The 72,089-nt window shown below is 43.3% G+C and overlaps 1 protein-coding gene across 5 annotated transcripts; it reads left to right on the top strand.

Moving 5' to 3' along the window:
* The first annotated feature begins 24,634 nt into the window (after positions 1 to 24,634).
* Positions 24,635 to 67,351, top strand: SEC24C (SEC24 homolog C, COPII coat complex component). Of its 5 annotated transcripts, none has more exons than XM_069980602.1 (25): positions 24,635 to 24,768; positions 29,205 to 29,392; positions 33,734 to 33,823; positions 34,310 to 34,451; positions 34,741 to 34,910; positions 35,282 to 35,698; positions 37,336 to 37,478; positions 41,310 to 41,378; positions 44,635 to 44,746; positions 44,943 to 45,070; positions 48,121 to 48,259; positions 52,378 to 52,493; positions 52,968 to 53,092; positions 53,179 to 53,370; positions 54,049 to 54,142; positions 54,224 to 54,340; positions 56,807 to 56,977; positions 57,120 to 57,216; positions 59,538 to 59,683; positions 61,421 to 61,559; positions 63,114 to 63,232; positions 63,351 to 63,530; positions 63,826 to 64,017; positions 64,701 to 64,790; positions 65,828 to 67,351. In XM_069980602.1, the coding sequence occupies exons 2-25, from the start codon at positions 29,233 to 29,235 to the stop codon at positions 65,966 to 65,968; spliced, it is 3,489 nt and encodes a 1,162-aa protein (XP_069836703.1). In that variant the 5' UTR covers positions 24,635 to 24,768; positions 29,205 to 29,232; the 3' UTR covers positions 65,969 to 67,351. The 5 variants fall into 5 exon arrangements, with proteins under 5 accessions (XP_069836703.1, XP_069836705.1, XP_069836702.1 ...); XM_069980604.1 differs by having other exon boundaries at positions 29,202 to 29,392; XM_069980601.1 differs by lacking the exon at positions 24,635 to 24,768 and adding an exon at positions 25,163 to 25,186.
* The last annotated feature ends 4,738 nt before the right edge of the window (positions 67,352 to 72,089 follow it).

The following is a 72,089-nucleotide window of genomic DNA, read 5'->3' as shown; positions in this document are numbered from 1 at the left end:
AATATTGTAATCATTTATCTACAGGTCAATCAATTCCAGTTGTCCAGTAGCATTACATTTAACAGTAAACTCTGTTTCCCATTGAGCTGTCACTCTCTGTACTGGCTGGAATTCCTGTATTTAGTCTGTTTTTTCAACCACAGATAGATAACCCAAAATAATAAAACGTAACTTTTAATACAATAATGCAAAATAATATCCCCAACAACAGCCAAAGCTCTTAGAGCCAACACATAAATATACAGACAAGTGAAAAATAATATCTGACAGTATAATATAATCCCTGGCACCAACTCAAACAAATCATAGAGTGCGTAGCTCAGAGAGACTCACTGTCATGTATCAACTGCGAAAGGGGTATTTTAAGGCAATTTTTTCTCAGCCCACATGTGGGGAGCACCAGACCCTGTCGGTCCCTAGTACGGTGCACCACCTACCCCTACTCGCTCAGGGAGTAGCAGAGTTATCGCCGTAAAAAGGACGGCCCCTGCCCCATTCTACCCCTGTCATCTTCCCTACACTTAACCTGCCTAAGCTCCCGACACGTGTTTCGTGGATACTCATCAGGGGAGTCACGTTAGGTGAATGACACTTCCATTGGGTACATGTGTCATAATATAATCCAATACAGTAGGGGCGTCCTGACAGTGGTCAGAGACGCTTAACTCACGTGGCCCAACGGCCGACAGTCATCTGTAGCAGCAGCGTATGGCTCCAGCCCATCTGTCCCATCGCGGGGATCTAAGTAATCAAGGAGCTGCCCGCCCCTAGCGCGTCATCCCCAGCTTCTGGTTCCGTGGAACGCAAACTTGCGTTCCACTGACGTATAATTCTAGGGGACACGCTCAGTGTCGGCGCTCGCATCCCTTACTGGCAACATGCCCTGTTTACCAAATAGGTCAAATAGAATCAAACTAAGGAGTTATATGACTGGTATGAACATAATGAATATTTAGAACACTAATTCATACACACTGCGGACGTTAATGGAGAATTCATATACTATAGAGGAACTGACGGGGCAATAGCTGGTGTACCTCTACCAAGGCAAAATAGGACGGGTATAACAAAAGGGGGGGGGGGTTGAAAACAAGGAGAAATGATAAATGATGAAAAAATTAAATATATACATATTTACATATCTACATGATGCTCATAAAGTTATATACAGCTTATACATTTTACAGAAAACAACCATATGTCAATTGTTCATTAAGGCCCTTGGGACACACCGTCTGCATACGGAATATCCATTCCGTTTCTCTTTGCAGAATCAGTCTGTCCCAATTTCCACCACGTATAGGGGGTCGTACAAGCTCCAGTCCCTGAAAACTCAGGCAGGTAGTATCCCCATTATGGCTCGTATTTACATGCCTTGCTATGGGTTTATCTGCCTGTACGCTCACATCTCTCAGGTGTTCCCCCACTCGGCGCCTAAATTCTCGAATGGTTTTACCAATGTACTCAAGGCCACATACACATGTGACCTTGTACACCACTCCTTTCGTCTTGCAATTTATATAGTCACGGATGGTGTACACTTTACCCGTCACATTGCTTGTGGCCTTTTTTGTGACCTCCATATAAGGACAAGCCACACACCCACTGCATCTATAGTTGCCCGTGACCTTTTTGTCCAACCATGTATGCTGTATTTGTGGTGGCATATAGTGGCTCCTCACCCATCTGTCCCGGAGGCTCCGTCCCCTCCTGTATGTAATTTGCGGTCTCTCTGTCACCGTGTCATGTATATCGGGATCTAATTGGAGGATATCCCAGTGACGTTCCAAAATCTCTCTTGCGTCCCCTGAGGCTGCATCATATGTACCAATAATCCTGGTACCAGCTGGTTCCTCTGATCTCCCTCTTGGGATCAACAATTCGTCTCTCCTTTGTTGTCCCGCCATTCTATATGCCTCCCTCAGTATGTTATCAGGGTATCCCCTTTCTCTAAAACGATCCCGTAACACTGCTGCTTGTCTCTTATATTCACTGGTGTCAGAACAATTCCGTCGTACTCGTAAGTACTGGCCTCTCGGGATACCAGCCCTCAGGGGTCTAGGGTGGTGACTTTGCCATAGTAGCAGTGAGTTAGTTGCCGTTGGCTTGCGGAATATAGTCGTCTCAATCCGTCCAGTCACCCCTCTCCGTACAAGAACATCAAGGAATGCCAGTCTGGATTCGTCAATCTCAAAAGTAAAACGGAGTCCAATATTGTTGGTGTTTAACTCCTCTATGAACTTGACGAAGTCCTCCCGACTGGCATTCCAGATGACAAAAATGTCATCTATAAATCTTAGCCACAAACCCACATGTTGGGTGAGTGGCGACTGATGTTCTCCGAAGACCAGGAACTCCTCCCACCAGCCCAGATAGAGATTTGCGTACGTGGGGGCACAAGGACTCCCCATCGCAACTCCTCTGAGCTGGTGGAAGGTCCTCCGATTAAACAGAAAAAAATTGTGGGTAAGCACAAACTGGGTGAGTTCCAAAATAAATTCATTGTGGGTCACAAATTGGCATCCCCGAGATCGAATAAAGTATTGCACTGCCTTAAGCCCCTCTGTATGGGGGATCGATGAATACAATGCTTCAACATCAATCGAAGCTAACCAAGCCCCATCATCAAGTGTCACATCCTCAATTTTACGTAATAAATCCATAGAGTCTCGTGTGTACGATGCTAGACCTGTTACAAAGCTTCTCAGGACCTTATCAATGTATATCCCTGAGTTCTGGCATATACTATTGATCCCTGACACAATGGGGCGACCCTTCAATGGATGGGTGCCCTTGTGCAGCTTGGGTAGCGAGTAGAACGTCGCCTTCACTGGAAATCTGGGGATTAAGAAGTTTTTTTCTTCCTCACTCACAACCCCCATTTGAAATGCTCGTCCCACTATTTCCTTCAATTGTCCCAGAAACTCTGTGGTGGGGTCATGATCGAGGACTGCATAACAATCCCGATCCCTGAGAAGCCTCATACACATGTCCACATATTGGGACGAGTCCACAGCTCCTTGATTACTTAGATCCCCGCGATGGGACAGATGGGCTGGAGCCATACGCTGCTGCTACAGATGACTGTCGGCCGTTGGGCCACGTGAGTTAAGCGTCTCTGACCACTGTCAGGACGCCCCTACTGTATTGGATTATATTATGACACATGTACCCAATGGAAGTGTCATTCACCTAACGTGACTCCCCTGATGAGTATCCACGAAACACGTGTCGGGAGCTTAGGCAGGTTAAGTGTAGGGAAGATGACAGGGGTAGAATGGGGCAGGGGCCGTCCTTTTTAGGGCGATAACTCCGCTACTCCCTGAGCGAGTAGGGGTAGGTGGTGCACCGTACTAGGGACCGACAGGGTCTGGTGCTCCCCACATGTGGGCTGAGAAAAAATTGCCTTAAAATACCCCTTTCGCAGTTGATACATGACAGTGAGTCTCTCTGAGCTACGCACTCTATGATTTGTTTGAGTTGGTGCCAGGGATTATATTATACTGTCAGATATTATTTTTCACTTGTCTGTATATTTATGTGTTGGCTCTAAGAGCTTTGGCTGTTGTTGGGGATATTATTTTGCATTATTGTATTAAAAGTTACGTTTTATTATTTTGGGTTATCTATCTGTGATCATATGTTGTTTTGAGATACCCCTTGGTGGAATTGCATTACTGTAGCCACATATCTGTGATTATTGTTTTTTCAACCAGCAGATAGCAGAACAGTACAGAAACAGAGGTAAGGACAGACAAAGTGGTCAGAACTCCAGGCAATCCAATCCAAAACGCCCACTCAAACTACAAGTCAACTTTTGTATATTTTATTCCTAGATGAATATACAAACATTTAGAATGACAAGTCTCTGAAATGTGTAAAGTTTTTTGTAACATCAGTGACATTTTAAAGGGAAACTAACAACAAAATTTTTAATGCTGATTTCAAAGATAAGAAGGATCATCTGTCCCGCAGTTTTTTTATTACTTTATAAAAATCCAAATATGTTAACTAGATACTATGGTGCACTGTGGTGTTTTCCCAGGCCTCCCAGTGCACTGACCACACTTGTCCACTAGCTTCTTTAGTGCCGCCTACTTACGCATACGCATGTATGCATAATGTTTTTTTTCCCCCCGTCTACAGTGCTGGGCTAGTGTTGCTATACAAGGGCATGGTGTAGGGCATGGGGAGGAAGATGTCACTACGTTATGCATATTTATGCATTACAAAGTGGCAAAATGATTCGCCAATCACTGGTTCTCATTAAAGTCAGCATCAAAACGAACATGCTGTTAGTTTCCCTTTAAGTGTGTGGGCCCTTTAAGCAGTGGCATGGATAGACATAGACGTCTTTTACAAGTAGAAAAAGAGTTTATTGTAGAATGTAATGCTACTGGACAACTGGGACTGAATGCCAGGAATGATGTCAGGCCTTTCCTATAAAGAAGTTTCTCCTTTTGATCTGTCTAATATTGTATTTTTATATGTTTGTGTAATCGCTTGTTGGTGTATGTCTATTTAGGACAACGACATGACTTTCCTGGCCTTGAGAAAGCACTAGGCTGTGTTAAACCGCCATTGGCTATAGGGGAGGACATGTGTCCTCCAGGTTGCATTCATGCTTGTATATACACAGCAACACATTTTTATGGTGAATGCCTGTTTACATTTAATTTTTTGGGGGTTATGGACTTTTTGGAATGCTTATAAAACAGTTGTTCACCCCCTGTTAGTCATTTTGATCACCAAGGGGGTGTTGATACACAGGTCCTGGAGTCTGCTATTTTACAAGCAGTGGTGGTGGCTAACTTGTCATTAGGAAAAACTTTTGACTGGTCACAGAGCCATGTCAAAAGTTATCAGCAGTCAGGGTCTGAGTGTTCAGACCGCGACCATCATGAGAATGAGTGATGAGACAACAATGCTGCCGTAGGTTTTTTGAGCAAGGATGCCCCATAGACTTACATTATATGGCTGTCCAGGGCCGTTTCTAGGTAATTTGGCCCAGGCCTCCATGATGATTTCTTCCAGATACAATTCATCTCCTCAGAACCTGTCAGACAAACATCTTAGGCTCCGCACTTTTACAACTTCCACTTTTTTGAGTAATGTGCAGTGAAGTCAGTAGGTATGTGGGTTACCCCCTGTGTATAGGATCCCCTGCTGTGCCCCCATATAGTAATAATCCCCCTCTGCTCTGTCCCCATAGTAATATCCCCCCTGTGCTCCCTCCCATAGTAATAGTCCCTCCTGTGCTCTGTCCCCATAGTAATAATCCCCCTGAACTCCACTGTATAGTAATAATTCCCCTGTGCTCTGTCCCCATAGTAATAATCCCCCTGTACTCCACTCTATAGTAATAATCCCCCTGTTCTCCCCCCATAGTAATAATCCCCCTGTGCTCCCCCATAGTAATAATCCCCCTGTGCTCGTCCCCATAGTAATATCCCCCCTGTGCTCCCTCCCATAGTAATAATCCCCCTGTGCTCCCCCCATAGTAATAAACCCACTGTGCTCCACTCCATAATAACCCTACCTGTGCTCCCTCCCATAGTAATAATCCCCCTGTGCTTTGTCCCCATAGTAATAATCATCCCTGTACAGTCCCCATAGTAATAATCCCCCTGTGCTCGTCCCCACAGTAATAATCCCCCTGTGCTGTCCCCATAGTAATAATCCCCCTGTGCTCCCCCATAGTAATAATCCCCCTGTGCTGTCCCCATAGTAATAATCCCCCTGTGCTCTGTCCCCATAGAAATAATCCCCCCTGTGCTCTTTCCCCATAGTAGTAATCCCCCCTGTGCTCCCCCCTATAGTAATAATCCCCCTGTGCTCATCCCCACAGTAATTATCCCTCCTTTGCTCCCCCCATAGTTATAATCCCCCGTGCAGTCTCAATAGTAATAATCCCCCTGTGCTTCCCCCCCATAGTATTAGTCCAGATAGTAATAGCCCCATATAGGATAGCCCTCCCCCCTTGTAGACCCCCATAGTATAGACCCCCTGTGTAGCCCCCCATAGTAATGCCCTCCCCCGGTGTAGACCCCCAAAGTATGGCCTAGACCCCATAGTGTAGCCCTCCCCGTGTAGCCCCCCATAGTATAGACCCCCTGTGTAGCCCCCCCATAGTAATGCCCTCCTCTGTGTAGACCCCCAAAGTATAGCCTAGCCTCCCATAGTATAGCCCTCCCCCGTGTAGACCCTCAAACTATAGCCTAGCCCCCCCATAGTATAGCCCTCCCCCCATGTAGCCTTTCATAGTATGGGCCCCTTTGTAGCCCCCACATTATGCAGCGATTATGAGGAAAATAAAAAAAAAACTAAAGTACACTCACCTCCCCTGGATCCTGGATCCTGCAGCAGCGTCTCCCTCTAGCAGCTGATCTTGCAAGTACAGTTAGCTTCTGGCACAGGCAGTCTGCCACACTGACCCGGAAGCTCACTGCTGTATCCCCGCGGCGCCCGGACTTCTCTCCTCACCTCCTCATGTGACGTCATCAAGTCCGGGCGCTGCGGGGCTACAGCAGTGAGCTTCCGGGCCGGTGTGTGGCAGACTGCCTGTGCCGGAAGCTCACTGTACTTGCCAGAGATCCGGCGGCCGTATAACGCCCCTGGAGGGACCGGCCCGAGGGTGCACGCGGGGGAGCACGGCGTTAGGTGAGGTCCAGGGGGGTGGATGTGCCACCAGCACCCCCTAGCTGTCGGCGCCCTGTGCGGTCGCCCGCCCGCCACTAGAAACGGCCCTGTGGCTGTCTCGGTTACATGACACAGAGCCAGGAAGGAATGCACTGAGCGCAGACTTCTCCTGGCTTGTTTTCACGATTGCTTGCGGTCTAAACACTCAGACCCAGAAAATCAAATCTTTTGATGTGCCTCTATAACATATAAAAAGTTTTTTTTATAATGACAGTGACCCTTTAAATAAACTACTACAAAATCTGCCCCAAAACTGGATTTGGTATGGATGTCCTTGCAGATTTCTCTGCACATTAAGGGTCAGATTTACTGTAAAAATTTGCACATGGGAACAGTAGAGGACAAGTCAGATAAGCCACAATGGAAAGAGCGCATCATCTAGCTAATCAGAGCAACGAGCAGTTATGTGAAGAATGTTTTACTGTGCTGTCACCGTCCAGAACTATTTCTAGAACACGTATTGGCATTACTTTCTATACAAGCAAGAAAGACAGAAGAACAAATGGACACCCCCACAAGTTTTACAATTTAGTCTGTCATGTCCATTTTTCGTGAAAATAAAAGAACATGTAAAGCTGGCAAAAAAATTTGCAATTTTTGCGCATCTACTTAAAGGGAACCTGTCATGCTGGGGATTGGGCAAAACCCAGCCGACCCTGTAATAAAAAATTGCATACCTCTCAGTCCCAGTGAGCAGAATTGAGTCTGACATCCATAGGAATCACTGACTTGTGATTTCCTATTGATGTCAGACTCATCTTTATTACAGGGTAAGATAGGTTTTGCCCTTGGAGTTGCTGCCTTAGTAAATATGTACCACTATCATTACTCACATCAGTCACTGTCCTTATTGGGGCTCACAATTTATTTTCCAAATTTACCTATGGGTATGCTTTTTTGAGTATGGAAGTAAACTGGAGTAAACATGAGAAGAACATACGTCACGTCATGTCTGATCGGCTACATATACATATATATATATATATATATATATATATATATATATATATATACTGTATACTGTATATATATATATACAGTTCAGTCATTGCAATAACCAGTTATATTGCACAATATAAAGGAAGAGAAGAGAGCAGATGCAGTGACCTCTGCTGGACAAAAAGACTCACATGCCAGTATTTTGTAAGTATTATCAGTATTTATCGCCAAAACCAGGAGTGGAATCAACACAGAGAAAAACTAAATTGGAAAGATTAGTACCCTTTTCTATGTTTCGGACCCAGTCCTGGTGTTGGGTACGAATATTAATCAAAACTGAACCAAGTACTGACCAAAATACTTTGTGTTAGCACAGCCTAACATGAGAATGATGGCAATAACATGTATCTATATCTTTCACCTTTCTCTGTACAACTTTCAAAGGGGTTGTCCAGATAAATATCTTCATGGTGGGGGGAACAAAATAAACACACTGGTACTTTCTGGCAGCATAAAGATGGTTAAAGAATCCCTTCAAGGGAACCAGTCAGCCCAATTGGGCTGATTTGGTTCATTGGGCAGGCTCGGACTGGCCTACAGGGGAACAGGGGAAACCCCCGGTGGGCCCTACCCCTGGGTGGGCCCCTGACAGGAGGTGGCCCTCTCTGTCTGACTCTTTCTACCAGAGAATAAAAACAATTTCTATGCTATAGAAGCACAGACAGATATATGTAAGGTACCATGTGTCTTCTTGACCTAACAGCATCGAACAGTGTCAGCAGTTTGGAACGCGAATTACAGCTGACAGAAGTCTCGTAATAAAGATAATAAAAAACTATACTCACCAGTCCCTGTGCCCCTGGACCGTGCTCTCTCCTACAGCTGCTGGAAGTTTTTCAGTCGTTTTTCAATGTCACATACTCGCCTGATGGATTGCCTGCTCAGCCAGTCAATAACTGCAGCGGTGTCCATCCCCAGTCAGTGATTGGCTGAGCGGGCACATTAAGGAAGAGCTTCAGGGGCATAGGGATGGGTAAATATACTTTCTTTATTATGTTCCTGCACCCCCCTGAGATTTGTCAGTTTCATGGGACTTCTCCTTTCAAGAAACTTAAGTGGCGGGTTATACTGTTCGCATAGACTGACTAAAGAGTTACTAGTAGTGAGCCAGAATCGCTGGTCACATACACAGCTCTGTGCAAGGTCACTATAGTAATGTGAAAGGTTTGGTGCTTATTATATCTGGTGTAAGGTATGGTGGGCCCCAAGAATCAAATTCCCATAGGTGGGCCCAAGGTGGTGCTCCCCCTAAAATCCATAGGATAGAGGATATCAAGCTGAGAAAAAAATCTTTCAAATGAACTGGTGTCACAAAGTTATATAGATTCTTAATTTATTTCTACTAAAAACCCTCAAGCCTTCCAGTACTTATCAGCTGCTGTATGTCCTGCAGGAAGTGGTGTATTCTTTCCAGCAATGGAGCAGCTTTACCAACCTGCCACAGACAAAACACAATCTGATTCTCCCCATAGCAACCAATCACAGATCACCTTTCATATATTAACAAGCTCTTATAAAATTAAAGCTGAGCTTTGATTGGTTTCTATGGGCAGATTAGACTGTCTAAGTTGTGCATGGCAACCAATCACAGTTCAGTTTTTATTTTACCAGAGTAATTTGAGAAACGAAAGCTGAGCTGTGATTGGTTGCTATGGGCCACATCAAACCATATTATTTAGTGTTCTTAGTGTGGCTTAACCATAGGCTGTTTGCTTGGTCACAAGTGTGTTTAGTGACCTCTGCAGTAAAGCACATCGCCAGTCATTAATGGGTTAATGCTTCAGATTAACCCGCAGTAACCATGGCAACCATGCACTATGATGACAAGCGCTTATGTCATAAAGAAGGTTCCATAAAGCAATGCACCGCGCCCTGATCAGTGCCATCTTGGATGCGCCAGAGGACCTTGAGCTTAACTACTCCCCCACCCTTGATGAAATTTGGAGTTTCTAGCAGGGGACCTGGATCTGTGAAGGAGAAGAGATACAGCCACCTAGCCATCAATAAGGTGACAGATATTGCAGCCTCATCTCTCTCACATCCAGTTTATTATACTTATAGTATGGTATTACCCTCTAAGCCCAGGGGAGGGGCAGCTCTCCAGCCATGGCTCCCTTGAGGTTTCCCCCACAGGGGTTTTTTCCTCGCCTGAGTGCTGGAGGGTGACTCTTCGTGAGTCGGAGGTCTGCCATTTTCAGTGTCATGTAATTTTAAATAAAATTGGGACCCTTTGACACCTGATTACAATGTGTTGTGTCTTTATTTTGCGTTCTTTGGTTTAACTTGGGGGAGTTGGGGGTCCATCACATATTGCAGAGTCGTAAAGCTGGACATCTGCCTGCTACACAGATCTATCACCTGCACAATGCGCAAAAGTAGGATGGAGCGGTGGCTGGTGGAACTCCTGCTTGTATGTGCGTATCCCTGGATTAAAGGAACACTCAAATCTTGAAGAAAAAACATGCATCACAAGGTTTATACCTACATCTACAAGGCTTGGCAAAAGGTTTTATCAAGTGAGAGGGTCACACCAATCATAGCAACAAGGAAACCACCATAAATATATATCATATATACATAACCCAGTGGCTCTTGTGTGTGTGGGCAGGATAAGGGGCAAGGCAGAGTATTGTGCCCCCACACCCATACATGCAGGTGTGCACTAGGTAGCTGCCTCCCCCCCCCCTCTCTTGCAAAATCCACATGATAGGGGATATCAAGCTGATTGGTTGGGGTCCCAGTGGTTATGAGAATGTGGGAAACATATCCCCCTCAAATAAACAGTGTGGACAGTGCTCCATTAATTCTCTATAGGTCTTGTTATCCCTTATCCTGTGAATAACTAGGAGAGGGGTATGTTCTCATGTACTATATGGCTTGACTCAGACTAGGCGTTTTTCAGAAATATGTCATATGGCATTTTTGGGGTTCAAAAACGCAGAGACCAGATGTTTGTTGATAGTCAGTGGGGAAAAGCGAAACACAACACCCATAGGACATTCTTCTGCTATGGTGGGCTTTTTTGTGTTTTGCCAGAAGCTTCTATAGGGGGGAATATTGTCATGTCCATATTGTCATATGGAAATTAGTGTTTTTCCCCCAGTTCTTCAACATAAAACCTGGAATCACATGATAAAGAATCACATGACTTGTACCAAAAAAGCCCCATAGGGGATAAAATGCTAATAGTACTTTACACTAAAATGAGAACATGGCAGAAAAAGTGCCAGAAAAAACACCAAAAAGCAGGAAGATGTGCAACAGTCTTAACCCATAGCTGCACCAGGACGTTACTGAACGTCCTCGTGCCACTATGGGAGTTCAGAGGGGCGTCGCGCGGCGACCCCCATCTGAACTGCCACGATCCCGGGTGCCGCATGTAGCCCGGGATCACAGCTATTAGTGGGCACGGCGATCGGACAGCTGCTTCTAAATACTTGCTCATCTCAATACCTGGTGGTCTAGTGGGGGGGCGATTGCGGGGGGGGGGGGCATATACTAGAAGTCCCCCAGAGTGCATATACTAGAAGTCCCCCAGGGGGGCTTCTAGTATATGTGTAAAGTAAAAGAAAAATGTATTTTTAATAACACAAAATCCCCTCCCCTAATAAAAGTTTGAATCACCCCCCTTTCCCCATTTTATAAATAAATAAAAATAAATAAATAAATAAACAAACATGTTTGCTATCGCCGCATGCGTAATCGCCCGAACTATTAATTTATCACATTACTGATCTCACGCGGTAAACGGCGTAAGCGCAAAAAAATCACAAAGTGCAAAATTGCGCATTTTTGGTCGCATCAAATCCAGAATAATTGTAATAAAAAGCGATCAAAAAGTCGTATATGCGCAATCAAGGTACCGATAGAAAGATCACATCATGGCGCAAAAAATGACACCTTACACAGCCCCATAGACCAAAGGATAAAAGCGCTATAAGCCTGGGAATGGAGCGATTTTAAGGAACATATATTTTCTTTAAAAGGTTTTAATTTTTTCCAAGCCATCAAATCAAATAAAAGTTATACATGTTACATATCGTTGTAATCTAACAACTTAAGGAACATATATAACAAGTCAGTTTTACCCTTCACCACACATATAATTTTTTTCTGTTTTCCCGGCACATTTTAGGCAAAAATTACATCTGCCATAGCAAAGTACAATTAGTTGCGCAAAAAATAAGGGCTCATTTGGGTCTCTAGGTGGAAAAATGCAGGCGCTATGGCCTTATATACATGAGGAGGAAAAAACTAAAGCGCAAAAATAAAAACTGTCTGTGTCCCCTAAGGGTTAATCTTGGTTCACATTTGTAGTGAACTCAGTAGAATTAAATTGGTACTTTCTTTTCTTTCAAATCAACTGGTGTATAAAGATTTGTATTTAACTTTTATTTAAAAAAAAAAAAAAAAACAGTACTTATCAGGTACTGTATATCCTGCAGGAAGTGGTGTATTCTCTACAGTCTGACTCAGTGTTCTCTGCTGCCACCTCTGTTAATGACACAAACTGTCCAGAGTAGAAGAGGTTTTCTATGGGGATTTGCTACTGCTCTGGAGAGGTCCTGTCATGGACAGAGGTGGCAGCAGAGACTATGCACTGTGTCAGCCTGGAAAGAACACAGCACTTCCTACAGGACATACAGCAGCTGATAAGTACTGGGAGACTTTTAAATAGAAGTAATTTACAAATCTATATAACTTTCAGACACCAGTTGTTTTGAGAAGAAAAATTAAATAAAAAAGTCAATTAGCTTGACAGTGGAAACTTAAACTGGACAGTGTAAAATGCACCATATTAACCCTTAGGGGACACAGCCAGTTTTCATTTTTGCGTTTTCGTTTTTCCCTCCTCGTGTATATAAGGCCATAGCGCCTGCATTTTTCCACCTAGAGACCCAAATGAGCCCTTATTTTTTGCGCAACTAATTGTACTTTGCTATGGCAGATGTAATTTTTGCCTAAAATGTGCCGGGAAACCGGAAAAAAATTATATGTGTGGTGAAATTGAAAAAAAAAAATGTTTTTTTTTTATTTGGGGGGGGGGGGGGTTGTTTTTACTATGTTCGCCCTGGGGTAAAACTGACTCGTTATATATGTTCCTTAAGTTGTTACGATTACAACGATATGTAACATGTATAACTTTTATTTGATTTGATGGCTTGTAAAAAATTAAAACCTTTTAAAGAAAATATATGTTCCTTAAAATTGCTCCATTCCCAGGCTTATAGCGCTTTTATCCTTTGGTCTATGGGTCTGTGTGAGGTGTCATTTTTTGCGCCATGATGTGATCTTTCTATCGGTACCTTGATTGCACATATATGACTTTTTGATCGCTTTTTTTTACAATTATTCTGGATTTGATGCGACCAAAAATGCGCAATTTTGCACTTTGGGATTTTTTTGCGCTTACGCCGTTTACCGCGTGAGATCAGTAATGTGATAAATTAATAGTTCGGGCGATTACGCATGCGGCGATAGCAAACATGTTTGTTTATTTATTTATTTATTTTTATTTATTTATAAAATGGGGAAAGGGGGGTGATTCAGACTTTTATTAGGGGAGGGGATTTTGTGTTATTAAAAATACTTTTTTCTTTTACTTTACACATATACTAGAAGCCCCCCTGGGGGACTTCTAGTATATGCACTCTGATCTCTCATAGAGATCCATGCAGTATAGTTATACTGCATGAATCCATGAGATCGCTGTTCTATTACTTTTGGCTGCTGCAGCCAAAAGCAATAGAATGCCGAGCCGGGATCAGCGCCATTACGGAGCAGACCCCGGCCCGGGATGGATGCGGGGATCCCCCCACTAGACCACCAGGTATGCATTTGAGCAAGTATTTAGAAGCAGCTGTCAACTTTGACAGCTGCTTCTAAGTACTTAATTAGCAGGCACGGCGATCGGACCGTGCCCGCTAATAGCCGCGATCCCGGGCTACATGTGGCACCCGGGATCGCGGCAGTTCAGAGGGGGGTCGCGACCCCCCTCTGAGCTCCCATAGCGGCACGAGGACGTTCAATAACGTCCTGGTGCAGCTATGGGTTAAGGTCTCGTTCACACCATGTTTTTATTCTTTTTGCTCTATGACCTCCATACCTTCCTATATAGTTATGATGGAGGCCACTTTATACCATCTGTTCTACATAGACTCCCAAAATTCATACTGAAATACCTCCTATTCTTGCTTTTTTTAACCCTCCCTTTTTCGATTTTATAAATACAAATAAATAAACATATTTGGTATCGCCGCTTGCATATTCTCCCGAACTATTAAACAATCCCATTCCTGATCATGCACAGTAAACCTGCACTGGTACAGGTAAGTATACTTTCGTTATTATGTTCTTGCCTGCCTGAGATTCATCAGTTTAAAGGGGAACTCCGGATAAGAAAAACTTGTTTTCTATTAAAAGTATGTTAAAAGTTAAATATATGTGTCTACACAATGTATTACTGTATCTGTGTGGTTCTGCCATACTGGTAACTGATAAAAATCCAGGAAATTAAAAAAAAATGGCAGCTGTGCAAATCAACATTGTCTCCTGCTCCTTCTGCAACACCCCCCCCCCCCCCAGGAGACAAATTCTCCATGCCTCTGTCTCACATTGTGTGTGTTTGCTGAGATCAGGCTGATGATGCAGACAGGGGGCAGGGTGTGATGTCCCAGGAGGCTTGGCTGGATCCCACAATCCCTTGAGTGATTCACCATCTCTGACCGGCCAGAAGCAGCTGCTGCAGTGATTTCTCTAATTGTGCAGAAGTGTGCAGTGAAAATAGGGCTGTGTTCACACATGTTGGAGTATCATTGCAGTACTACAGCGTATTCACAAAAATGATGCAGTAACACATGTAAATGATGCTAAACGGCAGAGAGGATCAGAGCCTTATTGTGGGGCTCAACTTCAAAGATAAAAGATGCTTGATCATATTATGTGGGTGGATATGAAAAGAAAAAAAATTCTTTACTTTATTCCAGTATCAGCATTACAGGTAGAGAATACAGCGTGCTGTGTGGTGTTACAGGTAGAGAATACAGCGTGCTGTGTGGTGTTACAGGTAGAGAATACAGTGTGCTGTGTGGTGTTACAGGTAGAGAATACAGTGTGCTGTGTGGTGTTACAGGTAGAGAATACAGTGTGCTGTGTGGTGTTACAGGTAGATAATACAGCATGCTGTGTGGTGTTACAGGTAGAGAATACAGTGTGCTGTGTGGTGTTATAGGTAGAGAATACAGCACTGTGTGGTGTTACAGGTAGAGAATACAGCGTGCTGTGTGGTGTTACAGGTAGAGAATACAGCGTGCTGTGTGGTGTTACAGGTAGAGAATACAGTGTGCTGTGTGGTGTTACAGGTAGAGAATACAGTGTGCTGTGTGGTGTTACAGGTAGAGAATACAGTGTGCTGTGTGGTGTTACAGGTTGAGAATACAGTGTGCTGTGTGGTGTTACAGATAGAGAATACAGCACTGTGTGGTGTTACAGATAGAGAATACAGCGTGCTGTGTGGTGTTACAGGTAGAGAATACAGTGTGCTGTGTGGTGTTACAGGTAGATAATACAGCGTGCTGTGTGGTGTTACAGGTAGAGAATACAGCGCTGTGTGGTGTTACAGGTAGAGAATACAGTGTGCCGTGTGGTGTTACAGGTAGAGAATACAGCGTGCTGTGTGGTGTTACAGGTAGAGAAAACAGTGTGCTGTGTGGTGTTACAGGTAGAGAATACAGCGTGCTGTGTGGTGTTACAGGTAGAGAATACAGTGTGCTGTGTGGTGTTACAGGTAGAGAATACAGTGTGCTTTGTGGTGTTACAGGTAGAGTATATAGTGTGCTGTGTGGTGTTACAGGTAGAGAATACAGCATTCTGTGTGGTGTTACAGGTAGAGAATACAGCGTGCTGTGTGGGTGGGACCACAATGAAATCATAAATTACTGCAAATAATTCAGTAACACAATGAAACTGCAATGTGTGAACACAGCCTAGATGTTCTGCAACAGCTTTGGGCGGGGAATGGGTAGGGTGGAGGACTGTGATGAACAGCTGAGGGAAAGCATTGCATTCTGGAACCTGTAGTACTGTGTACAACTGATAAACCAGGAAGTGCAGAAACACAAACATATGGATTTTTGGTAGTTTAAAAAATGGAATAGATAGGTAAGTAATGCTTTATGCTTCTGCAGAAGTTTAATTTTTTTAACCTCTACCTGGAGTTCCCCTTTAATGGAACTTCTCCTTTCAAGATACTTATGTGGCACCCTATACTGTTTGCATAGAGTGACTAACAAGTTACCAGCAGTGGACCAGCATTGCTGGTCACATACACAGTGCTGTGCAAAGGTTTGGTTATACTGTATCGGGTATATGTAGGGTGGGCCCCTAGAATTAAATTCACTGGTGGGCCCAAGGTACCCCAGTCCGACACTGTCATTGGGGCACAGTATAAAGCTCCTGTGCAGCTCGCGGGACGTATACCCCAGAAATTGAAGTTTAATCCGACGCAGGCAGTTATCTGGGCGTCTCCCCGCCCCTGTGTTGTCACTGCTCTCAGGCAACACACTTGGCGGAGATGATTGACAGAAAGAGGTGTCAGTAACAAGCCTCTCTGCCTGTCACTCATCACCATCGAGCGTGCTGACAATTGTGCTGATTGGTTCCCTTTCAGTAGGAATCCATTAAAGAACCTTTAGGTAAATATTGTTTGACCATATGCATAACGCTGAACAATAAGAAATCAGTTAAGCTATGTTCATACACTGCCTTTTTCTTTTTTAATAAAATGAAAGCCACTATTAATTTTTAATTTCTAGAAAATTGCTGTATTACCAATTCTGTCCAGCAGTTTAGGTGCCCTTCACAGAACTGTAGCTCCTTTAATTAATAGAGCTCTTCCATAAAAGTTAAATCTACAGGTGTGGGGGGGTGTTAACCCAAGTATAAAAATTGTCCTCTACTCACAGGATAGGGGATAACTAGCTGATCACGAGAACAAATGTCAATTGTAGAGATGAGTTAAGCAGCTGAAAATTCTTTCGCGAAGTTTGCAAATTTTGGGTCAAACTCAATAAAATTTGCGAATCAAATTCTAATTAATTTGAATAAAACAGCCAAACTATAGTAGCTACAGTACTGGGACTATTACAGAATGACAAATTTGTTAACACATGTTCTTGTAAAAGTGTCAAAAATTGGAAAATCACAATTAAAAAAAATGGCAGTCACTCCTTCAATTTCTGCCATGGACAGCAGTGGACCTTGGTGGAACAGCGGCATAAAATATATAAACCTTCTAATAAACCATTTAACATGTTCCAATCCCCCTTCAAGAACCCTTTCACCTCCCCTTGTGTGGCACCAATATACAGTAGGTGCCAATTTTATTTTGATTTCAATAGATTTTTTATTTTATTTTAAATGACAACTCCGGCCAAAATATTTTTTAATATGTTATTACTTAAGGAAAGTTAAACAAATTCCTAATGTGCATTAATTATGGGAAATGCACATATACTGCTATTTCCATTAATTTAGAAGATCGTGGAGACTTCAAATTCTCTGAAATACCGTGACGTCACAAATCAGGTGTAATTCCAATAGAGTGTCCAGCAGGGGGCGCACTATATATATATATATATATATATATATATATATATATATATAGAATTCAATGAGTACCATTCACTTCTATATATAGTGCGCCCCTGCTGAACACTCTATGGAATCAATGGCTGTCAAGATCAATGGAATCAAGGTCTGTATGCAAACATATACACTGTACTACTCCCCCATCATCTGCTCATAGTATGAGCAGATGATGGGGGAGTAGTACCAGGGCTATCCCCATCGCCACCGATGCCGAGCCTGCCACTGCACCTGATCCTGGAGCACCATATGCCCTGGTACTACTTCCCCATCATCTGCTTATACTATGAGCAGATGATGAGGAAGTAGTATCAGGGCTATCCCCATCGCCGCCGAGCCTGCCACTGCACCTGATCCTGGAGCCACATATGCCCTGGTACTACTTCCCCATCATCTGCGTATAATATGAGCAGATGATGGGGAAGTAGTATAGGGGCTATCCCCATCGCCGCCGAGCCTGCCACTTTACCTAATCCTGGAGCCACATATGCCCTGGTACTTCTTCCCAATCATCTGCTCATACTATGAGCAGATGATGGGGAAGTAGTACCAGGGCTATTCCCATCACCGCCGCTGCTGATGCCGCCCCTGCTGTCACTTGTACATCCGGCGTGCCAGGCGGTTCCGCTGCTGTTATTGAGGCCCCGGTCTCAGGGAGGAAGTAGGCCCCGGTCTCAGGCCTACTTCCTCCCTGAGACTGGGGTCTCAATTACAGCAGTGGACTCGCCCAGACCCCCCTGTTGCCGCCGCTGATGCCTGCCCCTGCTGTCACCTCCGCTGGCCGCAGCTCTGGAGTGCAGGGCGGGTCCGCTGCTGTAATTGAGGCCCCGGTCTCAGGGAGGAAGTAGGCTTGAGACCGGACCCGCAGCGGACCCGCCCGGCACGCCGGACGTATGAGTGACAGCAGGGGCATCATCGGCGGCGGTGATGGGGATAGCCCTGGTACTACTTCCCCATCATCTACTCATAGTTTGAGCAGATGATGGGGAAGAAGTACCAGGGCATATGTGGCTCCAGGATCAGGTGCAGTGGTAGGCTTGGCATCGGCGGCGATGGGGATAGCCCTGGTACTACTCCCCCATCATCTGCTCATACTATGAGCAGATGATGCGGGAGTAGTACAGTGTATATGTTTGCATACAGACCCTGATTCCATTAATCTTGACAGCCATTATTTCCATAGAGTGCCCAGCAGGGGCGCACTGTATATATATATAAATATATATATATATATATATATATATATATATATATATATAGAAGTCAATGGTACTCATTGAATTCTATATATAGTGCGCCCCCTGCTGTACACTCCATTGGAATTACACCTGATTCATGACGTCACGGTATTTCAGAGAATTTGAAGTCTCCATGATCTACTAAATTAAGGGAAATAGCAGTATATGTGCATTTCCCATAATTAATGTACATTAGGAATTTGTCTAACTTTCCATAAGTAATAACATATTAAAAAATACTTTTGGCCGAACTTTAATGTAGACATAGAGTGACCCAGCGTGAGCTGCAGTCTGGTAACAGTTTAACCGCTGGGCCATCATTATACACAGCCTTCAGAAATGGCTCAGGTTGCCCCAACAGGCTTGGATGAAGGTTGCAGGTCCCAGTAAGATCCAGTGGTCAGGCTCCTGGAGGCAGCAATCATCAGACGGGTCCGCACGAAGCAGTGCCAACACCAATTTGTGGCAAAGGCACATCATCAGCAAGAGAGCTTCTGTCAAGCCTAGCACTCCTCCAGAATCTCAGCCGATCTACCCTTAAGATCTTTTGGAGGAATATCAGGACAGTCAGCGTTTGGAAGGAAGCATTTAGACTCCACTCATTTATAGGCCACAAAGCAGTCAGTCGAGCAAGGGAGGGGCAAACTACGCCAAAAGTACAGGATCATACTGCATGCCACTGGAAGAAGAGAGGTTAGGAGAAGAAAACTTTGTTCAGAACTATGATGGTGATGTTGCAGAACCCATGTGGATTCTGGTTCCCCAGATGTCGTCATCATCAGGGCATGAAGATGTATTTGTTCCACCGAGTCAGTGTCAGGTCCCATCTGCAGCTTGTGGTTCCAAAGTCAAAAGGGGGAGGGGTGCAGCCTCAGCTAGTTACCAGACTGGAATTAAGGAAGGCACAGGCTCTTGAGGGGTACCTCAAGGCACTGGTGGGGCTCAAAAACAGTCTAGCCTGCTACAAAGAACTGGCCACTGCGATCAGTAGTGTGCCAGTTTTTCTGTGTCGCTAGCGTAAAAAAAACATATCTGTAGCATCTGTGATCATAAAGCGGTTCAGGGAGTGGTTCAAGCCCATTCTTAACATTCATGCGGTAGCACATGGACCACCACCACATTGCCTGTAAGAACCTGGACCCCCATGCCACTTCTTGTCTGTAAACAACAGCTGCAGCTACCATCGCATAGCCCCATCTCTGCAGGTCATGATTAACAACCTAGGTTGGAAGCAGTAGGTCCCTTACATCTACCTCTGTCTCCCCCGTGGGGACAAGTGTTTTTTTTGGAAAACACACACACAACAAAAAAGTGGGAAAACACCACCATTGCTGAGACAATAGTCTCAGTGTGAAGATATCACCAATGATACCATTACATAATACCGCCACACCATGACCACTGTCACTACAACTCTAAAACAGTGTGCAGTTACATCCATTGACTCACAGGTGGCATCTTCTCTCATCAGAGTCTGTCACTTTTTCTATTTCTCTCCATTCAGCGTGGGTCACCTTGAAATCTCCCCCGGCTTTGAATCTACTCTCCAGAATCTGCCAGAGAAACATTTTAGTAGTTATGGTACATCCCCTGTACCCCTATATAGTAGTTACACCCCTCTCTGCCCTCATAGTTTTAAGGTGTCCCTGTGCCCCAGTTTATTAGTAAGGCCCCTCTCTGCAGCTCCAATATAGTATAGACTGCCGTGTGCTACCCCCAGTAGTATGTAGACCCCCTGTGTGCTGCCCCCAGTAGTATATAGACCCTTGCATGCTGCCCCCAGTAGTATATAGACCCCTGTGTGCTGCTCCTAATTTTATAGACCCCTGTGTGCTCCCCCAGTAGTATATAGACCCCTTATGTGCTGCCCCCAGTAGTATATAGACCCTTGCATGCTGCCCCCAGTAGTATATAGACCCCTGTGTGCTGCTCCTAATTTTATAGACCCCCGTGTGCTCCCCCAGTAGTATATAGACCCCTGTGTGCTGCCCACAGTAGTATATAGACCCCATGTGTGTTGCTCCTAGTAGTATATAGACTCCTGTGTGCTGCCCCAGAAGTATATAGATCCTGTGTGCTCCCCAAGAAGTATATAGATCCCTGTGTGCTCCCCCAGTAGTATATAGACCCGTGTTCTGCCCCCAGTAGTATATAGATCCCCTGTGTGCTCCCCCAGAAGTATATATACCCCTGTGTGCTCCCCAGAAGTATATAGACCCCCTGTGTTCTGCCTCAGTTATATATATATATCCGCTGTGTGCTCCCCCAATAGTATATAGACCCCTGTGTGCTGCCCCAGTAGTATATATACCCCCTGTGTGCTCCCCCAGAAGTATATAAATTCCCTGTGTGCTCCCCCAGAAGTACATAGACTCCCTGTGTGCTGCCTCAGTTATATATAGACCCCATGTGGACTGCCCCCAGTTATATATAGATCCCCTGTGTGCTCCCCCAGAAGTATATAGACCCCACGTAGGCTGCCCCAGTTATATATAGACCCCTGTGTGCTCCTTAACCCTTCCTATATAGCAGTTATCCTCCAAAACAACCAAACTAACAAAAAAAAAACACTTAGGCTGCATTCACACGTTCCGTGTTCCGCACAGAACACGGACGTAGAATGCCTGTAACGGACTCCCCCCCCCCCCCCCCCCCCCCCCGCCCGGGTAGCATCTGTGGTAAGATGCTGGGAGCGGGGGAACTGTACAGATATGCGCCGCGCTGTAATGAATCAGCTGTGCAGCGCTGTCATTGCAGTGCGGCGCATATCTGTACAGTCCCCCCCCCCTCCCAGCATCTTACCACAGATGCTTCCCGGGCTGGGGAAAGTCCGTTACAGGCATTTCACGTCCGTGTTCCGTGTGGAACACAGAACGTGTGAATGTAGCTGAATACCCATCTGGGCCGCACGTTTCCTCTTCCCTGCACTCTTGTGGCCGGAGGCCCGGGTCCGCGCTTCAGTGACATCACTCAGCACTGAAACCACAAGGGGAGATCGGCCTATGAGCGCTCGTTATGAACGCTCATAGCAGGGGCGTAGCTAGGATTCACGGGGCCCCATAGCAAAATTTTTTAAGGGGCCCCCCTAACCTAATCACAACAGAAAGCACTGTGCATAATTGCCAGCTGGAGAACAGAGGTCAGAGATCTGTCTTGTTAACCTTTTTTTTGTGTTGCAGCATGTAAGTAAACATTGGGTCACTTACACACTGCACTACATAAGGGGTTAGGCAGAAGGACACACGCTCTTACCTTCTCCCCCGGGCCCTCCTCCTGCATGGGCCCCATAGCAACTGCCTACCCTGCCTCTATGGTAGCTACGCCACTTGCTCATAGTAACAGTGCAGGGTGAGCCTACTCTTTGTCCCGACGGGGAGTATAGTCCAAGCCACTTAGGGAGCTGTTGGCTTGTGCCCAACCAAGATGGAGAGAGGCAAGTTGCTATTTATTGGCCAATAAGGCAATTCTCACTCTGCATTGCTACATGGAAAAGAGGATTGGCAACTCTTTGCGTCTCTGTGTCTCTAATCGAATATCCCTCAGCGCGGACATTTGGAGGAAAAGGGTGTCTCACTGCTCATTGGACAAATAATCTTCTGGGAGAGGCAAAGAGGCAGCAGCAAAGAGTGGAGGTCACAACACTCTGGCCTCCTAGGTTAATTTAGGCCATTATTCACACACCATCTTCCTCCATCACCTCGTCCTGTCATGACTCTTAACATACCCTATCCTCCCTACGGCGTAATGACGCTGCCAAGCCTACCACTGTCAGGCTGTCCTGCATTTGCGCAGCCTGGCTGAATGGAATCCTCTAATGTAATCGCTCTGTTATGCTATAACTCATCCAAATAATTCTGAGATTGGTTTCTCGTGAAATATTGTGCTTCTCCACATTTTAAAAATGTTTAAATAATAAATTAATTAATAAGTAAGAATAAATAATTCTATTTTAATTCACGCTTAATGACGATTTTTTTTATTTTTTTAGGTAAATTTTTTTAATTATTTTTTTGAATTATTTTTTTGATTCAATGTTTTTTATTTAATTTTCTAATTAAATTTTTTGTATCCACAATTTTTAATTCAATTTCTTTATTCTATTATTTTTAATTAAATTCTTTTTATTCGATTTTTTTTTTAACCCGCGGTTCTCCCGCTGAAGTGGCACTCTCTTCCCATTCTAAGTGTCCTTCCGACCAGGTTGGATCAGTGTACTGAGGATGATAGTCCTGACCCCAGTGCACCAAACTGCCTCTTTCACATATCTAATATACTACAAAGTTCCCAGTGCCGAGGATCAATGTAAGAAAATTACCTTCATCCTCAGCGCCCCGTCATCTATGATCAATCTGCACATTGAAGCCCATTTACAGTTCATTTTTACCTGCAAGTAGTATATATATCTACAGGGAAGAAACAAAAGATTGCCCATCTAGTCTGCCCTATTATATTAGAATAGATATATGTTTAACCCAGTGATGTTGAACGCATACCTGTCATCAGGTAAAAATTGTGATCGTTCTGGGCCTGCCACCACATTGCCATTTGTTCCTTTACCTGCTCTGTGTCCATCCTGCCTGGATGGCTCCATAGACTTATATTATGCAGCCGACCAGGTCACATGACACAGAGCTGGAAGAGTATGTTCTGCATGTAGACTTCTCTCAACTCATTCTTCTGATTGGTCATGGCCTGAACACACTTTCTAATTACACAGTGCTGATACAGATGATACCTTCTCCCTGTGTACTGTATATTTTTATTCATTAGAATATACATTGGTAGCAGCCATAGAGAGGCTTTGCCATTAGTTGTATATAAATAAAAAATATTTACATCTATTTTAATTAAATTATATTACAATGTAATATATGTTTATTAAAGCAATGTACAAAAAAAAATTAACACATTTTTACTTTCCGGGGTACCCCTTTAAAACGTTTACCATATATTCAGCTATAACAATACCATTATGTGCAAAGAATATGATCACAGGAATATTACTAAATTCACAATCCCTTATTGCTTATGGCTCCAAAATGGACCTAGGTAAACCATTAAAAGGACTTTGTCATCTTTAAACAGCCCTAAACTTAAAGGGGACCTCCAGGTAGAAGTAAAAAAAAAAATGAAACTTCTGCAGAAGCATATCTTATGTTCTGTTTCTTGTTTCTGTCCTCCCTGGTTGAGCAGTTCCTAGAATGCAATGCTTTCCCTCAGCTGTTCATCACAGTCCACAGTCCTTGCTGCACCTGCTTCTGGCCGGTCAGAGATGGTGAATCACTCAGGGGATTGGGGGATCCAGCCAAGCTTCCTGTGACATCACGCCCTGCCCTCTGTCTCCATCATCAGCCTGTCCTCAGCAAACAGACACAATGTAAGACAGAGGCATGGGATATTTGTCTCCTAAGGGGGGGGGGGAGAGCAGAAGGAACAGGAGACAATGTGGATTTGCTCAGGGGCCATTTTTCTTCACTTCCTGGATTTCTATCAGCTACCAGTATGGCAGAACCGTACAGATATGGTAATACATTGTATAGACACATCTATATAACTTTTAATGTACTTTTCATAGAAAACAAGTTTTTCTTATCCGGAGTTCCCCTTTAAGTTATCTGTAGATAGATTATACAGGCCGATTCTGAGCCTGCAATTTCTAACTTTGTGCATACTTCATTTTATTCTTGGACTAAGTAGTCCTCTCTATGCATTATGGTTTTACTGCTGGGAAAATAATAGAAAGTTAAAAATTACATATTTTGAACCTGCATCCTTTATTCTATGTACAGATTAGTTTAGTTTAGGGGTGGAGGGAGATAGGTTGGAGTCCCTTTAAATAGACATGTATTCCTCCCCAGCCTCCTCAGTAAATAAGCAGGGTATCAACAGTATAAAATAACAGTGTTACTTTATTTCCACATTTTATCACTGTGTAATCCATCACAGTAGTGGTGTTGCCAGTATTAAAGATGGCAGACCTTGTAAATGCGCAGGCGCGTTGAACGTCAGCTGACCGAGTATTGCTTCTGCGCAGTGCACTCTGTGAGGCTGCGCGCTCCCTGGCTAGGCGGAGTGTGGACGTGGCAAAGCCTGAGAAGCCCAACTAAACGTCATTTCCGGAAGGAACTGAAGGCGACGCTTTCTGTAAGCGGACGGGAAGTGAGTAAAGGAGCCGGAACGGGAGGAGGTGAGCTGCTCTCACAGGTTCTGGGGTTCAGGAAGCTGGGACGGGTCTGGAAGGGGAGGAGGGGGGCCCTGGCGGTCCTCGGAGCCTCGGGGCTGGTGGCTTCCTGTGCCATGGCGGTGCCGGGAGGCTGTCAGTTCCCCCACTCGGGAGGCCGGAGGCAGTGGCCGCACAGGCCTCTAGTGACAGGTGTGACTGCTCACCTACACACCGCCGGCCTGATGCAGAGAGGGCATCACGTGACGTCTGCCGCCTCCTCGCCTCCACACAGCAGCGGGACACAGTCCCCGGTCATCTCCTCAGTGTCTCACAGGGGAATATGTACTGTGTGTGCCAGTGACTGACAGACCTCTTAATACCTCCCCTGGGGTATAGGGGGCGACTGCAGGAGCATGGGCACTGACAGGCTGATGGTTGCTAGGTAACCGCCCAAACGTATCCTCTTTCTGCCTAACCTGCAAAAATTATTTATTTGGAAGTGAGAACAAAAGTAGTGTGTATGGCTGGTGACATGGTGCTATAGGGTGCAGGGCTGGCGACATGGTGCCATAGGGTGCAGGGCTGGCGACATGGTGCAGGGCTGGTGCCATAGGGTGCAGGGCTGGCGACATGGTGCGGGGCTGGTGACATGGTGCTATAGGGTGCAGGGCTGGCGACATGGTGCCATAGGGTGCGGGGCTGGCGACATGGTGCCATAGGGTGTGGGGCTGGCGACATGGTGCCATAGGGTGCAGGGCTGGCGACATGGTGCAGGGCTGGCGACATGGTGCCATAGGGTGTGGGGCTGGCGACATGGTGCCATAGGGTGCAGGGCTGGCGACATGGTGCAGGGCTGGCGACATGGTGCCATAGGGTGCAGGGCTGGCGACATGGTGCAGGGCTGGCGACATGGTGCCATAGGGTGCAGGGCTGGCGACATGGTGCCATAGGGTGCAGGGCTGGCGACATGGTGCCATAGGGTGCAGGGCTGGCGACATGGTGCCATAGGGTGCAGGGCTGGCGACATGGTGCCATAGGGTGCAGGGCTGGCGACATGGTGCCATAGGGTGCAGGGCTGGCGACATGGTGCCATAGGGTGCAGGGCTGGCGACATGGTGCCATAGGCTATAGGGTGCAGGACTGGTGACATGGTGCTATAGGGTGCAGGGCTGGTGACATGGTGCCTGTGAGGTACATAACAGGGAGCCACTCATCACTTTGGTTTCCAGCCACATACACACATTGCCCATGCATTTGTGTAAAGTACATTAACATATATATTTTACCCAAATGTATGCCCAAACTCTGTATGCACATGCTAAAAACAGATTACATTATAAATAAAACTATTACAGTTGACTGTGCTTCTGTAATGGACAAAAAAAAAAAGTTATGATACAAACAGTAAAATGTAAACGCAACCTTATTCACCAGTGAGTTGGGGCAGCCGCTATAGTTTGGTGGCCTTGTGATTCACTTACAGACATGGTCACTTCTCACAACACCCACATTTGTACCAGTGACACAACACCCACATTTGCACCAGTGACAACAAAAAAGTGCAACCCTCTTGGCTGTCACCTGTGACGTCGCAAATACAGTTGATAGACGTACAAGTCACTGTTTTATCGAAAAGCTAAAATGTTTTAGGGTGGTGTGCCAATCCGGTGGTTTGGCTACTCTTTTATGCTCATGTGACCTAATAATAGGAAGTTTAGGGAAACGGTTAAAGAGGTACTCTCTTGCCAATACATTGCTTTAATAAAGTTATATTACTTTGTAATATAACTTTATTAATATAAATGTATAGTTTTTATATACAAGTGCATTTCCATTAGCTGGCATCAGTGAGGGTTGACATGGCCTTCTCTGCTGCCACCATTTGTGTTGGGAACTGCAGGGCTGTCTAAGCCCTGTAGTTCCCGATCCCCTGCTCTGCAGAAGCACTGCTGCACAGCACTATTCCCCGAGGGAAAGCCGCCCACCATGATCGGCAGCCTCTTTACAGTGAACAGACATGTTTTAATCCGTTAAAGGAGAAGTCCGGCAAAATTTTTATTAAAGTATTGTATTGCCCCCCAAAAGTTATACAGATCACCAATATACATCAGGAAATGCTTATAAAGTGGTTTTTTTTTTCCTTGCACTTACTACTGCATCAAGGCTTCACTTCCTGGATACAATGTTAAAGGGAACCAATCACACCGAATATGCCCCACATCACCCAGCACGCTTCCCAAACATCCTCCTGTACCCTCCGTCCCCTCCGCAATCTTACATTTTGGTAATAAGGTGTAAGTAGTCACGGTGGGCGTATGTAGTCATGGTGTAGGCGGCTATAGTCATGGTCCTGGGCGGCAGTGAGCGCTGTAATCATGCCCAGAGGGGCGTGATTGAAGGAGCTGGCTCTGCCGACGTCACCTGGGGGACTGCGTTCATGTCGGCGGCACTGCAACGTCTTTAGCACGTTGCGCAAGCGTAGAACATCAGCGTCTTCTCCTGCTGTAGTGCGCACGCGCGGCGTGCTAAGGATGTTGCCGCGCCGCCGACGTGGAACGCAATCCACGGGTGACTTCGGCAGAGCCAGCTCCTTCAATCACACCCCTCTGGGCGTGATTACAGCGTTCACAGCCGCTCACACCATGACTACATACGCCCACCTACTTACACCTTATTACCATACAGCGTGGAACTTCAAAAATGTAAGATTGCAGCATAACCAAGGAGGGGACAAAGGATACAGGAGGATGTTTGGGAAGCGTGCTGGGCGATGTACCAGCACGTTTCCTTAAAGAGGACCTGTCATCCCCGGTGACAGGCTCTTGACCCCCCGTTAGAGCCCCCTATATTCACGTGATCCCGCCGTGTCCCGCTTCTGGTAATGGTCGGGTCACGGAGATATCGGCGCTTGAAGCCCGGCGCGCTCGCTCATAGAGAATGACAAGGGAGTCCAGCGCTCCGTCATTCTCTATGAGTGTTGGACTTATCTCTCACCACGCGCGCCGGGCTGCAGCGGCTGAGATCTCCGTGACCCGACCATCTCCAGAAGCGGGACCCAGCGGGATTAGGTGAGTATAGGGGGCTCTAAAGGGCGGTCGGGAGCCTGTCACCCCAGCACGGGGGGTGACAGGTTCCCTTTAACACTAGGGGCATATTCGGTGTGATTGGTTCCCTTTAATGTCACAACCCGACTCCCAGAGCTGTGCGGGCTGTGGCTGCTGGAGAGGATGATGGCAGGGGAATGCTCAGTGTCCCTCGGTGTCCCCCTGCCACGACCCGACTCCCAGGGCTGTGGCTGCTGGAGAGGATGATGGCAGGGGAATGCTCAGTGTCCCTCGGTGTCCCCCTGCCACGACCCGACTCCCAGGGCTGTGGCTGCTGGAGAGGATGATGGCAGAAGGACACAGGGCACTGGAGGGACACTGAGCATCCCTCTGCCATCATCCTCTCCAGCAGCCACAGCCCGCACAGCTCTGGGAGTCAGGTTGTGACATCACCATGTTATCCAGGAAGTGAAGCCTTGATGCAGGGGAAAAGCACTTTATAAGCATTTCCTGTAATAAGAGTATATTGGTGGTTTGCATAACTTTTGGGGGGGCAATACAATACTTCAATAAAGGTTTTTGCTGGACTTCTCCTTTAATGTTTGGTGTAAAAAAAAAAAAATATGTCTGGCTATAGATCTGGTCTGTACATGTAGGGCTGGTGTCTGAACAATACTGTATACAAACAAGGCGTGAGGATCTATGAATGAGTGATTATCTTGTCAAGCCCGTGCCACACTGCTGCCTATAGAGACGCAAAGCCTCATTGTCCGGGGCACTCATGCTGTAATGAACTTTTCTACAAAGTATCCAGTGTGTGATGCTGAAATGGAGATAGAATATGATACTCATGGTAGTTTTCTTTTACACTTTACTTTTTTATATCAATGCTAAGCTCTAGGATTCTGTGCCTATTGCAGTGTGCCCATAGCTGGAATATTGTATACTTTTGTGTCTCTTAATACAGCTCCTGGAGACAGTTTCTTTTTTTCTTTGGAACCCAGCAATAATTTGTCAGAGAGACATAATACATTTTTAATAGTCAGGGTCTGAGTGTTCACACCCTGAGCAAAGTGTCAAAGAGGCTTTCCCAAGCTCCTGAACTGCTAAGAGCTGTAACTGTTCCCTGTGGTCCTTTCCATCCTTATCCCTGTTTGTGGCCGCAGGGTAGAGTTACAGCCCTTAGCAGTTCAGGAGCGTGGGAAAGCCTCTTTGACACTTTGCTCAGGAGAAAAAAAAGCATTTTTCTTTAATTTTTTTTGCGGATATATGAACTGTACCGCGTGTCTCCTTGTCCTAACATGTTCGGATGTTAATGATATGAATCTGGTGGACTGATGTCGGCTTATGGTAATTATTGAAATGTCTGCCAGTGGTCTTGTCAGAAAATGTGATTATACTTTGTTGTCTCAGCAGAGAGGACCAGTCTGGGGATGTACTTAAGATGAACGTAAACCAGCCTCATATTCCCACACCTTACATGCAGCCCCTACCCCCAGGATACCAACAGCCAGGCTATGGGGGACAGCCAGTGCCGGGAGGCCCTCAGTATCCAGGGTATAATGGACCTGTGCATGGTTACCCACAGCAAGTACCCTCACAAGGTATTCTAAATGGTATTTTCCTATGTTACAGAAATGTTTAACAGCTGTATCTTCAATCTACTCTAGCTCTGTGGATTTACAGTCATATGAAAAAGTTTGGGCACCCCTATTAATCTTAATCATTTTTAGTTATCAAAATGTGGGTTTTTGCAACAGCTATTTCAGTTTGATATATCTAATAACTGATGGACACAGTAATATGTTAGGATTGAAATGAGGTTTATTGTACTAACAGAAAATGTACAATATGCATTCAAAAAATATTTGACAGGTGCAAAAGTATGGGTACCCTTATCATTTTCATGATTTGAATACTCCTAACTACTTTTTACTGACTAAGGGCCCTTTTACATGGAAAGATTATCTGCCAAAGATTTGAAGCCAAAGCCAGGCATGGACTATAAACAGAGATCAGGTCATATAGGAAAGCCTGAGATTTCTCCTCTTTTCAAATCCACTCCTGGTTTTGGCTTCAAATCTTTGGCAGGTAATCTGTCTGATAATCTTTCCGTGTAAAAGGACCCTTACTGAAGCAATAAATTGGTTTGGTAACCTCATTGAGCTTTGAACTTCATAGCCAGGTGTATCCAATCATGAGAACAGGTATTTAAGGTGGCCCTTTGCACGTTGTTCTCCTATTTGAATCTTCTCTGAAGAGTCACATCATGGGCTCCTCAAAACAACTCTCAAAGGATCTAAAAAACAAAGATTGTTCAACATAGTTGTTCAGGGGAAGGTTACAAAAAGTTGTTTTAGAGATTTAACCTGTCAGTTTCCACTGTGAGGAACATAGTAAGGAAATGGAAGACCACAGGGACAGTTCATGTTAAGCCTAGAAGTGACAGGCCAAGAAAAATTTCAGAAAGGCAGAAAAGAAGAATGGTGAGAACAGCCAAGGACAATCCACAGACCACCTCCAAAGACCTGCAGCATCATCTTACTGCAGATGGTGTCACTGTGCATCGGTCAACAATACAGCGCACTTTGCACAAGGAGAAGCTGTATGGGAGGGTGATGGGAAAGAAGCCGTCTCTGCAAGCACGCCACACACAGTCACCTGAGATATGCAAAAGCACATTGGGACAAGCCCGTGTCAATTTGGAAACCGGTCCTGTGGACTGATGGAACAAAGATTGAGTTGTTTGGTCAGACAAAAAGGCGTTATTTAATGGGTCAAAAAAACACAACATTCTAAGAAAAAGACTTGCTACCCACTGTAAAATTTGGTGGAGCTTCCATCATGCTTTGGGGCTGTGTGGCCAATGCCAGCACCGGGAATCTTGTTAAAGTTGAGGGTCGCATGGATTCCACTCAGTATCAGCAGATTCTTGAGAATAATGTTCAAGAATCAGTGACGAAGTTAAGGTTACGCCGGGGATGGATATTTCAGCAAGACAATGATCCAAAACACCGCTCCAAATCTACTCAGGCAGTCACGCATAGGAACAATTACAATGTTCTGGAATGGCCATCCCAGTCCCCAGACCTGAACATCTGTGGGATCATTGAAGTGGGCTGTCCATGCTCGGCGACCATCAAACTTAACTGAACTGGAATTGTTTTGTTAAGAGGAATGGTCAAAAATACCTTCATCCAGGATCCAGGAACTCATAAAAACCTACAGGAAGTGACTAGAGGCTGTTATTTTTGCAAAAGCAGGATCTACTAAATATTAATGTCACTTTTCTGGTGAGGTGCCCATACTTTTGCACCTGTCAAATGTTGTTTGAATACATATTGCACATTTTCTATTGGTACAATAAACCTCATTTCAATCCTGAAATATTACTGCGTCCATCAGTTATTAGATATATTCAACTGAAATAGCTGTTGCAAAAAAACAAATTTGATAACTAAAAATGATTACGATTAATAGGGGTGCCCAAACTTTTTCATATGACTGTATTGCTGAAGATGGAAGCGATTCATTCTAATATCCGGCAACTAATCTACAAACCTAACATGGAATCAAAGCATAGATTATAATTTCTAATGTATGTCCCAAATAATAAGCTTAATTATTAATAATGTCCTGACAGTATAATGCACACAGCTACCTTTATCTTATACAGTTATTGTTCTTAAAGTGCAAAATACCATGTATGAGAAGCTTTATAGGAATTATGGAACTAGAAGAGACTTTTCAGGGTAATGAGTGGCTGTATTCTTGCAGTCATGCACCACATTAATAACATGGCCTTGAGTTCTAACATGTCAGACTGTTGCCTAGGTAAAGTAATTATGGAGGAAACTACAGATAATGTTCTTGTTCTGCAAGATGGTCAGCTTTAGTCCCTCTTTTGCGTTGTGTATCTTACATTATGACTGTGTAATAGCTAAATTTGAAAGCTATAACCCTGTTAAAGGGGGAACTGCAGCCATTTAAACTTTCTGCTATAGTGCTGCGGCTCCATAGAAAATAATCATCATCCTATTTTAACCAAACCATGCTCCCCTGGGGGCCTTCTTCAGCCTCTCCAGGTCCCTAATTGAAAGCTCCCATCGCCTCTTCCGAGACGGGACTCATCTTGCCAGTGACAGCCCGCTCGGCTAATTACTTAGACTGGACGCTTTCTCAGTCAGTAATTGGCTGATTGTCCCTTGTAATTATCCCTTGCTGTGACAAGTGGCAGCTGGGGACCCGAAGACACTGCAGGAGGACCCCAGGGGAGCGTGGTTTGGTCAGAATAGATGATTATTTTCTAGTGCACTAGCAAAAAGCTCAACTAGTCAGAGTACTTTTTTAGGCTATGTTCACACAATGTTTAACAGCGTCCGTTGCATAGCAACCATCCGCCACTGAGCTGCATTCAGGACATTCTTGCAGCCATATCGGCTGCGGGAACATTTTGTTTTTACAATTGACGTGCGGGCACCGTCGGGTGTGCCCACAAATTGATTAGCCATTCACTTTAATGCATTTTGCGGCTGCCACCGCACGTTACCTTGTGTGAACAGCTATTATTTCCGTCCTAAAATAATAGGCATGTACATTATTTTAACGCCATTCTAAAGAATGGGCGTTGACTTCAGTGCACTGCCACCCCTGCAGTAAAGAACGGACGCTGATTCCATTGCAATCAGCATCTGTTCTTTACTGAAATATGATAATGTTTGAACATAGCCTAATACAGGCATTTGCATTATGGTGTTGGGTTTATGTGACATGTTGGTACAGCAATACGTATGTAAAGCACTGTGCCCCCTACTCTTGGCCTCATTCACACGTTCAGTAGTTTTCCAGGACCTTATATTATGTTCGCAATCATCTGTGATCTGGAAAAAATGTATCCATAAGTGCATCCATATTTTTTGCAGATCATAGTTAAAGAGGTAGTGCGGCGCTCAGAAATTATTCACAGAATAACACACATTACAAAGTTATACAACTTTGTAATGTATGTTATGTCTGTGAATGGCCCCCTTCCCCGTGTCCCACCACCCCCACCCGTGTACCCGGAAGTGTGGTGCGCTATACATACCTGTCACGTGCCGACACCAGTCTTCTATCTTCATTCAGCGACGTCTTCTTCGGGCGGACGGCGAACAGCTCCGACTGTTACGAATGCCGTCCTCCCTCTGCAGCGGCATCCGATGCTCAGCCGCGATTGGCTGAGCATAACTGTGCTCAGTCAATCGCGGCTGAGCACAGTTGTGACGCGGAGGGGGGACGGGTGGCAGCGATTCGGCCGTCCGTCCGAAGAAGACGTTTGGCACAAGATGGCGGACGGCCCTCGACACGGATCAGGTAATGTATAATGCACCACACTTCCGGGTACACGGGTGGGGGTGGAGGGACACGGGGAACAGGGCGATTCACAGACATAACATACATTACAAAGTTGTATAACTTTGTAATGTGTGTTATTCTGTGAATATTTTCTGAGTGCCGCACTACCCCTTTAAAGATCATAGTTAATAAGGTAGGAATGGTCAAAGTGATCTGTAATTTTTGGAAATTACTGATGCTCCCATAGACTTGCAATTATGGTGCATACTATGTTTTGTTAGTAATTTTGGTGGCACAGATTACGGATCCGTAAAACTACGGACAGTGTAAACAGCCCAATAGAAATTGATGGGCCCGGATCCGCAATTAGACTAATTTACAGAACTTGTGAACAAGGCCTTACTGTTGTAATGGAGAATATCCCATGTTTAAAGTAAAGATCAGTAACAATTCCTTTCCATGTACTTTTCTATGTGGCCCAGTGTCCAGAGCATAGCAGTTTTGTGTTTGCAGCTTTTCATTTGGTGAAATGAATGCTATCTACATACTCTGAATTCTTGTTTCTGTGTTTCGCCCACTTTACACTATCATCTTCCTGTTTCTATTTCTAGGTTTTTCTTCTACTTCGGGATTCCCTCAGAAAGGGTCTCCTGATTCTTTCACATCTGGCACTTCCTCTCCCATTTCCTCTCACTATATAGGTAAATTTCTTCTCTTAGTTAACCATCTAACAAAGGAATTCCTATCCGCTTAGTTAAAGGGGTACTCCAGCGTGGGGGCACTTTTGCGCTGGGACCGGGGACGAGGTAGCCAAGGGAAAAGACGTCCACTCACCTCCCCGGTTCCCTCATTCACTGACTGGCTGAGCGGACCTGAGACGTCACACGTCAGGCCCGCGTCAGACACCCGGAAGCCGCTGAAACTGGGGAGGTGAGTGGATGTCTTTTCCCTCGCCCACCTCGTCCCCGGTCCCAGCGCAAAAGTGCCCCACGCTGGAGTACCCCTTTAAGGTCATATGTGGTGGCTTGATGTTTGGTAGGTAGTCTTCGGAATACTGTAAATAGTTGATGCCTATTTCATTGTACTATGAGGTTAACTTAGAGTTAATGCTGAAACACCAAAGGGAGCTGTTAGGTGTGTTGCTTCATGTGATCATAACTTGTGATGTCTATTTTTTTCTTGTTCAGGTCCTGTGAGATCTCCACCGACATCAGGTGCCACATCTGCAGCAGGGATGTCTCTTTCTTCAGAGCAGATGCAGTACAACCATTATGGCGCCCAGGGTGACATGCAGAATGGACCAGCATCTTTAAGCAGTCAGATGCAGAGGTGTGCTGCCAAATCCTCCCCCCCCCCCCCCCCCCCCCCGTAATATTACACATGTTCCCTATCCTGTTAGTTTGAGTAGAAGACCCCTTTAAATATGCAGTAAGCAATTATTAATTATGTATTATTTTGGAGCATTTGACTTGTTTCCCTGTTTTCTTTTTAACATGATTATCTAGTGTTGCATACAAGCACAAAAAAATCTCAGGTTAATTGTGTATATGCCACGTTTATATATATATATCTTTTTTTTTTTTTTTTTTTTTTTTTTCTATTTTCTTTCCTGCTTCAGACCACCTGTATCTCAACCATATATTCAAACAGGAACTCTTCCTCAAGCAACTAATTTTCAGCAATACCCTCCATCTTCAACCAGTACACAGCAGTTAACTAACCAAATGATGGGCATGCATCTTGGTGGTGTGCCTGCACCTGCTCCACCACCACCAACAGCTGGTTTTGGTGAGAAGTATTTTTTGTTTTATTTAGATCAGTGCTTCGCAATTCCAGTCCTCAGGCCTCACCAACAGGTCATGTTTTGAGGATTTCCTTAGTATTTCACAGGTGATATAATTATACTCAGTGCATCAGGTATTATCACAGGTTTTCTTTGTATGGGAAATCCTCAAAACATGACCTTTTGGTGAGGCCTGAGGACTGGAATTGAGAAGCACTGATTTAGATTGCATTACATGTACATGTGCTTTTTTTTGAATCAGTAAATTTTCTTTCTCACAGTTTTCTAATGTAATGTTCATTAAGCAGATTTGAACCTTTATGGCTTGTTGGAGTTTAGGCATGTTACTTATTTGTGATCTTTTATTGTGCTTTAGGTTCACATAGTTCTCTTCCACCGTCCACTGGAAGTTTTCCTGACTCTGCGTCAAGTACTTACAACATATATTCCAGTAATCAAGGTTCAGCTGCTATGAATTTGTCCCAAGGAATGCCTCCTACTAGTTTACCGCAAGTCCAACCACCTCCATCCCAACAATTTACTGGACCCCCTCCTCCACAGCGCCTACCTTCTCCACATGCTTATCCTTATCAGCCAGCTGCACCAGCCTCTCACTATCCTCCACCTATTTCAGGAGGTCCTCCACCACCATCTGGACCACCTTTATCTCAGTCAAACAATTTATCACCAGCTCAAACTCTCCCAACAGTTCCTGGCATGATGCCAGGTCCTCTTGGACCGCCTCCTTCAATGCCACCACCTGGATCTGGAGGGTTTCCTCTTCAACAGAACGGTGAGCATATTGCTTATGAATGAATTTTTCTGTTGCTGAATAAAGACAATTAGATTAGTTAGTTTATTCCTTACCGAGAGTGTTTGTCAGGTTGACTTGTGAATTGACAATTTTTTTTCCCAATTGACTTTCGGTTACTATCTGGCCGCAGTGTTTTTGAGCCAAAAACAGTGAGATGGGAGAAACATGATTACCGTATTTTTTGCTTTATAAGACACACCTGACTATAAGCGCACCCCTGGTTTAAACAAATGAAAATAGGGGGAAAAAAATTAATGTTAATAAGATTTCTATTACAGGACCCCTTTAACACACTCCATGAACATAAACAACTGTGTTACATAAACAGGGACACAGTGTTGTATCAATATACAGACACACATGGGCCTGTGCTACATCACCATACACAAACCGCTCTGCTGCATACTTACAGATAGACACGTAAATTTTAATACAGATTGTCCCTACCTACGGTATATGTAGTGCCCACTCCTCACTGTCATTTGACTAATCCTGCAGGTCTTTCACCTTTGTTCTGGGTTAGTTCCACAGAGCTTTTAAATGCTGGAATCTAGAGGTGACACATATCAACTCCGGATTCCTCTCCTGCACAGCGCTGATTTTACTGATAGGCGCCAAGCAGGAGAAGGGAGAGGACTGTGCAGCTGCACATTTCACCCAGCAGTCAGGTACTGTGCTTGAACATTAAGGATACAGGCAGGGCAGTCTGGTACTGTCGGGTCGCCATGTCCACCGAATATATGACGCAGGCACTTTTTAGCAAGATTCTTGCTAAAAAGTCAGTCATTATAAAATGAAAAATAAAGTAATTCTTTTATTTTCTGCTAAAAATGCCATGGTAAAATCTAAACTGAATTACATGTAAAGTGTTTGTGGAGCTATTGGGGTCAATGAAGTGTTTTTATTTTTACTGTGTGGTCTGGGTAGAGAGTGTTATGAATATAAAGACACCAAAATACTTAATAGTTCATGTTTTTAAATAGACTTTTTAAATAAAAAGTGTACGTGCCCTTATTGTAATATCAGTGATGGTTACAGATTAAACTTCAGCAATGTTATTAATGCTATCTTCTTGCCTGTATCTATATCACTGTAAATGGATTTCTTTTTTAAAGTTATTGTACCAGCTGTACATTTGCTTTAAGATTTTAACATGAACAGAACGCCACTGGCGCAAGAAAGTCTGTGCTGCAGTCCTTTTTTTTGAACCACTGCCCGATTTCTGCGTACGGCCCCGTTCTATTCCCAGGTTGAAGCACTGGACGCGGGCCGGCCTCTGTGGTGAGGCTCCATTGGTCTTAATGGAATAAAGGGTGTTGGTATATAGAGAATGATAAAGACGTTACGGAACAGTCTGTTAAATACTTTAATTTTTTTATTTGGTTTTGGGGGGCGTTTGGCAGTGACTGAAATCAAATTGAACTGGTAAAATATTTATCTGTGATTTTAGTGGTTCCAAATCTTTTTCCCCTCATTCGCTGCTTTGCGTACTTTGGTCAGTGCTGTATAAATAGAAGTGCCTGGAGCTGGACGCGGGGGGGGGGGTTAGATAACTTAAAACTAGTAAAATGACGCAAACCTAAGTGTTAATTCCCCTGTGTTCTGTTGAATTCTAGGTTCCTCCGGACAAGTTAGGGGTCCACAGCCTGGAGCATATCCTCGCGCCCCCAATTATGTTAACCAGCCTGGTCCACCAGGACCTCCTGCCCCACCACCTCCTGCACAGAAGAGGTTGGATCCAGACTCCATCCCCAGCCCTGTAAGTTAATTTGGTTGATATGATTATTAAACTGTATTGTTCTTTTAATTTAAGTTGCTTGTTTCCTTGGAATGAAAAAAGTGTAATATCTGAATAGAATTATAACTGTAAATGTAAATCTGTTCTGCGCAAACATTCGACTCCAGCGGTTAGGTCTGAACTTTTTGTCCAGTAGCTCCCGTCATGCCATTAGTGCCCCCATAAACCCTGGGAAACACACTAGACAATTTCATAGGAAGCCTATTCTCCTATCAGTATGTTTTAGCGTATGAGGGTGAACCAAACAATCCATGGAGTACATACAAATACCAGGCAAATGTCCTTGGTCAAGTTTGTGCACCCCAGTGCTGTGAAGGAACATAGATAACCACCAAGTTACCATGCTGCACGTAGATAAGTCCTGTGCCATGTTTCCTCTCGAAAGGCACCTTAAGGGTGCGTTCACACGTACAGGATCCACAGCAGATTTGATGCTCTGTTCAATCATTTAGTTACATTGAAATCTGCACCATCAAATCTGCTGCGGATCCTGTAAGTGTGAATGTACCCTTAAGAGGCACAAAAAAAATAAAATTAAAAAGAAACTGGTTGTGACTGCACACAGTTTTGAAATATCCTTTTTCCCTCCAAATTTTCTTTTAATTTCTTTAAGTTTTAATTACTATTTATACTTAAGGCCACTATCCCATTGTACAGCTGCTGTGTGTCCACATTCATTGTGCAAGTGTACAGCTGCTGTGCGTCCACATTTAGTAGCAGAGAATCATGGCGGTGCTCACACTGTTTGGTCAGCTCTCCTGTTACACAACACCAAAACCTCTGTAACCTCAGTGACATTATACTAATTGCATTATCTCCTGGTTAGGCTATGTTCACACATAGTGTTTAATTAGCATTAAAGGGGTTGTCCAGCAAAAATCTTTTTTTTTTTTTTCCAAGTTAAAGGACAAGTGCCATGAAAAACTTTTTCCCAGTAATTGAAGCACATTACAAAGTTATATAACTGTGTAATATGCTTCAATCACCTATCTGCCTCCCTTCCCTGTCTTTTCCACCCCCCACCAGGAAGTGTCCTGACTCACACAGATCCCCATAGAAAACCTCTCTTGCTCTGGAGAGTTCCTGTCTCGGCCAGAGATGTCAGCAGAGAGCACTGTGTCAGACTCAAAATAAAACATTTCCCACAGGACATGCAGCTACTCATAAGTATGGGAAGACTTAAGATTTTTAAATACAAGTAAATTACAAATCTATATAGCTTTCTGACACCAGTTGATATGAAAGAAAATTTTCGCTGGACAACCCCTTTAATAAGTGCTATTTTGCCACAATTCACAATAAGATAGCGCTTTTTTTGCAACAATTTTGGTGGAATCTCAGAAAAAATAGCACTATTTTACTGCAATTTCACAATTCTTAGCAAAATATTGCTGATTAACGCTAATTAAATGCTATGTGTGAATATAGCCTAAGCATGCATAGTTGATAATATATTTGGCAAAAGTTAAAGGGAAACGATCAGCAGGTTAGACAGATCTAACCTGCAGTTTTTTAGTTCCACGGTGAGACTGTTAGGATCACTGGGTCTCTCATTAGGAGCACTGCCCGCCTCCATAGCACTGATCCGGGCCACTTCCGGCTGGCTTTCTTCATTATCATTAGAAAGAGGCGGATCAGCGCTTGGGGGGGGGGGTGAGGCAGTGCTTCTAAGGGCCCTGTTCCACCGGACGATTATCGTTCAGATTATCGTTAAATAGTTTGAATCTAAACGATAATCGTTCGGTTGAAATGCAGTTAACGATTAACGACCGAACGAGAAATCGTTGATCGCTTTATAAGACCTGGATTTATTTTTATCGTTGCTCGTTCGCAAATCGTTCGCTTTGAATAAGACATCGTTCGGTCGTTCGCAGTAGATATGAACGCAATAGCGAAGAAAAACGATCGCAATTACGATCATAAGTAACAATTATCGTTCCATGGAAATGAGTGAATGTTTTCAGGTCTTTCGCAATAGCGGTCGTTTGAGATCGTTAACGATTATGCAAACGATAATTGTCCGGTGGAATAGGGCCCTAACTGGTGCCCCAGTGCTCCTAATCGTCTCACTAGACTGTGGAGCAAACGACTAACAGCACTGCGCAATGGAGAAAGGTAAGACACATACCTTCCTCCTTGGCTTCTCCTGTGCAGATTTGCAGTTAGATTTGCCTAACCTGCTGATAGTTCCCCTTTAGGGTGCCAGATTTTTGAAGCAAAAGCCAGGAACAGACTATAAACAGAACAGGTCATAAAAGAAAGACTGAGACTTTTCTTCTTAAATCCATTCCTGGTTTTGGCTTCAAAAATCTGGCAGGTAAATCTCTCTGTGTAAAGGCACCTTAAAGAGGTAGTGCGGCGCTAAGAAATTATTAACAAAATAACACACATTACAAAGTTATAAAACTTTGTAATGTATGTTATGTCTGTGAATCGCCCCCTTCCCCGTGTTCCCCGACCCCGCCCGTGTACCCGGAAGTGTGTGGTGCATTATACATACCTGTCACATGCCGACCCCTGTCTCCGATCTTCTGTCAATGACGTCATCTTCGGGCGTAACTGTGCTCAGCCAATCATGGCTGAGCAGCCAATGACGCGTGCCGCGTCATCAGCTGCTCAGCCGCGTTTGGCTGAGCCTAACTCTGCTCAGCCAATCGCGGCTGAGCATCTGGTGACGCTGCAGAGGGCGGCCGGCACTAGGGACAGTCGGAGCTGTTCGGCCGTCCGTCTGAAGATGAAGTCATTGACAGAAGATCGGAGACGGGGGTCGGCACGTGACAGGTATGTATAATGCACCACACTTACGGGTACACGGGCGGGGGTTGGGGAACATGGGGAAGGGGGGCGATTAAATGGCGGCCATCCACTCAATTTCAACATTGCGTGAACAGATCCTTTCTGTGTTTTTAATCCACTCCTGGTTTTGGTTGCAATTTGAGGACCACAATACTGACTGAAATATACGTAGTGTGAACCCAGCCTCAATAGTATAATTAGCCTAAGTTAATGGCCCTCATGTTATACAACCTGCATGATGAACGGGTGTCTTTCCTTGCATGAGCACGCAAAGGACTGGGACTTTGTGTCTGGTCTTTTTTTTTTAAACACGTAAGACCAAATATTGGCAGGCACCATCATCGTATATATGAGTGACATTGATTTAAACATAGAAAGCAAAAAAAAAAGTATATTGCAAAACTGCTTGCGATCACAACCCCTGTTGATTTCCTAACAAAATTTTTTACCTGGTATGCTTTAAAGCTTCCATACTCATTATACTTTGGTCAGCCATACCTGCAGCACGTGAGTGATAGTGATAACAATATTCTGCTACAACAGTACCAACCTATGTAAATGTTCCCTACTGGGTTTTTTATTTGTGTTAGTTATGTGCCGTATAAACGACATCCTCTATTCACACATACAACTTTTTGAATATTAACCTTAACCTGCCCATGGTCCCATAGCTGCGGTTTTGTCTGTTGTGTGAATAATCTGAGCTGTGACAATGGAATGCTTTTCTCTTTACATGTTCAGCTTGTTCTATGGTTTTCTTGGTTTGTATTATACTTGACATACTAAGTCAATTACTGTCCCTCTGTGGGACAAGTAAACGCATGATATGCCTCTGCCATCTACCTCCTTGGATGGGTAGAGAGGGTGGGTGAATGTGTTTCACTCCCGTGTTTTTTTTTTTTTTTTTTCCTCCTATTTTTTGTTTCATTATACTTTAATTCTCTTTCTCTTTGCTGTTTTGTGGCATCGCTTACACCCGTCTTTTAAACAATAAAGCAACTTAATGAGCTGCCACCCCAGCAGAAAACAAGGCACAGGATAGACCCAGATGCAATTCCCAGTCCAGTAAGTGAAGTGTGCTTCATTGCCTTGGTCTTTGTGTGCTCATCGTGCCCTTGCTCACTTCTCGTGCATGCCATTCACCTCACTAACGCATGTCTCCTTCCAACCCTAACTCCTCTGCTCCCTTCATTTGTACAGTGTCAGTAGTGGATTGTGTACCACTGTGTTCACTCAGCTAACAGCACAACTTCCTTGTGGCTCTATGGGCTACATAAGCCATATAGACAACCTTGTGTTTTCTGTGTGTCAGAAGGCAGCTAGGCCTGATGATTCCATATAAAACAATTACCCTTGGGTCATCTAGTTCTGTGCTATTCATCCACGTTTAGCGCAACTATGTAGACTACCAGAGCCAGCATGTGAGAAAATTATTTATTTTTTTTGTTCTTTGGTCAAATATGGATTATGGATCTAGAAGCCCTGGCTGCCTGACTCTTAGCACTGTAGGGAAAATTGGCTGTGTGAGCTGCTGTATTATGGGTAACAAACACTCAAATGTGAATATTGTCTGTATTTTGTGCTTTTTGCATGGATGATTCGGTATGAGAAACCTTTACATACACTAGGGGCAAATTATATGGATGTCTGTAGATGGCTAATAAAAAGAGCAGCAAAAATGTTCATCTGAACAGGTGGTCCTTTTAGAGAAGGCTAAGGGTATTACAGAACCCATCAAAGGAAAAATTTGTCAGCCTTCACTGTGTTCTCTGTCTGGGTGTTTTTAGTATAATTTGTGCTAAAGCATCCATGTATGAGCCATATGTATTAATACATTTCATATCTCTTCTTTGATTGCAGTATGAAACCAAAGGGGGGAAATAAATGAAACTTTTCCCAGTACTTGTTACCAGATTTTGCACCAAAATTTGCATTAAAAATAAAATCAGAGACCTAACATTTCCATGAAATTACCTGAGGGTTATAATTGTGTCAAGTCACCTTTTCCTGTTTCCCAAGTGATAACATAGCCTAAAGCTTCTGTAAGCTGGGACTCCGGGGAGAGACAATGTTTACAAGGCACTAAACAAATGACTGTACACCAGCTTTTGGGAGCTGCAAAATACACACACACACTTTTTATTTATTCCATCATTTTATTTTAAGACCACAGTTATGTGACAGACTCAGTGTTTGAGTAATTTTGTGGTGGTACCATGTTGAAAAAATTCACTGCATAATCCGTAAATGACTGACAGAAGCCGCCCCCATCAATTTGCTGTTAGGGGAGGCTGCGGCACCATCTACTCTGTAGTGGTGTTGCATGTTACATAAGAGCTAAGCTTCAGTAATCCGCACCACCAGTACACAGACGACGCAGGGCTCCCGACACTTTTCGCTGTGTATAGGTCCCAGTGCAGTGGCTCCCCTGAACAGCTTATCGGCAAATGTGTGGTGACGATCGGACATTAATGGCCTATGCTGTGGGATAGGTCACTATTGTTATACACCTGGACAGCCTCTTTTATATATTAGCAACTTCTTTTAATATATTAGTCTACATGCAATGTAGATAATAAGTGGCCATAATGTTGGTAAGTCCTGCTCTGAAGACGACTATATGTAACCATGTAGTTGGTGTAACTAGCTTTGGAAATTTAGACTGAGAACACAGGATTGCTTTGAGGTTATAGTTGTTAGGTTTGGGATGTATTGAAGGGATAGTAAGAGGTAGGTTGTACCTGTGCTAAACAGGTTTCTGAGCAGCAGCTAACCTGTAACATGGTTCTTAGCAAACCATTCCTGCCAGGTGACTGGTGACCTAGGTACCCATTCTCAAATCCTTTTCTGTAATATTCTCAGAAGTGATACTTGAGCTGGATATCCATGATCGGTATCATCTGGGATTGTGTTGCGTACCCATGAGAATGCTTATATATTTACATGGCAGAAATGTATAATTTATGGGTTCCTTTTAAATGGACATGGAGCTAAGTAACAGAGCATAGTGTCACCAGAGGTGTGAAAAGAAGCATTGTTCCTTTGTTCTGAGTTCTTATAGAGTATAGCATGTAAGGCTGTTACATTTCTTCTGAAGTTCTGGGCTACTTTAATTGTTAGTAGAAAGTGGTGACTCTTAAAGAGTCCCTGGATCAACAGAAGTTGCATTAATCAGAAGTATTTGTGAATAGAATACATTTTGTAAAACACTAGAGACAAATGTCAATTTTTCACTTATGAGACACTTCTCCTCCTCTCCCCCCCCCCCCCCCCCTTGCATTGATCATTTAATTTTAAATGTCTTGACATATTGAGGGATTAGGTTACAAGCTGTCTCTATGGAGGGGAAGGAAGTGCGGAGAGAGGGCGAACTGCTGTATGTATCTTTATTGAAGACTAAGGACGCACTTTGCACACCTATTCCTGTCACGTATTTTAGTTCTTGATACACACAAAAATATGTGCAAAAGAAGACTGTGAATCTGGCCTAATGCAGACGGCAAACATGGCAAAATACACCACGTAAAAGTGATATGCTCGTCACATACACAAATGTGACTGTTTTGTTGTAAGAAGTGGCCTAAAACAACATGTTTGCTACTGTATGTTAGGCCAGGTTCACACTACGTATGTCAGTGTCAGTGAAGTTTGTCACTGCAGTACCGGACGGGATAAACTTCAATTCTTCTATTCTTCTAACACTTCTATTGAATTGGGATGCTGGAGCCGCACTCTCCATTGTGTGACCTGTCAGGCTTGTGCAGCCACTATTCAATGAATAGTGGCCACACAAAACTGACATGTCCGTTTTTTACTGCAGCCGCTCGCGATCCCGCCCGAAGTGTATACTATGTGTATACACTCTGTCCGGGATCCCATTCATTTTCAATGCAATGTATTTTTTGTATTAATTACGCCCGTAGTTGTAATGTGCAACAACAGCCGCGATCAATACAAAAATTACGTTGTGTAAATATAGCCTTCGTATTTATGTATATATAATAAACTGAAATCTGTATACGTAATGTGTGTGTACGCCAGCTGCTTCACTGTGGTGGATTTAGCAGAGATTTTCTTTGCCAATAATTTATCTATAATGTGAAGTACCATAGTACATTACATGTTCATGTTTCCCAGTTGCGGAACATTTTTATTTTTTTTTGTCACTCACTATGCAATTTTTCCTTTTATGTTTAAAAAAACACAGATTTTGCACTTGGCTTAGTTTTGTGTCACTGGTATATGTAGCATAGTAAAGACATTTTATGTATGTATTTTACTTCCTAAGGATACTTTCTTATTCTGCTCTGTGTCTGTTCAGATTCAGGTAATAGAAGACGATAGAGCTAACAGAAGTTCTGAGCCTTTTATCACTGGGCTGAGGGGACAAGTTCCACCACTTGTTACAACAAACTTCTTGGTCAAAGATCAAGGTACATTTGGCTTTGTGTAGATGTATGATTAATACTTTCCATGATATGAAAAATAAATGTTTATCTGTGAATAGTAGCTAATTGGCTGCGCTATTCCTGCCTGCCTACCAAGTCAGTATGTATATACTAGTTATAGGCTATGTTTTACCTAAATCGTCCACTCTTGATCCCTTGATTTTTTTTTTTCACAATTTAGGAAATGCAAGTCCACGCTACATAAGATGTACTTCATATAACTTTCCTGCCACGTCAGATATGGCGAAACAGTCCCAAGTCCCACTTGCTGCTGTTATTAAACCTCTTGCAACGTTACCGTCTGATGAGGTAAAAATGTGTTATTTGTTTGTTTTCAGTCCATAGGACTTGGGTTCTTAAAGGATAGGCAAACAAATAGGGCCAAAATGCCCAAACTCACACTCAGATCACTAGGCACTACTAGATAAAGTACTAGATAAGTACTGGAACACTTGAGATTTTTTAATAAAAGTGACAAATTTCACCAGTGCATTTAAAAATTATTATTATTTTTTGTTAACTACCCCTTTTAAGGCCAAAATTCACTGTGCCCTTAACCCCTTATCGACCTGGGGAGTCAGTAAGCCGCAGCTCCAACTCCTGCTTCCTCATAAATGGCCGGTCATATACCAGGGGAGTTATTTATCACACTGGCTCAGCAGCTTCTCCCCAATGTCATACATGATCCTGGGGCAACTTCTGAGGGAATAAAGGAATACTGTATATAAAGCAGATTCTCCTGTGTGCGCAGTGGATGCTGTCAGTCTACAGCCTCCATGTCCTGAACTACTCACAACTAGAGTAGATGGAGCAGGTGGTCTTTTCCTGCTAACAGTCTATGTTTCTAACTAAATATTCACCATACACACAGAAAGACTGCTAACAATACCAGATACCTGTAATATAGATATCAGCCATAGTGATATAGAGGGGGTCACACATAGCGATATAGAGGGGTCACTGTGGCTGTGGGGGCACACCATATCACACACACACACAGCTGCAGCCATAGCACACACACATACACATCCTACTGCAGCCATAGCATACACACACACAGCTGCAGCCATAGCACACTGAAGAAAAACACCACATTGAGGACAGAGGTTACTGCTACAGTACTTATGTCTTCTCCTCCTTCTCTATATAAGGCTAGGTTCACACTGCGTTTTCAGCATCCGTTTAACGCATCCGTTTTTTGCAAAAAACGCATGAAAAACGGATTGCAAAAAACGGATTCATTTGTGTGCATCCGTTTTTCCATTGACTTCCATTGTAAAAAAAAACGGATCCGTTTTTTTTGACGGACCAAAACGGACAAAAAAACGTTGCTGACCCTATTTTTCTGGACGTTAAAAAAAACGGATCCGTTAAACGGATGCTGAAAACGCAGTGTGAACCTAGCCTTACACAGGATATCTTCATATTACACTGCTGCTCATATACAGTCATCCAGCATCCAGGAAGAGAACAGCACAGATCTCTCCCCCCACACAATGGACTCTTCCAGCTCAGAAACAAACTGCCAAATAGTGACCGACAACTTTTCTTCAACCACGCTTATGTAATAGCGCCAGTGTCCTATTAGAATGTTGCTCATAATATATATTAATGAGCAAAACTAATAAAATTCATATCAAAACTCAATTTTAAATTGTTCTAAGATTTTTTTTAAAGCTGGAGTCGGTACATTTTTTCCGACTCCTGCCAAAACTAGTTCTAAATCCAACTCCACAGTCCTGCTGCTGGGGTACCGGGCTGTGAAGCGAGCTTAGCAGCTGAGCTATCAGCAGCCAGGCCCTCACCCTCAATGGCGGACTGCCACAATCGCGGCCTCTAAGTGACAAGAGCAGCTCCTTTCACTTAACAATCGGACCCCCTGCAGCGTGTCTGCGGGAGTCCCGATCGCATCGCCTGACTGCTGGAGGTCTCTTACCTGCAGTTAGGTTTCAGTCTTCTGATAGTCTGCCACAGGCAGGCTCTATCAGAAGATTGCCAACAACCCTGATCCCCGCTATGTTTTTGCATAGCAGTGATCAGTGAATGCAATCCACTGCATTCATGTAAAAGTCCCCTGGGAGGACTAAAAAAGTGTGATAAAATAAGAGTTTTTAAAAATGATGCAAAGCCCCTCCCCCAATAAAAGTCTAAATCACCCCCCCCCCCCTTCCCATTTTATAAATAAAACACACATAAATAATAACACATTATATACCGTAATGTGCGTAATTGTCCAAACTATTAAAATAAACCAATATTTCCTCACGGTGAATGGCGTGAACAAAAAACGGTAAAAAAAATGCACGGATTGTTAATTAAAAAAAAAAAAATTAATAAAAAGTGATCAATATGTCCAATCTACACAAAAACATGGCGCAAAAAATGACACCCCAAACAGCCCCGTAGGTGATAACATAAAAGCGCTATGAGTCACAATAGGGCCACTGTAAACACACCTATTTGCAAAAAAAAAAAAAAAAAGTTTTACTGTTAATAACAATAGTAAAATATTAGAAAAGCTATACAAAATGCATATTGCTGTATTCAGACTGACCTATGGAATACAGATAAATGTCAGTTTTACCGTAAAGTGCATTACGTAAACATGGAACCCCACAAAATTTGCAGAATTGCATTTTTATCCCAATTTCACCCCATAAATGATAATTTGGGGGTTCCGTCATTAATTTTATGGTAGATTGAAAGGCGCCATTACAAAGTACACCTGTTCCTGAAAAAAACAAGACCTCACATGGCTCAGTAGATGAAAAAAATAAGAGTTATAGCCTTTTAGAAAGCAAGAAGTAAAAAATGAAAATGCAAAACTGAAAATTGGCCCAGTCCAATTTAATGCTACAACGAATGTGATAAGAAGCAATCTTGCAATTTACAATATTTTTTGTTACCATGCTTTAAAAACATAGCTGTACTTGCTTGAAATCCAGGTACAATCTCCTAAAGGTAGCTTTTTGGTCTGGTTGGAAAAAGCGACAAAATGCAGGAAGTCCTGACAGGAAGACCTCATAGAGAAGGCCGTGATTAACGCAGATTAATGGATGCATTGAGCTGTGACACTCTGTACTGGTCGGGACTTCTTGCGCTTGTTTTTTGTTTTTTTAACCAGCACAAGACTAAAGAGCTGCCTTTAGGAGACTGGACCTGGGTACAAGTAACTGTAGTTTTGTTTTAAAGCATGATAACTAAGAAAAATGAATGTAAATTGCAGACTTGCTTTATTTTGCATCCCATATTTTACATTTTGAAAGTTATAATGACTGGTATCCTTTTAATATGCTGCTTTCGAATTGGAAACCATTTAGAAAAGTATGATCTAGTGTGTGTATTTTTTCTTTCTATAGTCCCCTCCTTGTGTAGTTGATCATGGTGAGACTGGACCCATTCGATGCAACAGATGTAAAGCCTATATGTGCCCTTATATGCAGTTCATTGAGGGTGGGAGAAGATTCCAGTGTTGCTTTTGCAGCTGTGTCACTGAAGGTGAGTTACTTATATTGCTTGTTTTTTTTACAAGGTTGTAGAGATGAGGAAGTACTACATGGTGCTCATGTAAAATAATAAGTCTCCTCCCCGCATGTTTGGTGGTTTAAATTAGCCAATAAAGATGCAGGGAAGGGGCTGGCACATCCTGCTATACCACAGCCATGTTGGCTGCTGGTCTAGCAGTGATTGGCCGGCTGCATCAGGTGACCTGGGTGTATATAGACCTAGGTCACCTTTTTGCTTGATTCACTTGCCTTATGTTAGCTGAGAGGCAGAGAACTTAGTTAACTACCTAACACCCAAAAGTCCTTTTCAGGACTAGCAATCTCAGTGTGACACCAGAAAAAAACCTATATTACATACAATTTACCAATAGTATACGATATACTGATACCAATAGAGGTACAGTATATTGGTGATGGTATATAGTTAGTATGTGCAGTTATATACTGTGCTACACTTTATTAGAGTACCCAGTAGAAGTACTTGCATTAGTCCCCAAATGATATTTCTTTGTGACCCAGAAAAAAAGCATCTGATTTACAGTATAGTATACCAGTAATAGATGGTCTACTCCAGTGATGGTTATCCTTGACACTCCAGCTGTTGCAAAACTACAATTCCTATGATACCTGGGCAGCCAAAGTCATATCTTTGGTTGTCCAGGCATGATGGGAATTGTAGTTTTGCATCAGCTGGAGTGTCAAGGTTAGCCATCACTGGTCTACTTAGCCTGATAATGGTACAGTATACAGTTAGTACAGCTGATGCATAGGCCCTGGAGTCTTAAATGCATCCATGTATGCCCCCCCCCCCCCCCCCTGTTGTTCCTATTCCATTTCTGTGGTGTTTTTATCACTGTCTGTGGTTTTCAGGGGCACCAGACACTCTCCCCTTGTAGGGTCTCCTGAAAAAATGGCATTAATGGGGTTTGTTTGAGCATTCGCGTATAGAAAAATACTCAACACAAATATAGACGTTTTTCAATGTTACCCACGGCTCTAATCATCCTCTATGGAGCCACCGGAAAGAGCCAAGTGCTTTGCTGAATGAGGTTATGAATGAATGGAACTGCGGGTCACGTGCTGTATGATTTCTTACTTGTCTCCTATTCTGTGGATAGGGTAGGGCTGGGCGGTATACCGCAAAAATACCGATACCGTCACTGGCGTCGGTTAACCGACCTCAACTTAGCCAGGACGGTATCTGCGGTAATTTTGTATTTCCCAGAGAGCTTCTGCACGCAGTCGCGGCCCGGCGTGAGCGCTGCACGTTATGTGCAGGGACGCCAGAATCAGAGCGGGAGGTGGAGGAGCAGCAGGGCCCAGGTGAGAATGCCCGAGTGCACAGCCCTCCCCCGCACCCGTCCAGTCTGAGCGCCCGCCCTCCTCCTGTCCCATCCGGCGTCCCTGCACACACAGGACATTAACGTGCAGCGCTCGCCGGGAGGGGGAGTTGGGGGACCGGCACCAATCCTGTCCGAGCGCCCTTCTCCTCCGGCCGGCGAGCGCTGCACGTTAATGTCCTGTGTGTGCAGGGACGCGGTGTGCGCGCGGGAAGTGGAGGAGCAGCAGGGTCCAGGGGAGAATGTTCCTGAGTGCACAGCCCTCCCCCCGTCCCGCCAATCCTGTCCTGTCCGGCGTCCCTGCACACACAGGACATTAACATGTGCAGCGCTCACCGGCCGGAGGAGAAGGGCGCTCGGACAGGACTGGTGCCGGTCCCCCCCCTCCTCCCGGCGAGCGCTGCACATTAATGTCGTGTGTGCAGGGACACCGGTCAGATCTCAAGGTGGAGGAGCATATGCATGCAGCTCCCTGTGTACCCATCCACCCCTGCCGGCCCCCCTGTGTACCCATCCACCCCTGCCGGCCCCCCTGTGTACCCATCCACCCCTGCCGGCCCCCCTGTGTACCCATCCACCCCTGCCGGCCCCCCTGTGTACCCATCCACCCCTGCCGGCCCCCCTGTGTACCCATCCACCCCTGCCGGCCCCCCTGTGTACCCATCCACCCCTGCCGGCCCCCCTGTGTACCCATCCACCCCTGCCGGCCCCCCTGTGTACCCATCCACCCCTGCCGGCCCCCCTGTGTACCCATCCACCCCTGCCGGCCCCCCTGTGTACCCATCCACCCCTGCCGGCCCCCCTGTGTACCCATCCACCCCTGCCGGCCCCCCTGTGTACCCATCCACCCCTGCCGGCCCCCCTGTGTACCCATCCACCCCTGCCGGCCCCCCTGTGTACCCATCCACCCCTGCCGGCCCCCCTGTGTACCCATCCACCCCTGCCGGCCCCCCTGTGTACCCATCCACCCCTGCCGGCCCCCCTGTGTACCCATCCACCCCTGCCGGCCCCCCTGTGTACCCATCCACCCCTGCCGGCCCCCCTGTGTACCCATCCACCCCTGCCCGCCCCCCTGTGTACCCATCCACCCCTGCCGGCCCCCCTGTGTACCCATCCACCCCTGCCGGCCCCCCTGTGTACCCATCCACCCCTGCCGGCCCCCCTGTGTACCCATCCACCCCTGCCGGCCCCCCTGTGTACCCATCCACCCCTGCCGGCCCCCCTGTGTACCCATCCACCCCTGCCGGCCCCCCTTTGTACCCATCCACCCCTACCCGCCCACCTGTGTACCCATACACCCCTGCCTGCTCCCCTGTGTACCCATCCACCCCTGCCGGCCCCCCTGTGTACCCATCCACCTCTGCCCGCTCCCCTGTGTACCCATACACCCCTGCCTGCCCCCCCGTACACCCCTGCCCACCTCCCCGTAGAGGAGATAGATAGGGAATAGATAGATAGAGAGCTAGATAGAGAGCTAGATCGATAGATAGATAGATAGGGAATAGATAGATATAGATAAAGCAGCAAGAGTCCGCAGCACACCAGCATGTAGTGAAGAGTGGTTCATTCCATCAAATAAGGTGCAGGATACGACGTTTCAATTCACTCCAGAATCATTTTCAAGCATGCTTATCTCTTCACTATATGCTGGTGTGCTGCGCACTCTTGCTGCTTTGTATTTTGGGATCCCCTGCCAAAGGCCTTTCTGTGTTCAGCACCCTCTACTTCAGCCTTGGATGTGCGTCTGTCACGAACGATAGATCGATATCTTTACAGCGTGTCAGTGCAGTGCCATCTACAGCCCCCTATAATGTACGTCCCTGTACTGTCACCTGTATATACTATATACCCATCATATATACTTTGGATACCTATAGTACATAGCTATATACCTGTATATACATGTCCTGTAGTGTGCACATAGCTGTATACCTGTATATACACGTCCTGTAGTGTGCACATAGCTGTATACCTGTATATACATGTCCTGTAGTGTGTACCTAGCTTGGGTTGCTGCTCATTGAGTTACTGTACTTTTTTTAACTTTATTGAAACAAACTATCCCCAGTTTGGCACGGCCGAGTGGGTGTGGCTTGTAAAAGGGGTGTGGCTTACAAAGGGGCGTGTCATAGTTATCGTCCAATTATCGTTACCGCAGCTACATATGCGATAAACCGCGATATTGATTTAGGCCAATATCGCCCAGCCCTAGGATAGGGGTCAAGTTTTTCGGTTGAAATACCCCTTTAAGTTGACAAACTCCATCACATGTGTCTGTGAGCCTATTTTTGTGCCCTTTACCCAAAAAAATAACATTGTGGGAGATAACATACCAGTCCCCCATGTGATGTAAATCAGTGGGATATTTAGTATGTTGCAGCTTAGACACTTTTTTTCTGCCTAGATTCAAGTTAACCAGCACTAAGGATTACCTCAGACACAAGTTTTGTGGTTTTTGGTGCTGAAGAGAAGATTTTTTTCATTCTTTCTGGCAATTTTTTCTGACATTCTCATTTTATTGTAAATTACTATAGGCATTTTTATGTCTGGTATTTTATCACCTACTGCTGCAATTCCCCTCTCCTAAACCTGAAGAACAGGGACCCCAAAATCCCTGCTGAATTGCCCTGCGAATTATGCATGTGTGACGCTGCTTTATTTATTTCAAGGAGCCGCTGAAGACAGACGTTTTCTGCTCATGCATTGATATATTTATACCTGTCTGCCATTACACATTGTTTATCTGTTTTCCTCAACCCTCTTTTTCCAGTGCCGCCTCACTACTTTCAGCACTTGGATCATACGGGGAAGAGAGTAGATTGTTATGATAGACCTGAACTCTCAATGGGATCCTATGAATTTACAGCAACTGTGGACTACTGCAAGGTGGGATAATCATTACTTGATAGAGGATAAAATCCTTTTACTCCTACATTAAGACCTGGCAGGTTAGAGATCATGTTATATTCTGGATTAATCGATCATCCAAGGAAAAAAAAATAATCAAAATATTCAAAGTTGACACACATGGCCCTTAGCCTACTATTACATGGGACGTTTGTCACTCCAGCGATCTTTTGTGCTGCCCGCCTGTATGACTGATCCTGCATTGTGAGGGTTCTGTGAAGGAGCATCAATCAAAGATCAGCGCCTGTTTACAGGCAAGATTGTTCAGTCTAATATGGCTTCTAGTTTTATCAATATCTAAAACTTCATTGTTAACTAACTCAGCTCTGACTGTTAGAATGTATTTTTTGCTTATTTTTTTCGTGTTTATATATGTTTCATTAATATATCTTTTTTTTTTTTTTTTTTTTTTTTTTTTTTTTTTTTTTTTTTTTTTTGGGTGAACATGAACAGAATAATAAATTTCCAAACCCCCCAGCCTTCATCTTCATGATAGATGTATCGTACAATGCCGTGAAGAGTGGTCTGGTTGCACTGATCTGTGAAGAACTGAAGCAGCTCATTGATTATCTTCCAAGGTTAGTATTTGAAAGTTTATTACAGTTTGAATTTTACTTCCATAAGCCATGATCCATTAATAAATTCTGTCTTTTCTGATTTCTAGGGAGGGTAACATGGAGGAATCTGTGATAAGGGTTGGGTTTGTGACCTACAACAAGGTTCTTCACTTTTATAATGTGAAAAGCTCCTTGGCACAGCCACAGATGATGGTTGTTTCTGATGTGGCTGATATGTTTGTCCCGTTGCTCGATGGATTCCTTGTCAATGTGAATGAATCGAGGACTGTCATTACCAGGTAATCGCAACTTTTTATTTGAATGAAAATGTCATAAATGTATGTCCTCCTATGTAATGCTTAAAGGGGTTGTCCAGCGAAAAAATGTTTTCTTTCAAATCAGCTGGTATCAGAAAGTTAAATAGATTTGTAATTTACTTCTATTTAAAAATCTCAAGTCTTCCCATACTTATAAGCTACTATATATCCTGCAGGAAGTGTTGTTTGTTTACATTCAGAAACAGTGCTCTCTACTGACATCTCTGGCGGAGTCAGGAACTGTCCTGAGCAGGAGAGGTTTTCTATGGGGACTTGCTGCTGCACTGGACAGTTCCTGACTCCGCCAGAGATGTCAGTAGAGAGCACTGTTTCTGAATGTAAACAAACAACACTTCCTGCAGGATATATAGTAGCTTATAAGTATGGAAAGACTTGAGATTTTTAAATAGAAGTAAATTACAAATCTATTTAACTTTCTGAAACCAGTTGATTTGAAAGAAAAAAAAATTTCACTGGACAACCCCTTTAAGGGTTGAGAACATTACATGGCTTCCATATTGTGTGTTTGTAGCATAGTAGGGGTATGGACACACAGGATGAATCCTTTGCTGAAAGTAGTGTAAATTTGGTTGTAGGCTAGCTGTGAAGGGGGATTGTCAACAGACTGTATGATTCAAAAAAAATAAAATCTTTCTGTAGTTTATTAGACCAGATTCCAGAGCTGTTTGCAGACACAAGAGAAACAGAGACTGTTTTTGCACCTGTTGTTCAAGCTGGTTTGGAAGCTCTGAAGGTAAGCAGCTGTAAGATGGTAATTCTATAATGATGTTGAGTCCTGCAGCTCTGCAGTTATCTTTTTGTATTTTCTTTCTAGGCAGCGGACTGCGCAGGGAAACTTTTTATTTTTCATACAACTCTTCCTATTGCTGAAGCACCAGGGAAGCTGAAGAACAGAGATGATAAAAAGCTGCTCAACACAGATAAAGAAAAGGTATCTATAACATCTGTTCACCCCAGTCCAATCTAATATACAATAAAATCCCTTTAGTCTAACATCAATGTTTTTGATTTTTTTTTTTTTTTGTGTAGCTTTTGGCTGGAGTAAAATAATTTATGATTATGTGCACGTTCACACAATAGTTTATGACACTGATTTTAGTGTGAATTCTACCCACATACAATGCATGGGAAGCCATGCCATAGTTAATATGGCGTAAAGAAAAAAATATGTCACTACCGATTTTTAAAGGGTCACTTTTTGACAAAGTTTTCACATTTAAACACCAGGTAGCCAGGATTGAATAGTGCTTCATTAGTATTGAAAACCGTTGCAGATTATAAGACCTACAGAGGGACAATACACAGCCAAAATCCTCAAGTATGGCTTGGCTTTTTGCTAATGATTCAGTGTTCAATTCACTGTGTGAACATGCCCTATGAGTTTATGAGGCAAATCTATACTCCATGTGGCATGTGTTTTTCTTTTGTAATTTCTTTAACTTTACAAATAATATATATTAAACATTTAAAGGCTATGGATATTTCTGAATAAATTTTTTTATAAAATTTATTACAAAGGAATTTGTTCCATTTTCACCTCCATGTCTTCACATATAGTGCAGACTGCTCTTGTTCATGGGGAAATCTGTCCCCTGCCCATTAGAAGATTGTTTAAAAGAGGAGCTGTAGACAAGGCCACCATGCAGCCATTATGCAGATTTTACCCAACAAGACAGAGCAGCCTTCTCTGTTAGGGTACGTTCACACGTACAGGATCTGCAGCAGATGACACAGATTTGAAGTTGCAGATTGAAAGCAAATCTGCAGCTTAAAATCTGTGCCATTAACCCCTTCGGGACCAGGCTAATTTTTGTTTTTGTGTTTTCGTTTTTTCCTCCTTGTGCTTAAAAGGCCATAGCACTTGCATTTTTACACCTACAGACCCACATGAGCCCTTATTTTTTGCGTCACTAATTGTACTTTGCAATGACAGGCTGAATTTTTGCATAAAGTATACTACGAAACCAGAAAAAAAATTCAAAGTGTGGTGAAATTAAAAAAAAAAATTTGGGGGGAATGTGTTTTTACGCCATTTGCCCTGGGGTAAGACTGACTTGTTATGCATGTTCCTCAAGTCGTTGCGATTAAAACGATATATAACATGTATAACTTATATTGTATCTGATGGCCTGTAAAAAATTCAAACCATTGTTAACAAATATACGTTCCTTAAAATCGCTCCATTCCCAGGCTTATATCGCTTTTATCCTTTGGTCTATGGGGCTGTATGAGGTGTCATTTTTTGCGCCATGATGTTTACTTTCTATCGGTACCTTGATTGCTCATATACAACTTTTTGATCGCTTTTTCTTACATTTTTTCTGGATTTGATGCGACCAAAAATGTGCAATTTTGCACTTTGGGATTTTTTTGCGCTGACGCTGTTTACCGTACGAGATAAGGAATGTGATTAATAGTTTGGGCGATTACGGACGCGACGATAGCAAACATGTTTATTTATTTACTTTAATTTATAACCTGGGAAAAGGGGGGTGATTCAGACTTTTATTAGGGGAGGGGGCTTTTTACTTATAACAATACTTTTTTTTTTTTTTTTTTTACATATACTAGAAGCCCCCCTGGGGGACTTCTAGTATATACACTTTGATCTCTCATTGAGATCTTTGCTGTATACAGCAGTTATACAGCAAAGATCAATGAGATCGGGACTCGTTTGCTTTCGGCTGCTGCAGCCGATAACAAACGAGTGCCGAGCCGGGGACGGCGCCATCCTGGAGCGGTCCCCGGCCGGTTTCAGTTACAGAGATCGCTCCTCCAGGATAACGTCCCAGAGGAGCGATCTCCTCCACTAGACACCAGGGAATTGCTCTATCCGGTAATCTGATGCAGCTGTCATGTTTGACAGCTGCATCTGATTACTGTATTAGCGGGCACGGCGATCGGACCGTGCCCGCTAATACCGGTGGTCCCGGGCTACAAGCGGCACCCGGGACCGCCGCGGTTCAGAGCGGGGTCGCCACGCGGCCCGGCTCTGAACGCCCGCACCCGCTCCAGGACGTACAGTTACGTCCTCGTGTGGGAAAGGGTTAAATATGCTGCAGATCTGCTGCAAACACTTTAGTGTTACTTTGCAGAAAATTGCCCAATAAAATGTTGCCAGTTTTTCAGCAATTCCACAGAATTGCGCAGTTCTTGCAAAAATAGTGCTGATTATTCTGTGAGAATAGCCTCAACACAAGCTGTAAGGGTATACTCTGCTTGTCATGGTTCTGTTGTGGTTTGTTTGTTTTCATTGATATGACGTGAATAAGAAAAATTGCAGTTAAACCCCCCTTAGCACAAATATGCGTGAATAAATCCCAATACAATTTCTAATGAAGAATTTTATTGCTTGGTTAAAAAAAAAATATGGTCAATTCTTTTTATTTTATCACAGACCCTATTCCAACCTCAAACAACTTTCTATAATAACCTGGCCAAGGATTGTGTAGCTCAGGGCTGCTGTGTGGATCTTTTCCTCTTTCCAAACCAGTACCTAGATGTGGCCACACTTAGTGTTGTTCCATACCAGACTGGTGGCTCCATTTACAAATACACCTTCTTTCAGGTAAGCATTTTTTGTTGTATCGATGGTTGTTTCTTCTACAAGAAGATATTCACTGTGCACATGTATTGGAGCAATTAGGCAGAACAAGTCCATGTGTACAATTACATGCTTGTTTCTTTACTTCTCACTTTTCCCCTGATAGATGGAAACTGATAAGGAGAGGTTTTTGAATGACCTGCGCAGAGATGTCCAGAAAGATATTGGCTTTGATGCAGTTATGAGGGTCAGAACTAGCACTGGTGAGTGTTTTCTATTAATAAAGGGATTGTTCACTAAGCTGCTGGGACTCGCTATAATCTATGGGAGAAGCTGGTGACAAGAGTTTAGTTCCTGTGCTGTGCCACCATATTGAAGCATTGAATTTTTCTCAACAGTGGGCCTCCCATGCCAGATAATTCCATTTGAGCAACTGCTATGACCTAGAGAGGGTGAAAGGGAGTTTTTAGGTTTTACTTTTGGTGCAGAACATACCTATATAGGTAGTTTAAAGAGGATGTACCACCCGGTACATCCTCTTTAACCTGAACCCACGGATCGATCGGCGCCGGAATGGGGAAGCCGGTGCCGCGGTCCGTTTTTCAGACCGCCTCCCGGTTCCCGTTCACGGCGCTGTTCGATCCAACAGTACCAGCCGGTGCTGAAGCACTGGAGGTTGGCTGGCCCGCCCCCAGTGGGAGGGAATTCCCTCCCCTGTATGACGCGGCCCATTCATTCTAAGCGAGCCGCGTCATACAGGGGAGGGAATTCCCTCCCACTGGGGGCAGGCCGGCCGACCTCCAGTGCTTCAGCACCGGCCGGTACCGCTGGATCGAACGGCGCCGTGCACAGGAACCGGGAGGCGGTCCGAAAACGGCGGTCCGTGACGGCGCCGATCGATCCGTGGGTTCAGGTTAAAGAGGATGTACCGGGCGGTACATCCTCTTTAACCTTTATCAACAGTCTGCATTAGAGAAGACCAGTCCTGGTTATTTTACCCCTCAGATGCTTTGATGAAAAGCGATTGCATCTAAATGATCAAACAATGGTAGATGTCTAACATACAATCACAATGTCCCTGTGAGTTTCCCCAGCTGTTGGGTGTCTAAAGAAAGCTACATGGTTTGCCATGTTTGTATACCTATTATGAACTGTCTGAGAAATTAGACACAATCTAATAGGCTATCCTCATTTCATACTGGCGAGCACAAACGCACTGCAATACAGAATTACTGCAAAGTATTATAGAAGCATGATCTCTCAAAACAATAGTAATAAATGTGTGTGTATGTGTTAAAGGGTTTTGAGGGAATAGTAATATCATTCTGTATATGTTTGTCCCTCTTTATATCCTTCCCTTCTTTGCTCATATTACTTTATGTAAATAAAACCTCACTATGTAGAAACAGAACTTTACCAAAAAAACTAAAATATTCTACAAATCGCAGTGAGGATTATAATCTACACTGCACAATACAATGCAAATATAATAGATATACCATAGCTTACAGGTCACTAATAAAACATACACATGTCACCCAGCACCTAGTAATACAACACATAAACCCCTGCTACCCAGCATACATACACACATGCAATCTTATCCCTGGACTATGATACATAGTCAGACAATGTCTAGGTCTGATGGAGGTTGTAGAAATCTGCCTCCCCCTGTCTAGGGGGAGGGGGGATGGTGTGATGTGGAGGAAGCTGTGAGGACCCTGGTGTAGTCTTGTTGGGTTAGTGTCCTCCTAAGATCCTCCTTAGCTCAGAAGTGCAGGGTTTTTAAAACCCTTGGATGAGCTGTGGAAACAAGATATATACACTAAACACAAGTAGTATAGCTGCAAATATAAAAACACTATAAAAATGGAAGCAGTATTAAATTGACTGCAATAGTACCATGTACTAGTGCTACAAAGAGTACCTTGCTTGCAACTTGGTATCAGCCTACAGCCAGCGCAAACGTGGAGCAGTCTTTTTGCACCAGCGCTGTGGCTTGTGTTAAGATTTTGACCACTAATTTAGAATTGATGGCTTACCAAGAGGATAAATAATCAACCTGGATAACACCTTTTACTTAGGGTGCGTTTACACAGAGAGATTTATCTGACAGATTTTGGAAGCCAAAGCCAGGAATGGATTTGAATAGAGGATAGATCCCAGTCTTTCCTTTATTACCTGATCCCTGTTTATAGTCTGTTTTTGACTTTGGCTTCAAAGATCTGTCAGATAAATCTGTATGTGTAAACGCACCATAAGTAGATCTAATGTATCCCATATTGGTACACTAAAAACTAAATGTCATCTCACAAAAAGCCCCCTTAAAGCTCTGTCAGTGGTAAAAAAAAAAAATAATTTACATTAATAGTGTTATTTGGTTGCAAGTAGTAGTAATAATGACACACAGAATAAAATCATATTTTTTTTCCACAGCATTGACCATACAGTAAAAGGGACAAACTGAATGTTTTTAAAATATTAGGGCTCTTGGAGTGCATTGATTAAAAATAATAATAAATTGCTTTGAAGCTTAATATTTAGAAGATATATTGTGTGCAGTAAAATGCCACTTCTGTTCCAGGTGTCCGGGCAACTGACTTTTTTGGGGCTTTTTACATGAGCAACACTACAGATGTTGAATTAGCGGGACTGGATTGTGATAAAACCATTACTGTTGAATTCAAGCATGATGATAAACTAAATGAAGATATTGGTGCCCTTCTCCAGGTATGACAAGCGTAACCCCCACGTGTCACTAGAACTGACTGTGTAATGTATTCCGTAATGCATGGGCTTTATGTGACATATTATTGTGATTTCTCTTTCTCTGCCGTAGGGTATGTGCACACTGAGGAAAACACCTGTTCAGTCTTTGAGGGGCGGCGGAATCTGCCTCCCCATAGAATGGATATAACCTTAAAAAAAAAAACATCAAAAGATCAAAACCAACCACAAATTATTTGAAAAATTCATAATCTTTATTGCAACAATTAATTCCCCATAAAAAACATATACACACAATACACTACATTGGACACTCAATGAGGGTCGGACGTTATCATGGACTGCGTTCACACCTGCAGAGTATGTAACTGCAGAACAATTGATTAGTAAGTCTGTTCTTTATATATAACACATAATTGTACATATGCCCACTAATATGACCAACAAGCGAAACGCGTTGGGGTGTGGAGAGGAGGTGCCAGCATCCATGGCCACTGGGTCTGAGACTGTGTAAGTGTGGGTGATGGTATACACTGGACTTATGGCCATGGAATGATTTATATGCTGCTATCAGGCTTAGATGGACTAGTGCATTTGTTAGGGGATTGATATTATGAGATCGATTTGCTGCTAATAGTGGTTACTGCTCTGTTTACTTACATTGCTGCTATTTATATTTTTTGTGATCAACTTCTTACTTATATGTATTATAATGACATCTTTTGGCCATTAGGGTGTAGTGCAATAGTCTCATAACACTGCATAGGATTGATATATTGGTCATATTAGTGGGCATATGTTCAATTATGTGCTATATATAAAGAACAGACTTACTAATCAATTGTTCTGCAGTTACATATTCTGCAGGTGTGAACACGGTCCATGATAATGTCCGGCCCTCATTGAGTTTTTTTTAAAGTGTCCAATGTAGTGTATTGTGTTTGTATATGTTTTTTATGGGGATTAATTGTTGCAATAAAGATTATGAATTTTTCCAATAATTTGTGGTTGGTTTTGATATTTTGAGGATTTTTTAGGTTATATATGTTACAAGGTAACCTCATACTGAATTTGGAGAATTGGTGGTGTTCTTATATAGGCTATATCACCAAAGAATGGAGTCTGTGGCACAGACAGAGATTGAAGCAGGAGCGCAGGGACAAGTGGCGAAATCGGCTGCAAGTCCTCCGCCTGTTTTCCTCAGTGTGTTCCCTTAAACAGCTCTCCTCACATACTGATTTATTCTTTCCACCTGGGAGTAAATGCATACATTGACAACTAGGTGTTGCCAGTTTTGTTGTGTCCCCCCTACACAAATACTGTCCAATTAGTGATGACCTTATCTTAGGGTCCATTTACACAGAAAGATTATCTGCCAAAGATTTGAAGCCAAAGCCAGGAATGGACTATAAACAAAGATCAGGTCATAAAGGAAAACCTGAGATTTTTCCTCTTTTCAAATCCATTCCGGGCTTTGGCTTCAAATCGTTGGCAGATAATCTGGCAGATAATCTTTCTGTGTAAATGGACCCTTACTGTAAGGCCACACCCGTTCGACAAAAAAGAATAGAATTGCCCAGTTGACAATTTACTGATGAAATAATTCAACAAAGAGTAAAAATTCTCTGCAATTATATGTTGTTTTTCTTGAGAAATGCAAGTATCTAGGAGGCTTATCAGGAAATGAATAAAAAAAAATAGGTGATTGAATTTACAGTACCTGCTTTCTTTGTTTTATAGTGTGCTGTACTGTACACCAGCATTGGAGGTCAGCGCAGACTTCGTGTCCACAATATGGCTTTGAATTGCTGCACACAGTTGGCAGATTTATATCGAAACTGTGAGACGGACACACTTATCAATTACTTTGCCAAGTTTGGTAAGTCTCTTCCTGTGTTTCACATGCACTGTAAGCTAATATCGCTGCTTTATCATCATTTAGAGTTGGTGGTTTATGCAGCTATTGTCTAGAGGCAAGGGTAGTCAGCTCACCTCATAAGTATAGTAAGGTCCCAGCACAATTCTAATCTTGTTATGGAATAAAGCATTATCATTTTAACATTCTATTTGGAGTTATTATTGGCACATCCTATTGTCTAGAGACCTGTCTATTGTAATATTTAGCTCACTTTTTTAAGTCCTTAGTTCAGTTACATGTTGTGTCTGCATATATTAACCTGGCGTGGAGGAGGTTCAGTATGACTTAGTATGATGTGTAATCTCCCCAGTGTCTTGATACATGCTATATCTGTTTACATTTTAAGAACTTAAATACTTGACTGAGCACTCCTTCTATTGGGTCATTAGTTGTTTTTTTTTTATTATTATTTGGTAAATTTGAGAGACATGGTAGTTTCCCAATCAAAACTGAAAATATATAAATGTCACCTATTTTCCTCCTTCATTGGCTCATCGCATGACCTGTGATGTTACCTACTCATCCTGCTCCAGTGACATCCTATATACCAGGCGAAGACTCTCAATCCCTAGCCTAAACACAAAGTATACGGAACCTTGCTGGCGCAGGAAGAGTCAGCAACCTACTGCTGAAGTGGACCACAGAAGCATTTTCAGGGCACTAAGCAAATTATAAATTTTTCTGGTTGCAGTTAGTTAGTGGTGGAGAATCTGTCATCAGAAACTTACCTAAAATTTTACTGGCGTTCCTATTTGTATGTAAATGTAACCTGTGGAAATGTGTAAAGTTGGATGTACACTTAAGTAGATTTTCTTACCACAGACCATGCAATAATTGGGTGTCACATCTGTTATGAGATTGCAGGAATGGGGATCTCCTGACCCACATTTCACCCAAATGAAGCAGACCATTTAAGTGCTGATGAGTGGTGGATTGCTTATTGGACATTTATAGCCTGTGGATAGGCCATAAATATCTGTGGAGGGGAAACCCAAAAGAACGCACTATACCGGTGGCTACTTCTCTGCATACAGTTGCAGTTGACACAGTAAAATTGTCTTATAGTGGGTATGTCCCACTGTGGCCAATGCTGTGCGCCAGCCCTATTATTAAAATACAGCTTCTGCACAGAACTTTGCCAGTGTGCAAGGTACCCTTTAAGAATTTCCTTAGCAATCTTTTTGTTGGCTGCTTTCAGCTGGAATATATATCCTTACACAGAACACACATCATCTCAGGCTGATTTCTCAAACATGAGCATGGGTTTATTGTAGACACCAGTGCTGGTTGCCCCTAGATCCCGATAAATCAGAGCACCTTTAAGATGTACAGCATAAATCAGTCCGTAGCACATTTTGTCCTCTTCGGACAGAATTTTTTTGCCGAAATGTGTTGAAGTGAAAATATGGGATGATTTGTGAAATTTAGCTAATTGTACAGGGCAAACAACTTTGCTATGTATTGACTTTATGCCATTTGTTATCTTATAATGTCTATATATCTCTGTGTTTACAGCATACAGAGGAGTTCTAAATAACCCAACAAAGACTGTTAGAGATTCCCTTATTAGTCAGTGTGCACAGATCCTGGCCTGTTATCGCAAGAATTGTGCTAGCCCTTCATCTGCTGGACAGGTATCTAGAGCTTATGAAGACACTTATGTGTGGTGGCGTTGGCTTTTTTCTTTTAATTCCTGTCTTGTAAGGTATAAATAAATAACACTGAGCTCATAAACCCTTTCTATTGTTCCAGCTGATCCTCCCAGAATGCATGAAGCTGCTTCCTGTCTACCTGAACTGTATACTTAAAAGTGATGTGTTGCAGCCTGGTCCTGAAGTGACTATTGATGACCGGGCCTATATCCGCCAGTTTGTTTCTTCCATGGATGTTGCAGATACCAATGTCTTTTTCTACCCAAGACTTTTGCCTTTTGTGAGTGTTTTTTCTTGTATGCAAATTCAATATAGAATTGTCCCTAATGGAGTTACTGTAGCAGCCAGTTTGCCACCAAAGTATGTTATCTGCATCACATCATTGCTTATAGCCCTTGAATTTTTAATACAGGACTGCACAAAGCAGTGCCATCACTACTTTTTATGCTATGCATCTTTTTTTGTGTTAGGGAAATGCTATTTAGGTAGAACTGCATGTTTTTTTTTTTTTTTTAGTTTTAAGCATGGTTTTACCAAAGTGAACAACCCATAACTATAATGTCGTCTTCTTGCAGTCCAAAGTAGATCCTGCCAGCGATTCTCTGCCCGTGGCTATTCGTACCTCAGAAGAACGACTCTCTAAGGGTGACATATATATACTCGAAAATGGCCTAAATTTATTTATCTGGGTTGGTGCAAATGTGCAGCAGGCCCTTATCCAGAACCTTTTTGGCGTTTCCTCTTTTAGTCAAATAGACTGCAATCTGGTAAGTTGAAGGAGATCGATATCACACATAGTTGCGAGCAGGCCATTCAGATTAATGTTTGTCTATGTAATACATGATTATGTTGGGTCTGTACAGCAGGAACCACTGACTGCAGAAACTTGCTCTTCTGGCTTATAGTGGGATCTTTCTAAATGCAGCATATACAGATGTGCTTAGAGAGATTCTCAGACACCAAACAGTTTAGCATATGCTTGTCATTATTAGTACAATTATGCTTAATCACATAAGACTTTGGACTGTATACCCTACTGCCCTCTAAATAGGTGTAAAGGTTTTTATGTGTTTATGTACTGGTATAGTTAACACTATGGGGGAAATTAAGATCAACATCTCATACACCAGTCTTAAGTAAAAGTCCTCTGGTTTAAGATGCGCCAGATGTATTAAGAGGCAAAAGCCTCTTCATTTGGAGCATCTTTTGCACTGTCCATGCACCAGACTTACAAAACTATTCCAGTTAATAGCTGGAATATAATTGTAGCCGCACTTTTGTCAAAGTCTGGCAGAGGCCATGTCGCCTCCACCAAGCCCTGCCTATGCTTATATGAAGCTGGCCTAAAAAATGGTCAAGGAATAAGCAGCTTGCTATTTTGTTGTGTAGGTTTGAAGTATAGTTTTATGTATCTTTGACATACAGTTACCTGTGAATTTTCTGTCCATAGAGTGCTTTACCAGTCCTGGATAATCCAGTCTCAAATAAAATGCATGCCATTATCACCATGTTCAGAGCACAGAGACCGCGATACATGAAGGTAAGACAATTGTTTGTTTGTTTTTATTTCCCTGTGGACAAAACCCTTATGAGTGTTTATTTAATGCACAATGAACTTGTTTTTATTGCCACTGTATGAGGGAAAAAAAATTCTGATTAACTTCATTAAAATCTGATTTTAAAAATATTGATTTGTTATACTGCAAAAAGACCACAGCAGATCCACAGCACATATGGTGTGTGTTAATGTACCTTTTAAGCATATTTATTTTATCTTATCTTTATTGCTTGAAACATTACAGGGACACACAATTAAGTCCTGTTACAATTATGTCGATATCGTGGTAAATACTTATAATCAAAGTATTTTAGGAGAGATACTTTTATTGGCCAACAAAAGATTGTTAGAGCTGTGAGCTTTTGGGCTTCACAAGATCCCTTCGTCAGACAAGTTCACAAAGGGATCTTGTGAATCCCGAAAGCTCACAGCTCTAACAATTTTTTGTTGGCCAATAAAGCTATCACTCCTAAAATACTTTGATTACAAGTATATACCACAATATGGATTTTTCTGGCTAACCCGGTACCATACTATACATTTTTTTTCTAATGTCGATTAGAAGAATCCCGGCACTCACCAAATTGAGTTTTGCTTGTTTATTCAGTGCACAACCTCATGAGGTACATGAGGATGTGTCTCGGCGTATAGCCTTCATCAGCTGATGAAGGCTATATGCTGAAACGCGTCCTCCTGTAGCACTGAATAAACAAACATAACTCAACTTGGTGAGTGCTGGGATTCTTCCTATCGCTATTTCTGGGACACTTCCCTGCCACGAGCACCACTATTACAGAGTGCTGTCTCCCTAACTATACAACTGTTACGATTATGTGACCACAATTAGGCTGTGATAGGCATCCATATGTGGGGATGGGTTAAACCTTCCCCCCTCATTCTGCACAGTAATTGCATTCAGTTTACTCATATGTTTTATGATATACAGATGAAACAAAATAATAAGCAGGGAAACTTATATGTATGAAACTTACATATGTTTTCTCAATTTAATCTCTTAGTTGCTGGTCGTCAAGCAAGATGACAAGCTCGAGATGTTTTTCAAACACCTGTTGGTAGAAGACAAGAACCTAAATGGAGGTGCTTCCTATGTAGATTTCCTTTGTCACATGCACAAGGAGATCCGACAGCTTCTAAGTTAGAGCTAAGAAGGCATGATGGTTCTCACCTGCATTGACATTGGAGATATTATGCTAACCACCTTGGTCTTTTTACTATGCTACTACAACCAGGACACCAAATAACAGATGTGCTTTCTTTTCTGATTGGTCCGCCCTTGTCTTCTATTTTAAATGATTCCCTTTCTTCACAACTTTTCCTGCCTTTCCCTAAAATGAAAAAAAAAAAAAAGAAAACAAACACTTAAATTAGAATTACTTCAGAAAATGGTCTTAAGAGAGCCAATAAATATTTTCAGACAATAATACATTCATCTGTCTATAAAACCATTTATATTGAAGACTATACAGGTCACTAAGGGACATCCATTGCAACTTCTACTGCTAATATAGGAAGCATTTTTAACTCTGGGAGGAGCTTGTGGAATCCGCAGAATTGAAATAATATCAGATTTATTGTACTGGAAAAGATTGACGTGAATGGATTTAATTGCTGTATTTATACTTAGAGCGTCTCAATAAATGTGGTGAATCTGATATGAAGCATCACTTCAATGTAAAATGTAATTGTTTTTAAAGATTGTAACACATGACCACATGGTTGAAAAAAATAAATCTATCTCCCCTCAGCATGATTTCAGATAAATGCTCCTCCCCTGGAAATGATCTTCTCCTCTAAATAGTGAATTTTGTTGTCCACAATGAATTGGTCCATAAAGTAGGCTTTACATTAGTAGCTGTTGTGTAGAGCTGGCTGCCCAATATAAATCTGCATTATTTCCATTACCGCTCCATTCACTGACTTTGCATTTCAGTTTATCTTTGTATGCATAGATGGAAGAGCTGAGTAAAACAAATGACTGTAGAAAACTAGAATAATGCAATCCTACATGTATAATTTTGTATACAAAAAGTATAGCATAATGATTGCCCGATGGTTTAAGTAAACTTATAACCAAGCTTCTGACAAGAATACATAGGTTCTCGGGAAAAGATGGCCATATATTGTGGATATCAGCACTGATGATGTTCCTGAACCTGTGTGTTAAACTACTGAGAAATCAAGAATATATGTCCGTGTTTCTTTTGCTTCTGTTTTAAGGCTTTAAAGTTGGGGACTACATAAACATTGGGTAGGTTATGTATTTTGTTTTAACTAAAACTGTCTGCATACACAGAGGTAATTTTCTGGGGAGACCTGATGAGAAATGATTTAAGGTTTCTTAAGGGTAGGTTCACACATACCCTATCACATCGGATTTGATGGTGCGGATCCGCACCAGATTTGATCTAAATAACTGAACACAGCATCAAATCTGCTGCGGATCCTGTACGTGTGAACGCACCCTAAATCATTGTCTTATCCTGACAAAGGCGCTGAGCTTTCCACAAGCCTTAAAGAGGTTGGCCACTTTATAGTAAAATAGATCAGTACAAAGTATTAGTATATATATACTGACAGCAGCTTCCTGTGTACCTCATAGACCGAAAATCAGACTCCCCTGCACCAGGCTGGGCTGCCCTGCTCTGTTTTGTTTCTGTCCATTAAATGGCCGACATGGAGGAGCATGTGACCATACCCTGCCCCCTGTGTCTTCTATAGACCCATACAGGCTCAGTGATGGACACGGGGGTCGAGGCATGGTCACATGCTTCTCCATGTCGGCAGTCTTATGGACCAAAACACCACAGAGCAGGGCAGTACAGCCTGGAGGAGGGGAGTCTGATTTTAGCTGATTTTAGCTGTATGAGGTATACAGGAGACTGCTGTCAGTATATACAGTGAGTACAGCTACTAATACTGTACAATGAGCTGTTTAACTATAAAGTGGCCAACCCCTTTAAATATTAAAGGAATCCTGTCACACACCCCAAACCCCCCCCCACCCGGTGCAGCCCCTGGAAACTTACCCTTTCCGACAAGTCCAGTTCCTGGAGCTGGTCCCAGGACGAAGATATCAGCGCCCGAAGCCATGCACGTGCGCCGCTGAGGTGAGTCAGACGCCTATAGAGAATGAATGGAGCAGTCATTCTCTATGGGCACCAGACTTATCTCAGAGGTGCGCGCGCACAGCTTCCAGGTTCGTCGGAAAGGGTAAGTATCCGGGGGCTGCATCGGGGGGGGGGGGGGGGGGGCGGTCGTCTCTGTGGCCTGGTGGCAGGTTCCCTTTTAAGCATTCCATGCCCTGTTCCATCGTTGCTGCCAGCCGCCCTGCATGTGTCACTTCGTTGAGCCGAAGAGACATCAAGAACAGCAATGAAGAGTTCTCCTCAAAAGGTTTATCTGTTCCTCATGAAGTCCTTCAGACGTTTATTTATGGTAGATGACTGTCAGTATTTTCCCTCTTATAATAAGCATCAAAAACCAATTAGATTGCTCAGAAAATACAGGGTCTTAGCCACCTTGGTACCAGTGCTTAGTATTAATTGCTGTGTTGATTTCAAGATGGAAACAATATAAATTATATATTAAAAAATCTTTTTTTTTTCCTTGTTGTTTTTGCCATTGTATCTTTGAATTTGTAAAGAAATAAATACAGATCTTTTTTTTTTTAGTTTGAATTGCCTATGGAAAATTACTTTACAACTCTGCCTTAATTGAATGGTTTAGGTACAGTGAGTCAAAAGTGTTAGGACATCCTTTTATTTCAGAAACGAAAGAGAAAATCGCATATCTGAATACCCCAGCAAGTAATGGGTGAGGGGGTCTATTTCTTAGGATATGTCTGGAACATGGCTGCCATCTTGGGTGAAGGGAACGTTTTTTCCAATTGGAAGGTGATCATGTAACTTATATCAAAGAGGACCAGAATTGTCTCAGAAGTCAATTGTCACAAAGAGATTTATATCTATATCAATACAGAAAGTTGCAGCAACAACATTCCCTGTGATGCACAGCTATTTGAAGTGTTCACTGTGTTATCCATGGTGCTGAACACAGAGCTGAAGTTCGAACACAAAGGAACTTTGTGTTAACTTTTGAACCATTAGAGATCTTGCAAACATGCAGAAATCAATTTTTGAGACAATTATGGTCTTTGTTATGCTACACGACCACCTTCCCATTGAAAAAACTTATCATTGATCCACTATGGCAGTTTTCAAGATGGTGGCCATGTTCCAGGCATAGCCTAAAATATAGGCCCCTCACCCAGTATTTCAAGGGGCATTTAGATAGATCATTTTCCTTTTAGTTTCTGGCAAAAAAAAGTGCCTTGAGCTCTCTAATCTGTGGTTCAGGATTCTCTGAGTGCCCAGGGGGTGGTCCCTAGAAAGGCATGAGTCCATGGTTAGTTAGCCCATCTCCTCATATTCACTTCTTGGTGCTTGTTATCATTCACATGGGAGTAGGCATATGCAAGTGGGCACAGAGGTGGTGGATGACAGGCTTATTAACCCTAGACTCTAAGGGGTCATTCACATGCCTGTAGATATTCGTCCATATACCGACTGTGTTCTGCGGGTTTGACCTGTGAGCTCCCAGCATCATGATTAATTATGTCAGGAGCTCTTAAATAGTTTAAAGCTTTGTGCCTGTGTGATAATGTAAATAGTAGCCATTCCGCGCTATGCCGATGTGAGGCAGGGTATTGAGTTGGAACACCTGGCTGTGTGGATACAGTTAAAAGGATACAATGTGATTCTATAGAGAATGTAACACTATAACATGAGTAATTGTGGTTGGGATCGCAAAACTGACCGTGTACTGACACAGCTGCGCGGCTGTGTCCAGCTCCCACAAAAACAAGATTATAAGTGTGAACAAAAACACCTTGACCTGTAAGAAGCCCTCATCAATCTCATTTGATAGTAAAAATCTAAAGTTGTGGTCGATTTACACAGCAAGATTATCTGACAGATTATCTGCCAAAGATTTGAAGGCAAAGCCAGAAATGGATTTGAAAAGAGGAGAAGTCTCAGGCTTTCCTTTTTGACCTGATCTCTGTTTATAGTCTGTTTCTGGCTTTGGCAGATAATCTGTCAAATAATCGTTCTGTGTAAATGGACCCTTATAGCTCTCTATCCTCCAAAGAAGAATACAGTTAAACATACAAAAATAAACCTTTTATATGGTCAAGAAAATAAATGGTAATGGTAGCCAAACCAGTCTCTCTTCAAAATGGAGATACCCATATAGAGACTGCCATTATCAGGATTTTATTGACTGGAAAAAACTTTATTTACTATAAGCTGTCAACTGTTAACATATGGTATCTACCGAAGCAATACAGGTTAAAACTCAATGTGGTTTGTATCACAAGAGTACAATATACAACAAAGGCAAGAACACTTACACTGTACTACAACAACATTCTAATAAAGCTTTCCATCTGGTCCCTACTGCAATGCACAAAAAGGTTAAAGGTTTCCTCTTTGCCTACTAGGACAGAATAACACACCTGATTAGTAAATCAGCATTATTAATCGAACAGTCAGGCATGCCTTGCCTATAAAGACGACAACCAGATGTTTTTTTTCTAGTGTCCTGCTGACAGATGTTCTATTGTTTTTTTTAATCCTCTGGCTGGCATACTGAGTGAACGCCTCGGCTTAGCCCATCAGCTAAGTGTGTGGCAAGCCTGGAAGTTTTCCTGCGCTGGGCCCTCCTCTAAGTTCCCCTGAACTGTTCAGCAGGTCTGGATACCCTGCACATCACCTATGAAGCCTCCCTCCCGCTGGAATATAGAAGTTCTCCCACCTCACCTCCCCAGTAGACCAGTCAAAGGGATCTGCGTGTCCGCCCCTTTTAGGGTATGCTGGCGAGTTGTAGATGTTTCTAAGGCACAGTTTTCCTGGATTCTGGGTCAGATGGCAGGCATATTCTGTCTGAGGTCCCCATAGGCCTTATTTGCCCCGCCTCCCTAGTACAAAGTCATCTTCTATTGGTCTGGGGGCTGTCCAGTATTTGTGATGCCATTACAGTCTCCTATCAGAGTGGGATATGTCCATTATGATGCTGTTCCGCCTCCCCTAAATAATGTAATCTGCTATTGGCTGTAGGCCAGGTGGCGGGCAGAAGATGACATTTGTTCCCTGCTTACTGGCTTCACTGCTCATTCCTTCTTTGTGATGTCAGCTCCCTCTGATTGGCTGTTGGAGGTGGAGCCTTGATGAGCAGGCAGTTTTTGAGTTCATTTATACCCAGCAGTGCTGCTCTTGGATTAGGAGCCTAATTTGTTCCCGGACTGTGCTTGTAATCCAAATCCACTCTTAAACCAAAGCAAATTTTTCTATAAGAAATCATAGAAATGTAGACAATTGGTTCCACACCCCAAAAATAATTTATTATTCTGAATAACATGTAAAACTAATGAAACAAACATTCAGAAACAGCAGAATATGTGATATTATAAGTTACTGTAAGTAATGGAGAGGATGGAAAACACAAGGACTGACAGAGACTGCAGGGAGCATGAAGGAATGGGCAGGGAAGATGTGGGCACATACATGCTGCACTCTCTGTCTGGGGAGAGAGGGGTTACAGCTATGGAGAGATTACCTCCACAGTCCTGTCCCCTAATGAAAGCCTCAGCCTGAAGTGGATCTGCTATGATTTGCAAAAAATTGCAATTCATATCGTGCCTGAACAGCCAAAGCAAAGCTTTGGCTCTCCAGGCACGATGGGAATTGTAGTTTTGCAACAGCTGGAAGGCCAAATGTTCCCCATCCCTGGTTTATTGTATGAATAAATATTTATCTTGCTTATGAATTCTTATAGGGGTACCCTGCTCTGTATAGCACTTTGTGATTTTTTATTTTTTTTTTTATTTTTTTTTTTAAAGAGTCACTGTCATATTGTTGTTGTTTTTTTTTGCAGAAATCAATAGTACAGGCGATTTAAAGAAACTTTGTAATATTACAAAGTTAATAGTATTAATAGTATTACACGGCCTGACTCTGAGGAGCAAGCAAGCACTGTGAGCGCTCGTTTGCTACTCCTTCCCCGCTCACTGCTGCCGCTATTCCACATGGCTGCAGGGAGCGGGTAAGTCCGGGAAGGGCCGGGGGCTGCCCGGGTGATCGCTCAGGCAGCCCATAGGATATAGCGGTGGTCTGCTGCTTCCGCTCCTGCACCACGGAGCGGCGGCAGCAGATCGCTGCTATATAAGTAGTTTGTCTTACAACATATTGAAAGACAAATGAC

This window comes from Dendropsophus ebraccatus, chromosome 8 (assembly GCF_027789765.1).
Source record: "Dendropsophus ebraccatus isolate aDenEbr1 chromosome 8, aDenEbr1.pat, whole genome shotgun sequence".
In the NCBI taxonomy this organism is placed as follows: Eukaryota; Metazoa; Chordata; class Amphibia; order Anura; family Hylidae; genus Dendropsophus; species Dendropsophus ebraccatus.
Note: the sequence above shows the minus strand (reverse complement) of the source record. Positions and strands in the feature narration are given on the sequence as shown.

Coding starts and splice junctions, on each gene's coding strand:
- SEC24C (XM_069980601.1), top strand. Junction 44,747..44,942: donor CTTCTTGGTCAAAGATCAAG/GTACATTTGGCT, acceptor TTCACAATTTAG/GAAATGCAAGTCCACGCTAC. Junction 59,684..61,420: donor ATATTGGTGCCCTTCTCCAG/GTATGACAAGCG, acceptor TTTGTTTTATAG/TGTGCTGTACTGTACACCAG.